At 40.1% G+C, this 72,089-nt stretch overlaps 1 protein-coding gene across 2 annotated transcripts; it reads right to left on the reverse strand.

Annotated features, from left to right (window-relative positions):
- Positions 1–35,665: 35,665 nt before the first annotated feature.
- ZNF326 (zinc finger protein 326) lies at positions 35,666–58,610 on the reverse strand. Of its 2 annotated transcripts, XM_063165739.1 has the most exons (13): positions 58,503–58,598; positions 57,931–58,005; positions 52,000–52,126; positions 49,539–49,944; positions 46,726–46,924; positions 44,984–45,018; positions 44,030–44,117; positions 41,706–41,820; positions 40,550–40,697; positions 40,128–40,227; positions 38,815–38,945; positions 37,837–37,932; positions 35,666–36,391 (listed from the first exon to the last, which is right to left on the reverse strand). In XM_063165739.1, exons 1-13 carry the CDS (start codon positions 58,516–58,518, stop codon positions 36,230–36,232), a joined length of 1,698 nt encoding a protein of 565 aa, XP_063021809.1. In that variant the 5' UTR covers positions 58,519–58,598; the 3' UTR covers positions 35,666–36,229. The 2 variants fall into 2 exon arrangements, with proteins under 2 accessions (XP_063021809.1, XP_063021810.1); XM_063165740.1 differs by lacking the exon at positions 57,931–58,005 and having other exon boundaries at positions 58,503–58,610.
- Positions 58,611–72,089: the final 13,479 nt, after the last annotated feature.

Raw genomic sequence — 72,089 nt, forward strand, 5'->3', positions numbered from 1 at the left:
CCTAATGCTTGGTGGCAGAAGTCACTTTTCATTTGATGCCCCTAGTTCAGAGAAGCAAAATGGCATTTCTTGGCTAGTGATGAATCAGAAAATACCTGTTTATCTAACCTTAAATGCCAAATCACACCTCTTCAAGGGTTCCTGTCTGATCAGGCACTCCAGGTAGGCTGCCTCCTGGCCATCTGCATCCCTGGCCCTGTGGAGGCTGCAGGGAGCTGCTGGCCTGTCCAAGATAGCTGGAAGCCCAGGAAAAGCCAGGGCAAAGCCTTGCACACAACTGAGAACCAGCACCAGCACAAGAGAAGGTTTTGCCTCTAGCACCATGACAGGGCTCCACAGGTGCCCAGCCATACAGATCTACTGAGACTCTGCAGCAACAAGAGATTTTTGCTGAATAAAATACTAATGCTGAGACGACTGCTTGAAAATCAGTAGTAATTAAAAAACTAAAATAAAAGGGAAGCACTAATAGACAAGTGAACATATTCATGTTTTATTCTTTTGCAGTAATATAAAATTTAAAATATTAATTTATGTACATTTAAAAGGCTAAGGATAGAAGATAGGGCTGCAGGGTGCAATTTCTGCAAACCTGAAATAATAAATCCATCTCACACCAATTCGTATTTATTAGTGGAATAAATCCTTACAATTCTTTCAAAAATTCTCATCAACCCAAACATTGTTCCAGGCCCCAGACCACAAACAGATCTGAAAACTTTTGTCAGAGATCCCTGTTAGGAGAGTTATTAGAGGATCTGCATGTGTGTCCCTCGCTCGTGGGGAGCTGGCTTTGAACATTTTATCAAATGCTGCCCTCTAGCGAGGAGCGGCTCCCAGAGAACGCCGGCTGAACCAGCTGCACGGGCTAAATGAGAAACTTAATTAAAATCACCAAAGTGCACACCAGTCGAGACAAAGGAGTCAAAAGAGGTGTCTGATTCATTAGGAGAAATTCTTACCTTGCTCTATCATTGCTGGTGATTTTTTCTCCATTACTATTTTATAACCATCTGAGTTAAGTGCATTTAGCCATTTCTATGTATTCTGTACCCTCTGTGTCTCCAGCACCTCGCTGTCAGACATTTGGATTTCATGGGTTCAGGTTTAAAAATACGTTTCACCATTCTCGAGACTCCAACATCATACAGGTAAGCCTGTTCAGAGTTAAATTCTGAGTCTTAAATTAGCCTGCAAGACAGCAGAGTTCAATGGCATCGTATTGAAACAAATGTGTAAGGGAACAAAAATAACAGTGAAAAATGCCTACCACCATGTCTGATTCATATTATTCTTTCTCCCTTTCTCTTGAAAAGGATATCTCCCATATTGCACTTGCTTACACAATTTAAGCTTCTACTTCCTACCCATTGATGAAAAGTACTGCACTGACAGACTCAGAAAAAAAGAATAGAATTCTCATAAACCATAGGCATAATTAAAAAAACCCAAAAAACCACAAACTACACCTCTCCAGCTCCCACAATAACATGCATTTAATAGATTCCAATCTGTCAACATTTACAGTAGCTCAATATTTTAGTAGGTTTTGTCCACATCAAGTACTAATATCACTCTTTAAGGTAGAACTTAGTTGCCTTATAGTTTATGAGTAGCATTTAAGTCAAGGGGTTTGTTTTTCATGGGATAATTTTCTTTTAAGTGCACACTGGTAATATGCTCCAATGCTCAGCTTTCCTCCTTTTGCATATTGCATATGCTAAGTAAGTTCTTTCAGCAATAAAATATCAACCCACCACTTATCACTGCAGTCCAAAACTCCATGTGTAACAGGGTCATAAGCAAGCATTTCTTTAAGGTTGTGCCTCCCAGTATTTTCTTGAAAAACAGAACACTTGTGTTTTATTAGAGTTGCATGAAATATAACATGTAACATTAAAAATTACCTTTCCAGTCACTGCTACCAAATAGGTATTCTGTCCACTACAGTGGTAGGCAGTCATGTGAATTAGTTTGAAGCCTCATCCTCCAATCCATCTTAGAGATCTATTGATTCATAAGGTGGGAGGTTTCAGCATTTTGTGCATAGGAAATAGTCAAATCTTGGCAGCTGCTTGATTTGTTCTCTTCCACAATATCAACATGCGGAAGAGTTTCACTGCAAAGGAGAAGCAATGACAAATAATGGCAGGTCTTCAGAAGAACTGGCAAATCTGAGGGCATCCAGTTCCAGGTGGCTACCCCCATACAGCTTGGGAGATCTGTCTTTTAGAACATGCTTAGCACTTACCTCTTTAAAAATAGGCTCTTTTCAAGCTTCTCAGATGAAATACTACCCAACAGAGATGCATGGTGGCACAGCACATTTTTGAAACTGCTGGTGTGGCAGCTTTGATTTTAGCGTTATATCTACATCTGAAAAAGCCAGGAATGATGAAAAAGAACCCCAGCAACAAAAACACCAAACTGGGAGAAATAGGGAGAAATATATTTAAGAAAATAGAAAATTCAGGTTTTTGTTCAAATTATTTCAGGCAAAATATACATCACTATCATATAAAAAGATCTGCCACATGTGTCAGAATGCAGGCTTTATATAATGCAAATATCTGTGGAAGGTGATGCACAAAATGCAGCACTGGCAGTGACTGTTCCTTCATAACCATCATGGGCCACTCAGTCCTTAGACCTGACTGTGTTGCAGGGATTTTTCAGGAGGGTATGCAGGAACACAGCTGCATGACTGGAATAGAAGCAGAAAACAAAAGCCAAAAGATAGGCCAAAATACTGTCCAAATACATAAAGTTTCAATAATCTGTTTCATGTTTCTGTAAGAGTGCAGAGCAAGTGTGGGAATTATTTTCAGTTTTGACAGAAGACTGCCTTTTCCTTTCTTTCATCCTGCCTTCTAGGCAACAAGAGAGTCCTCAGCAGCACTCCTGCCTCAAAATGACAGTCTGCTCCCTCTCCAGTGAGTTTGTGTGACCAGGATTCAGGGACAAAGATGGCTGGATAGAGCATTAGCTTTGCTGGGTAAAGGCCTAGCACTGGCAGGGAGAGCAGAGCAAAAACTGACCCATTGCTCCCCAAACACCCACTAAAAGGAGCTCATGGACTGCACTGTGGACTTAAACAGACTTCATTATGGCATAGGGAGATTACTGAACTCCGTAACTTGTGCAATGTGGAATGCACTGGCATCCCACACAATGAAGAAATTCAGAATGAACAAGGCTTGGCTCTTGCAGGAAGACTCCCTTGCAAGCACTGTGTGTGAGATGCAGTGCAACAGCCTTGGCTGCACCTCACCCACCTGAGGGGCTGCCTACAACCTGAGCAACATAACGTGCAAGGCAACCAATCCCTAGTGCCAGTTCTTGTGGTTTTACTCCAAATTACATCAGTTTTAGATAATTTCTTGCCTGTGGTTTTCTGTCAGCACAGAGGGGTCTTTTGGAGACTGAATCAGTGCTGAAGTGAGGGCTGTGCAGGAAATGTTGTGCCCAGTTGGTGCAGTGCTCATTAAAGTCTGCCTCCAGCGAGCTGCAACCCCCACCACTGCTCCTTGTGATGCCCAGGCTGTGTCACTGACACACAACTTCTGCTGCTCCCCCTGCCCAGCCAGGCATGGACCTGCCACTGCCCATGCAATTCAGTGTCAGTAGTTTGAGGGGGGCCCTGGGCAGAGCCATGCACCCAACCCCAGTGCTCACCCTCCTCCTGGAGCATGGGGAGCTGCAGAAAGAGCAGGAGAGCTTTGCTCTTTTCTGCACACTGTTTCCCATCTGACCAGCACAAAAATTAACAACCCACTTTGTGCTGGGCTTCTGTGCTGGTTAGACACCTGCTAACTCCATAACTCCCTGTCCACCAAAACTTCACTGCAATTTGATTTTTCTTTCCCGAATGTCACCAGTTACAGGTTATCCCACTACTCCCAAAACACAGCTCTTACCCCACAACCAAGCATTGAAATGCTTTGCATGTTCCAAAGCAGCACATTACAACAAGCACTGGATGCAGTTTAACCAACCTTGAGAAACCCACACCAGCAGCCATAAGTAGATTGATTTTTCTAAATATTTCCTTGAAAAGAGTGTCAATAGAAACATTTCTCCACCTGCACAAAGACAACTTCCTTTCTGACAGCTCTGCAGCACAACCCAAATGAGGCTGAGGGATCTCTCTTCCTCCAAGGTGTATTGGGCACCAAAATCACACATACCAGGCCTTTCAATTTTCACCTTTACTCAAGACTCCTTAACTAATCTGTATTCCTGCAAACACTGGAGATAGAATTTCCTAATCCATATAAATATGAGAAGAGAGAAGTCAAATCAGGGGTTAAATTTTATATGGGTCAGAAATACAAAGTAAATCAGGAATTATTGTTCATATGCCATTTCCAAAGTTTGTCAGTAAAATCACCCAATATAGCTAATTTTTCCATTAGCTAATCGAAAAACTTCATCATCCCTCCTTGTTTAAGGTGGATTTTCAGTAATGGCACAGGTAGTCAAGCCCCTTATAGAATCCATTGCTGACCCTATGCTTCCACATCAGCTCCTCTGCTGTCTCTTGCCTGCTGTTCATTGTAAAAATCCATGTTCCACCTTACAACTGGCAGCATTCTGGCAGGCACCAGACACACTTGGCATGGTTAGGAGCAGCATCCCTCCCATGAGTTAGGCTCAAATGCTTCTCTTCCCCTTAGTTTACACAGGTAGATGGTTTAACTGTTTGGACCAGGCTTTAGGTTGCAAAGATGAAATGCATTTGTACATATGCATGTTTATAAAACACAGCTATTGAAGTCATATAAAAGCTCTGCATAAAGTCTTTTTCTCCTGTAAAATGATACTTAGTTAAAATTCATGCAAATATCTATTTGGGTAAATACTAAGACAGTAAAATCATCACTGTCACATAGGTATCAAATGGAGTAATGTATCCTTCTTACCCTTCAAAGAGTGACAAAAACCCCCTTGATTGCAGCAGAAGAAACTCTGACATCAAAATAGCCACTACCTGCTAAATATGTTGTCCTTTTAGCATTTTGCAATTAAAAAGAATTAAAATAATACAAAAAAGATCAATTGAATTGGCTTTGCTTATTAGTTTCCATTGTTTTCTGAGCTGTTATGAAAATTGCATACATGTTGACTGTTGTCTAATTTTTACCAAAGGAAAACACTGATTTGTTTGAAAATTTACTTAAGAAAATGCTCTCAGGTTAAGACCTTGTATGCCAAGTTTCAGCCCAGAGTGAATTTTTATGACCGAGTTATAACCCTTTGAAAATAAGAAACTAATACTGCAAGGATTTAAAATAATAGAAAATGTTTCACATAATATAAATCTATAAGCAGAGCATTATATTTAAGTCTTAATATCTACACAGTTGGATTATCTTATATCTTGACAATCATACTAAGTAATCTTGCCTCCTTTCCCCTTCTTCTGATTCAGTGTTTCATTCTTATGCATTAACAATGCTCTGGGCCATAAAATACTGTATTAATATTAGTTTGTCACAGTAGACTAAATTTAGAACAACTCATTAATATGGGAGAGTAAAAGGCATTCTGCCAGGAGTGTGAGTGACTCTACAAGCTCTTAAGGCTATAAGTTATGCAGATATGCCACTTGAACTAGAGAGCTAGCAATTCCTTTTGTTATTAATAAGAGATTCTATTAGTTGAAGCCATTTCTATTTCTAATTAAGAAATGTGGAAAAAGGCAATTTTACCATTGGATGTATCTCTGATGTGTAGCCAGAGTAAGCCACACGCCATCTTTCTCTGCTTTCTGGTCAGATAGGATTAGTGGCACACGCACAGAATGAATTTTCCCCTGCAGTACACAGGAAAAAACAAATGTACTGTAGTATTTTCTTTGGTACAATCATAATCTGTGCATCAGGAAGAAAGTCCAGCAACCAGAGCTGTTTCAAAACAGATCTGATAATGTTTAGAACTGCCCCAGTGAAGAAAGTTTTCATTTTTCACAAACACAGTCTTTCATTCGTATAGTTTCATGCCAGTAATGCCTTCTCAAAGGTTGTCAAATATTAATTTTTTTAAATTTAGTCCCTTGCTAAGCTACAAATATTCATGTTTAACACCAAGTAGCAGTTCAGGGGCTGACAACAGTATGTACCTTTTGAATGATGCATAGAAAGCAGCAGTTAGCACAAAGACAAAGCCACCAGATTGGTCTCAGGGAAACCCAGTGTCTGAATTTTTCATGATTCCTCCAGCACTTAAAGAATAAGAAACTGGCTACTACTGTTGGGAGATCAGCGTTGTGAAGGTCAGAGCCCAAAAACATGCAAGTGAATCAGGTTTTGCCTGGGGAAAGTGAAAAGGGATTTAAGCTGCTTAAGAGAATTATAAAGAGTTTTTTAATGCATTTTACAAACACTGTGGTAGCAAAACAATAGGTATAAAAATGAGGAGAATCATATCCACCTACTATTCATTGCTTGTAAGTCACAAAAGGCAGAGCAAAGACCTTTTCTTTATGTCTGAAGGCTTAAAACTTACAGAGATGGTTCTTTTACTTACAGACTCCTATTACCTTTCTTTTGCCTTTTAAGAACTGCAGCTACTTCAGATGAAAATTGATAAATAGGAATGGTAAAATAAATTCAGTAATTTATCTATGCTTAAAAAATGCAGTAAAGTGATGTCTTCATTACCCCACAGCCCAGTGTCTTGTGTATCTATTTATTTCACATCGCAGACAAACTTTGCTTGATCTCATAATTATTTCTAGAAAGTATAAATTGATTCCAGGGGGAAGAAAAAAAATAAAACAAAAAAAGAAAAATAACAGAAACTGCTTAGAAAAACATTACAGTGTTTAAGCAACTGATGGCTTCACCTGTCATCATCTAGTTAAGCTCTTAATGAGTTATTTTCTATTCTTGGTCACATCTGATTTTTTTTTTTTAATACAAGTCCCTTTGAACAGCTGGGAGTTACAGCATCCTTTGATCACAGTATTCTGAATTTTCAGTCAAAATGAGGATATTTTTGTCCTTACTTGGGCTATTTTTACAAGTCTATTTCCTCAAGTATGTTTTTGGACATTACTTTGCAGGCATACAAGGAAGCAGAACAATTAATGTATACATTTTTACATAAATGTTTATAAATTTAGTAAAGGGAAAGAGCTTTGCCACAAGAAACCTCAGCTCTTTTGAAGACAGTTTTCTAATGATGACCCTTGGCATGCTAGCCCACATGGGATTCCTCTGAGAAGAGTCTGATGAAAATTAGTCTATTCTCATTTCAAACAGAATTTTGCTGAAGTCCTGATCAGAGCATCAGCATGGAGTCCAGGGAGACAACACACGCTACTTGATTCACTCGGCAGCCTCCCTCTCCTGGTAATTGTTGCAGGAACACATAGTGACAAGACTATAGGATGTGAGGGGTCTGGATGTACTCAGGCTGTTACTCTCTGTTTAAAGATTTAAACCATCAGGGTATGATAAGGCTTTTTGATGTTCATTGAACATGGAGCTTGGGTACAGAAGAAGGGGAAAGGGCTTCACCGGAAGGCAATCATCTTTCAGAGCCACAGTAAGACTGAGAGAGGTGGGAAAATCTCAGTCTCAGCATAGACATGGAACAAAGGGAGATGAAAGGGCTAGGGTGAAGAAGGGGCCAGATCTGGCTGTGAGGCAGAACTTGCACTAAAAGATAGTTCGATGCCTTAAAAAGCAGAAAAAACATTTAGTGTTCTTGCTCCATTAACATAGACTTTTGGCTAAAATTTAACTATTCTGCAAATTTTTTACAGTTTATGTTGACACTATGTTTAAACAATGCCTCTGGCTTATTTTGAAATTATTTAATGAATGTACTTTGTCAGATGAACATCATTTCCTAATTACACAGGGAAGTATTAAGTGAAGAGCTATTTTCAAGCATGGATACGATCATTTCTTTCCTTAGGGACAAACCAAAACCAGGCTGGTGCCATACATTCCTGTATAATGGGAATGACTGGGGAGGGGAGGGCACACACTGAAATTTTCCTTGTATTGACAAAGCAAGGCATCTTAAGACAAACATGAAGAGCATTACCATCACCAGGTACAACACTGTTTCATCATCCAGGAGAGAATTACTATTTCTGAGGATAATTAAGGGCCTAATCCTGCACCATGAATGGTGATGAGCACTTTTGATTCTCATTAGCTTTAAAGGGAGATGAGAGGAATCAGTGGGTCACAGGATCACGCTCTAAAATGAAAGAGAGATTTGAAGGAGTCATCTACACAATTTCATAGACTAGGAGGAAGAGAAAGGCAGTTTGATCTGAGCATCACTTGTATGCTCTGGGAGTTTCACAGCACCTTTGCTGTACAGCACAGTAATTTTGTAGGTCCAACAGGCATTTGCCAGCATTAGCTGCTCTGAAATAAGGGAGAAGGTAAAGGATTCACATAGAAAGCTGAGTGTTAAGCTGATCAAAGTTAGAGATACAGGGATTTATATGCACCTTTCTAGCTAAGAAACACTACCTGCTTTTTTATACTAATCTCAGTGGGCCAAATTTATCCTGATGTAACTCAAAGCATATCAGAAGAATTACTGCAGAGATAAAGCAGACCCAGTCTCCCTGTGATGTTATTTATAATCTGTATGTTTTGCTCTATAAGAGCATACATACTTGGAGGGTTGCCTAACTGCAGTCACTTACAAGGGTGCAAGAGTCTATTGACTTCAGCAAAGCTAATTCTGAGTTTGATGAAGGAGATTCACATCAAAGTAGTAACACGGACTATTCCTAAAAATCATTCCTATCAATTCACTGATGCTCTTAACTTGGCATTAAGGGCTGCATTAACACTTACATGAGTCTGTGCATTCCCCTTCAAATCTGAAGTCTGACATCCTTTCTCTAACAGCTAAATGCCTTGTATGCATCTGTTGAGAAACTTGGTCCTGCAGAGTGGACGTACTGTGACCAGTCTGCTTCTGTGAAAATGCTTAGCACACATTTGGTTGGCTTTCAAATCCAAGGCTGGCATTTTCAGAAGCATTTAAGAGACTCAGGCATGTTAATCCTATTGAAAGTCACAGACATCTTCCTAAATCAGTTGGGTTTTCTGAACACTAGATCCTATGCCCTTCAGTGCGAGTTGGCTGCCTCCCAGCTAAGGCTCTGAAAAATCTAACCAACAAAAAAACACTGACACAAAACCAACAAAAATAGACAAAAGTTGTGTAAACTGAGTCTTTCCGTGATCAGTCCACTTAGACAATGGTAAGACATCTCAAAAACAATTACCTTCTATCCAGGAGCCTCTCTAGATTTCATGAGGAAAGGGATGCTCCAGTTCATCCACAGATGCTTCATGTGACTGTCCAGACAAGGCTCACTGTGTTGGGTTCCATCTGGCCAGCTTCCACTCAAAGAAATGAGACATTCTTTGCTGCCATTAACCAAAGGGGCCAAACTTGTCCATGCTTTCCTACAAGGACTTGATAGGAAAATTTTGGTTCATTCTGAAAAAGAGAGAATGTATGTTCACCTTCTGTCATTATTTTGATCAGTGTTACATGAACAGCAAACCTGAAAATCTTGCAGGAAGCTACACATAAAACCAGAAGATGCTGCTGAGCCATTCAAGTCTCTATAGGCATATTTGATGTGGTGTTTGCATAATAGCAGTTGCAGGAAACAGAAGATGAAGAACACTTTTTGGTATTGTTTTTTTTTAAAGGCAAATGCATTCCCTTTCTTTCATTTTCCTATTTGCTGCCATACAACATATTCATCTGCAGCCATCAAAGAAATTATGCACAGAGCAGTAGCTCACCCAACCCCCTGTGGCTTCAGCTGACACTTTAGAAGCTGGGACTCAAAATGCAGTCCTAGACCATGGATATCCTAGTTCTGCCATACAGCACTCCTCCCTCAGACAAGTTAAAAATGCAGCTTTGTATGAGCTGACAGCCAACAACACTGAAAAGGGCCAAAGTTTGCATGATTCATTGCAGTCATCGCAGGAACAAAAATTATAGGAAGCAAAAAAAAAGTCAGAGTGGTTTTCATAACTTCAGCCCAAGGCTATAGGAAAACATTACTAGAAGCACAAATTCAACCTGATTTTTTGTGACACAGTCAATTGTTAAATAAATGGACACCTACTGCAACAAGAACAAAAACAGCACCAGTTGCTTTTGTGTTATCATACTTCTGTGTGCTCTCACAAAAACTTTCCCCAGAAAAATCAATAAAGCAGATTGTGCCCAGCAGTCCCCCATTACAGAATTAAATCCATATGCCAACAGAAAACAATGAAGAAAACAAAACTAACAAGGTATCCATTTGGCTTTGTTTGACTTTGCCTGCCAGAGAATAAAATGCAAGGCTGGGTGTAATTTAATGCAAACCTTGGCCTGTCCTGGTCATGCATATGACTGACCCTCAGTGCAAGACCATCAATTTTCTATTAAAGATCAGAGAGTTGACATATCAAAGTCAACATCTAGCTGAATAACTGCAGTAACTTGATAATAATTCTTTTGTGGATTTCAGAGTGGCTTTTCGGTAAAGTATCAGAAAGGTAGCAGTTTTCAATCCTGACCCAACAAGATCTGAATATGAAATAAAGGATTTGAGCTTGATCTCCCCATGATGTGAGGATGAATGTTCTGGTAAATGTTAACTTAGTGCTCTGAATAGCTCAGTAATAGATGGGTTTAGGCAGTAATAGGTTTAAAATGTCAACTTATTGAATAATAATTTCATGTTGTACAAATACTACGTGTAAGAAGGGATTTGTTTTGCAAATTTTGAAATAAATGAATGGATTTATGATGTCCTTCACTGTTCTGTTCAGAATGTTATACAAGAACAAAAATTAGTTTTGCTTCAATCATATCCTTCATTGTTTCCCTGCATTATTCTGAGTGTGTGTCATAACTCACAAGTGTTGTTTACTCCTGTTGTTTACCCTTAAGTAGCTTGATGCGTGTTTTGGCCCCCAACAACAAATCCAATTATTCATTGCAAAAATAAATAATTAGATAGAAAAAAAAACCTTGACAAATTTTCCTTAAAGTTATCCAAATTAAGGACAATGTTAAAACACCTTTCCATCACTTACATCCAAACAATTCCTAGTGACTCTTAGTGAAGGAAGTTCTGAAGCAGTGACAGTCCCATGCTGTCTGACTGCTAACACACGGATGAAAGCATTCAAGCTGCTCCCTTTTTCATACCGTGCTATTTCAGCCATTGCCTTCCATCCAGGCACTGATGTTCAGCAACCTGTAGAGCATTGCTAACACACTTGGGAAGATGATGCCAAGCAATTGACCATATGGCATTTTGGAACAGAATAGCATTCTTGGGGCCTTTTTATTTTTTAAATATGTTTTTCTTTACTTATTTCCCAGCTTGCATCCCTCCAGGTACGCTTTCACACTTACGTAAGTGACTCTCGTTTAGCTTACGTAAATCTGAGTGCACTATGCTCAAACTGATACCAAATTACCAGGGCTGGAGTCCTAGCAGGTGTATTTTTCTGACAGACCCTGCAAGCCATTACTTGATGTTTAACTTATTAATCAAGAATCAAAGCTACAAACTGTGCCAAAACTGCTCAGAAACTCACTCTCTATGAAACAGGAGGACATGGGATAACGAGGAGGGTTAGCTAAACTTAGTTATTCCTTCTACTTCCTCTTGATGAGTGCCAGTAGAAAGAACCCATGCAGCTCAAAGCCCTCTTCCAGACCTGCTGGAAGAATGGCAGTTGCACCTGCTGTACTCAATTATTCCATGGCCTATTTTGCACAAATAGCTTCATGCATCCAAATTTATTTAAATCTCCCAAATAAGCAAAGGACTTTACATCACTGGGCAGATAACCCTGTCCCAGTTTCAGAGTGGACCAGACTTCAGACATTCAAGTTATCAGAGCATACCTCAGTTAAGCATGATGCTGTTCTTTGCTTCTTGATCCAAATTGTTGAGTAGTGTGGCCACAGGGAAAAATATGTGTTATGTTTTAGCCCAGAATAACATGCAGTTTTGGGCAGCAATTCTATCTAAACTGTCCTAAGCTGAAAGGACCAACAGCATAAATTTCTGAGAAGACATGTCCCAGCCATTAATTTGTGAAAGTGGTAGCTTAAAAGGTAGACCCTGCTGGAAGACATAAAACCTGGGAGCATCCAGCTATTTCAATGGAACTGGCTGTAATACCATAAAACAAAAGGTGACAATTCCTGTACAAGATCAGACATAAAGAGAGGGGAGGCTAAACTGTGCAAAGCAATTCCTAACTCTCATACAGATTTCTTGAAGAACAATATAGGGATTACAGGAAATCATAAGCCAAGTAAACTGCTTTTTGGATAAGTATTTTCCGATTACAAGGGTGCCCCAAGGCAAAAGTTGCTCTTTAAACAGAATTTGATTTTAAGGGCAAATTTACAATTATAATTAGCTACAACAAGCAGACAAACCCAGAGGGAGGGCTGTGTTCAGGTCCTAAGAACAGATCCTGATGGTCTGGCAGCAGGATCAGAGCCCCTGCCTCGTCGCCTGCCCCAGGAGCGCCCTGCAGTCAGCTCGTGGGCCGTGCTGGCACAGGGCTCTGCCCTCCTGCAAGGAAAGACACTGCAGCTAGGGATACTGGCACATAAATCAATGAAGCCTTCCAAAGCTGATCACAGAGGGGACATAAGCTCTCAAGGAAACCAGCAGCACAGAGTTATTTGGAAAGTTCCCAGGCTGAACCCCCAGTTCATGCCTCGGCTTTGTCTGAAGTCCCTTTAGGTCAATGCGTGTGTACGGCACTGGGGAAGAGGAGGCAGCACAACCAAAAACCCAAACAACCAAATACAACAAAACATCCCTGAGACACTCAAAGAGGAATCAGTTCTGAGAATACAACACAAATTTAGTCCAAGGTATGACAAGGTATACCATCAATTATGACCTTGCAAAGAATATCAAATGGGAGGCACATGGCAAAATTCCACTCAGACAACATTATACACCACACAGACACCATGTTGTGTAGGTTAGGAGACATTATAGATTAATCCAGTCATCATAACAGCACAGACCTCTAACAGTGAATGGCAAACTGCACTGCTAGGATTTCTGAGAACTTTGTTTATCCTTGGCTGCCCATTGACTTTACTAACTGCTGTGAGCAGAAATGAACTTACATTTCATCCAAAATGATTGCATACACAGTTAAAGTTCAAAAGCAGACCTAAAAAAAAGAAATAAAAGGAAAATTCCGTTTTCTTGACAAATACAGGAGCAAAAAGACTTCTCAAAATCTATACCTCTATAATTTGATCCAAAAAAACTGTGATGGTTACCACTTTCCTTGGAGTTTTCAGTTTTTTTATATTTCTTTGGAAATACAGAAGCATTAATAAAATCTCTCCTAATAGCACCACCCATGAAACCTTTTCTCCTGACTTCTCTCCTCTGATGTAACAGAGCAATTTGGCCAGGGAACAAAAACTGGCTTCCAGAAGCTGTCACCATCCTTCATGTAAAATCATAACTTGTAGAAGCACAAGGCTTCCCTCAGGTCACAGGCTTGCAGGTACTGCCACTCCTGCCCACACATTCAGATGAACCCTTCTTCCCCCACTTCACAAAAAAAACCCCAAAGGTTCAGATCTTCCACAGAAGGAAAGCTTAGCTTGTATTACTGGCAAAAGTAATAATAAAAATAAAATTTCTCCTTCTTTCCTTAAACATATTAAAGTCAAGCTTCTAGACAGATAATATCACTGAATCAGGCTGTGGAAGTGCTATGCCACAAGAAGCTAAATAGCTGAACCTGGAGCAGCTGGTGGGTGAACCTTAGGGCAGGACTGGTAAACAAACATGACTGATACTATCTAGAGTGGTCACATTAACCTCTGAAAAAGCCCTAACAGGCTTTGAATGTGGAAAGAACTCTTGCTCCAGCCAGCGCTTTCTGAGAGCCCAAGCACAGGGCTTATAGTTAACTCGAGTACAAAGACTAAATGACCTGAAGCTTTCTCTTCAGGATTAAAGGAAGGCATGAAGGAGGGAGCTGGGTGCTAGCAGTACCTGAGTGCTTTGCAGGAATATGCTCCCTGAGGTCAAAGACTGCTCTTGGAACCAACACTAAAGCTTGCACTGTCTACAGAAAAGGTGATTTTAAGACACGATGCAGTTTCAGTACCCAAAAATCAATACCGCTCAAGTAATTTTGAGCCAAACTTAAGAAAATCTATCCCTTCACTAATAAAAACATCTGGATAGCAGGATCTGCTTGGAATAGGATCTTTCATATGGCAGTTCAGATAGTGTACAAAAAAACAGAACCTAGAAGGAAGAAGAAAATCAAATTCACATCATCATGTTAGCTCCTCTATAGTTTTGTGTTTTCCCTAGGGTTCTGACTTCATTTTTTTCATGTCAAGATGTGATTTCTTTCCTGTTAGCAAACACTTAATTTTCGAAAGACTAAAAAGGATACCCATCATGTTCGAAAATATTCAAAACAAAGCCTCTTAAAAAAGCAGAGAAAAAGTTGTGTACATAAGACAGCAGCTCTGTGAGGCAGATAACATTTTTGGAGAACGCAGAATTTGGACCATGCAACATTTCCTGGCCATGTGCTATAACCTCCACCAACAGGCCTGGTTTGTGGCAGAGCAGCCTGCCGCCTGAAGGTTAATTAGGATCCACCGCCTCCCTGTATTGTTCATATTGCACATGCAAGTCCCATCCTTTGGCAGAATCTAACCTTTATCTTTTTCCACTCTTCAAAATAAACCCTATGTCAAGGGGTCAAGGCCTGCAGAGCCATCTTCCCCCTCTCTGCCTGCCATATGCAGAGCCTACAGGAGCACTGGGAAGAGCCAAAGATTTGCCCTTACAATGAGAAGCACCACAACAGCTCCAGGCTTTCCCCAAGGAGGTGCCTGTGTCCTTTACAAGTGTGAATTTGGGTACATCTGCCTCTCCTCTAGCTCAGGGAAGTACAAGGCTGTGGCATTTAGCCTGTTTCCTTAAACAATCCATAGATATTGAACAGCATCCTTGGTGGGATTTGAAAAGCAGGTAGCAAGAAATGCAGAGTTTAGAGAGGATGCCACACAGCTACCAAAAGAGCATTCAGGATACAGAGGGACATAAATTGCAGAGCTGAAATCAAGCTGTATTTTTAGCTGCAAACTTGTTAAACCCACATTCATATGCCTCCACCAAAATATTTCATTCTCTTTGATTAACAAATCTTTCTTAAATGAGGTTCAGTCCTACACAAATGTAAAATGGATGTGTGTTTTTTAAAGCACTGAAACTGATTTGCATTTCAGCACATCGATGTATCTATGGAACAACTTTAATAAAAAGGCTCAGCTCTTTCAGATTATTTGGTCTATGTGTTTGTTTTTCTGGTGCATATACAATTATCTTTAAAAATGTAGGCAAACCAGGGATCCATAGGTAATCTAAGAAGCACAACATTCATGCTTGTTTATATCTGTATTTTCAGCTAGTACATATCCATGATTTATTTGCAAACAAATTAATTAATGTTTCAGCAGCTGTTTGCAGCCAGTCTGTGATCTAGTTTAAACAGAGATGACACTTTTTTTTATTCCACAGGGGCAATTTCAAGTACTCGTAGATTATATTCTTACTATCAGTCCAAATGATAAAAGAGTAGTGAATCCTGAAACAGCATAGCTGACTTTATAAGATCACTGTGCTTCCACATATCCAGTTATTCCCTAATGCCATCTTTCCTGTGTTATCTTTTAATTAAGGCTGCATAATGCCAGTTTATAAACAAATCTCTAAGTAAGATCAAAAACTGACATATTTTAAATGTTTTCCATTCTCTAGTTTGTGGTCTCCTGGGGGTGTTATTCTAAAATGTACATCCCTGTATGAAATTACTTTTTTATCACATTGTGTATAATGAAAAGAAATGTTTGAATATTGTTCTGTAACCTGACAATGAACAAACAAATGAAAGAACAAGTGCTGGGTTGTGTAAAAGATAAGCACAGTGTACAGTAGGTAGATAACTGCAGAAAACATTACTGTACTTTGTGATTTTATTTCTCTTGATAAAAAAAAAAAAAAAGAAAAATACAAGACAAAATCCCCAAAGCCTCACTAGGCTAAATTTCCTCCTTCTTCTTTGAACAGACTACACAGATTTTGTTGACTAATTGAGATCAATCCCAGTTGTAAATCGCCTTGCTATCCTACAGCTTTAATTAAGCTACCAGAGGGAGTTGTTTATCAATTAACACTTGTTACAAATTATTAGTAATTATATGGACTTTGCGTATATACATCAGCCAGTAAAGACTAAGCCATACTGCCCTGTGATATAAATTTAATCAGATATAGTGTATAATATTTTTCTTACCAAAAAACCAATCAGCACAAAAACATATGGAAATTATACTGGCGCAGGAAGACCTAAAGTAATCCACATATTAATCTTAACTAAATGCAACAAATTTTAACACATCTTGCGCATAAATGTAGGCAATTACACTAAGTAAATTAAGTTAGTCAAACTTTTTAAACAACGGCAGTATTCTTTAATGCATTGCGTGCATTCCCATTTTGAGTAACAAACATCTTAAATAAGGAACATTAGGTAAAAGTTGATAATGTATTCAAACATTAAAGCTACCTATTGCTCTGTGCACTACATTCTGTGATAATTTTAATTGGCTTAATTGAGATGCACAAGTCTGATTAATGTTTAATTCCTTTATATTAAAAAAGAGGGAGTCAAGTAGTTAGACATTTCTTCAATTATGTTAGATCTTTCTCGACTTCAAAGGAATGTTACAGTAGACAGGCAGATACTGGATGAACTGATTAAAGAATAAAGACTGCTCATTATAATCTAAGAGTACAAAATTGGTTTGTGTAGCCTTTGAAAGTTGAAATTAAGAGCTGTTGAGTTAAAACTCAAGCTACAGTAATTAACCCAATTTATAGCCATCTTCACTTACCTGGTTGACTAAGATTAGTCATTTGAAATGATCCAGTAGATTCACTGCTTCATTTATTATTCATTCCATGACCAATGAGATATAATTTCACCCTGATGAAACCTTCATTTATGAGACAAAGATTTAGTGCCTCTACTTAATTTGTTTTTAATTACTTAGGATAGAACCTTCCTCATTCACATTAATGAGTAACAACCTCTTCAAAACCTGCTGAGGAGATTTTGGTCAGATTTTTTTTTAATTTTCTGGCTATGTAAGAAATAAAAGATTACCAAATTTTTTTTAATAATACAAGTATTGCATTATAGAATTAAGTACATTACATTTTATATCAGTATCCCAGTTGCACTTTACTAGCACAGGTTACTGTCAGGCAGAAAGGGATAGGCTGTTCCTGCAGGAGGTGTGTGGATAACACAAAACTACCAGGTATGAAAGGCATAGCTGAGCTTCTAGTGTAATATTAGAAAAGGGGCATTGAAATTTCTTTGAAACTAGCCTATGTTGGCAGGAGCTTAGAGTTTTTCTCTAGTGGCAATAAACACTGAATCAATTGATTTTAAAAAACATCTTTGTGTTTTGACCAAAATAACAGCTTGAAAAGCCACAGCACTGCACTTGTCAAGACAGATTCACAAAGGTCTCTAGTTAGTCACTATCTGCAACCCTTCATAAGGAGAGAGAGTAGAAAATAAGCAAACAAAATTTATAGTAATAAATGGGCTTATGGATAGAACTACACTGCTACATTAGTCACAGAAAGTAGAATACGAGCACAAAGAGAAGCGAATAAAGCAGGCAGGTAGCCTGTTTTGCCAAATGAAATTAGCTGCATTACAGAGTGTATTTGATTGTCATGGTAATGATTTGATCAAGACTGTGCTACAGCTGGGCTTACAGGAGAGCCCTACAGCCAGAAACAGGCACATGGGCTGCATGAGAACACCCACCCTAACAAAACCAGCTTAAAGGTCTGTAAAACCAGAAGTGATAGCAAAGGAAAAGAAGCTTTTCAAATGGAAGCAGTACAGTGGCCAAGGGCTCGCCAGAAGGCATTGCTGGAAACCTCTGAATACAGTATTTTCTGACAATACCTAGTAACTGTAACTGAACGTGAAAAGACAGCAACATCCGAGAATTTCTCATCTGGTGAAAACTCTCAAGAGTTCTAGTGACACTAGGTGGGGCAGAGGTAGTTTTCATATTCTTAGAAGATATGCCTAGCAGTTTGTAGTACCTTACAAGTACTTAGTTACATTAGTGTTACCTATAGAGAAATGTTGTCTTGTAATCTATTCACCACAGGCAAGAGGGGTTTTCCTATTCCCCTTTTCCACACAAACTGAAGTTATTGCTCAGAGACTGAAGTGGCCTCTCTCTAACACATTATGGTCCCTTTCCCTGAACTATCAGATTTATAGTTGATTAAGGAGAAATAAACACAAAATATAGCACAGTATCAAACTTTTAACCATCTATCCTGCCATATAAATACCTAAATAAATTTTACAGAAATTCAAAAGCCAGCTGCTAATCTATCTCTAAAAAAAAAGAAGGCTCCCTTTATTTCTGAAGGAAAAGGAAACACTACTGAGGCAGACTGACAGCCCCAGATCTCAACTATTGCCACAAAAATACTCAGGACATGATTAATCAAACAGGATTATTTCTTCAACAGAACAAGAAGGAACTATTTTTGACAGACAAATTATTTCAGATAAGTTTTCTCCAACCTCTGGAAAAAAAACAGATGGAAAATTCCTAGAACCTTGTCTTGTCTGCATCAATATGTGGCAGCACAGACCAAGGAAAGCAGCACACTGAGGAACTGGCTGGTTTTGCTGGAACAATGCCCACCACACAACAGCACACTGCTTCAGTCTTTGCCTGCAAAGTCCCACAGCCACCCATTCAAGTTTCTGCTCCCTCTCACAGCAATAGCAGATACCACCAAAGATACAATTCCACCATTCAAAGCCATGATAGCATCCACTTTTCTGATATCAGAGAAAATGTGCTCATTTTCTCCATATTGAGAGATTTTCACGCAAGATAGGACAAGCTGAGATTTTCTGTCCTCTTCAATACCACTGCTATTTCATCCCCTCACAAGGGAGACTGTCCTCAAGCTCACTGTATCAACTGATACTTTATAGATATAAAAGCAGTGGTCAAGTGGTAACCTCGAACCAAAAGTCTTCCTTTAGACAGTTATGTTTGAGTCCTGTAGTGTAATTCTGCAAATGGAAGGCTCTGAAAACCTTTTTCCATCATGCTCTTCCTAGATATGCAATAAAAAGTTCTTATAAACATTTTAATGACGTGTTCCTATGGCATTAATAGTATCTTATTGAATTTTACAAAAATGACAGGGTTTATGTTTTCCCAAAATACTCTTCTTTCTTTGGGTGAAAGACCATCACTCATTCAAAAGGCAGCTACATTTTATTGAGGGGTAATACAAAATACAGTAATTTTTTTAAGCAATGGGTATCCTTTAGAAAGTAAGATACTATTTGATAAGTTCATCATCATCTACCCTTGTTTTGTCACTACCAGATCTGCCAAATTATATGTTGCAAGAACAAAAGGAGCAAACTTATAGTACCTTCCCACCTATTCAGTATGCTCAGTGGATAATGGGAAGCTCTTACAGCCTCAGGAGTGCTCACCTGAATAGATGGCAGAGAAAAAGCAGCCCAGGTTAGGAGTTCTGCTCTCCTCCACCTGCGGCAGGGAGCTCTAGTAGATTTCACATCTAATTGTGAAGTTTCTTGATCTGCTCAAAAATATTCCTAAACTACAGAGTACCTTTGAATTTTCATTGTTGGCTGAATATGACAAAACTCTTGGTATCATATCTTACTCTCACTCATCTTGAGCAGATCTTGTTAGTGCAGATTAGATCTTGTTAAAGATTAATTCTTAAAGCATCCTCAAGCTTTCTTTTCCAACAAAGGAAACATCAATTATAGGCTCACACATAAACTTTGCCCCTATCTTGAATACTTGCTGCCCTTTATAAATCTTAGATTTCTTCCCCTTGTGTGTGTTCAAAGGAGAGATTTTATTGCCTCCAGGGGTTGTTAAACTGATTGCAATACCACGTATTTAGAGCAGTTCAGTGGGAATTAAGCTGGTTCAATGCTGTCAGACCTAGAATATAGCTGTCAAATAGCATTACAAGTAAAACACCCTTGATAAGAAATAATGACCAAATGTCAATCTGTTTTTTACCAGCAGCGCTACAGACGTAGCCTCGCCAATGAAAAATGCAATATTTTGCACATTATAGTAGCTGTGCTTTTGTGATGTTACATAGTAAAGGGTGTTTCAGTCTTTCAATGCAGCTTATTTTTAGATGATAGGATTTGATCACAAAAATGTGTGTCTTGGACCCACCTCGGATTCACACTAGCAATGCCTTAAGTGTGGCTTTACCCTCCTTGCAATTTTCTGCTATAAAAAACCCACAAAACAAAACAACAACTAAAAAAAAAAAAAAATCACAAAACCAACACATGCATTAAAAATTCATTAATCATACTTCCTAAACGTTAGCCATGCAGAAATTAAAACAGCCAATTTGCTTAGAGCTGCTTTATGCTCTTACAGCATAAAGGTTCATGTAACTTCAGACTGCAATGCAATACATTAGCTAATGTTATTTTTCTGATTTATGGATTGTTGTTTTTTAATAACTATTGTGTAGAAAATTAATACATTTCTTACAATTTCTTTGGCAGATACAAATATTTGTCACCTATATGAAGAATTAATATGCAATAAATGTTTTAATACTTAAATATACACTATTCCTAATCCAATACTTAAATAGTTCTTACTTCAATACAGTATTTACAAGTGTGTATTCATTTTTGATAATACATTTTTGATGTATATGAAATTGTTACCATAAATAAATAACAAGACTTTAAAATAAAACCATTGCCAAAACACAACTTAAGACTTATTTATCTAGATGTGATGTGGTTCAAAGCAATATGCCTGAAAATTTGGTTTAAATAAAGCAGGAAGTGTTTAAAAATATCTGCAATAATTTGGGGTCACAATTTCAGCCAGAATAAGTGTTGCAAGAGTGTTTTTTTTTTCATCTGGGAGACATTCAAGAGGAATCATATCCAAAGGAAGGGCAAGGAAAATCTAATACAATGTCTTTCAAAAAGACATTTTAGAACTAAGAACGGTACTAGTTCCCCAGGAACTGATGAATGAACAGAGAGGGAAAACAAAACATGATGCAAACTTTCAAGCACAGTAAGGCTGAGACTGTGAATGTCAAATTGTGCTCCCCACAGCATTCAGAGGGCACCTGTTGACAGCAGTGAAAGTCCAAGCACGTGAGATAAAATTAATGCAATATGTTTAAAACAATTAAACCACTTTGACAGAAACCTCCCAAAAATAATTAAAAATATTTGAGTGGCATTAACATTGTCTCACAATTTAAATCTGCAAAATATTTCCACCTCTGAAATATGCAATTAAAGTACAAACAGCATCTTTGTGTTTTACACCTTTCAAACTCAGACTTAATTTTTCCATTTTGCAAACTTCTTCCCTACATTCATTAATCCACTATGCACAAAGTCACATTAATTGCTAACATGCACACGGCTGAAAGTACAGGTTTCAAGTGTGCATAACCTGGCAGCTTCAATCAGACTGCAGAAAAGCTGAACACTTCATACCTGGTGAGACACTCCAAGTCCTTACACAGCTGTGCAACTCCCTGTCTTCAGAGAAGCTACATGACATGGAAGTTAACTCTGAAAATGAGCCACAACATTTGAATAGAGGTTTGGGGTTTTGTTTGGTTGGGTTTTTTTTCACAGATGTATTTCAGACAGTAAAGCATGTTGCCAGCTTCTGACCCTGATCTTCCTCACCAATCCAGGGCTTTGAGCTCAGACTCAGGGCACACTCATGCTATGTAACAGGCAGGAACTACTACCAGGCAGCAGTACTAGATAAACAGTACAACATCATAACCACTCTGAAAGATAATATCTATGTTCCAATGCATTTAACCAGTAAATTCTACTTTCTGCATTAATGATCAGCACTCATTATTAATGGCAGAAGTAATGCACAGGGTAGTCCCTTTTGGGTGAATTCATGAGAATTAAATTCCACTTGTAGTTTTATTTTAATGGTTTTTCTGTTCCTGTTGTGAAATGTTTACAGCTCACACACTGATGCTGGAGGAGTAGCTGATTTCAAACTCAATGCCCTCGTTTCATAACTACACTTAAGGACTCACAGGGGAATTGAGTGTCACCACTGAGTAATAATGAATAATTTCACATTGTGAGATAAATGAGGCAAAGATAGGGCATTTATCCAAAAATCAATCCAGAGCTGCATGCAAGAGTCCCTTTCATTTTTTCTTTCTTTAGTGAAGTGGAAATATCTGTGGGTGATGTCATTTGGCTTCCAGTTAAAAAATTCAGCATGCAGTCTCTAATTATAGATTTCGGCACAAACCAGCACAAGTTTCTCACTATGATGTCAAAAAGCTAGCCCTTAATTGGTCTTGCAAATGATTTTCTTTTCCTTTATTGTAGCTATTTCACAACCAGTTAAGACATACTGCAGCAAGGCTCTTTTATATTTATTTGTATTTTAGCAAATATTTTCAAATGCAATTTTTGTACTAATTTTGAATCAGAAGAGTACTAACCAATGCATCAAACTGACATAATCATTTATCTTTTTAAAAAAACGGTTTGAACTTCACTTAAAAAAATAGAACTTTGCTGCCCTCTACCTGTCAACTCCCAGATTGTGAAAGAAGACAGAAAAATCAAAAGTGGGTGCAAAGTCCCAGACGCCACAGAATTCTAAAGAGAGGTCAGAATTCAGCTACATTTACACAACCTATCTTGACCAAGCAGAAAACCAAAGTCTCAATTCTCGTCCCCAGTGAATTGAATTTAAATGAGGAAATAGAACCATAGCATGCTTGGGGTTGGAAAGGACCTTGAGGATGACAGAATCACAAACACCAAGTGGGAAAGGTTGGAAGGAACAATGGCATCATCTGGTCCAACCTCCCTGCCCAAACAGCCTCTCTCAAGAGTACACTACACAGGATTGCATCCAGATGGTTCTTTAGTATCTCCAGTGAGGCAGACTAAGATCATACAGTTCCAACACCCCCTGCCATGGGCAGGGACACCTTCAATGGAATGGGTTTCTCAAAGACCTATCAAGGATTCCCTGGACAACCTGTTCCAGAGCCTTATCATCCAACACAGTAAAGAATTTATTTTTAATACAATCTAGACTTACCCTTTTTCAGTTTAAAGCCATACCCCCTTGTTCCATCATTACTTGTCCTTGTGAAAAGTCCCTCTCCAGCTCTCTTGCAGACCCTTCATGTACTAGAAGGGGCTCTAAGCTCTCCCCAAAGCCTTCCCTTCTCCAGGCTGAACAACTCCAATTCTCTCAGCCTGTTTTCACAGGAGAGGTGCTCCAGCCCTCTGATTTCTTTGTTGTCCTCAACTGGGCTCATTCCAACAGGTCCAGGTCTTTCTGATGTTGGGGCCCCACAGCTCTCTCTGTATTGTCTGATGAGAGCAGAGGGGATAATCACCTCCATGGCCCTGCTGGCCACGCTGCTCCAGCTGCAGCCCAGGGCAGGGCTGGTTTCTGGGCTGTGAGTGCACATTGCTGGCTCATGCAGAGCCAAACCCCCAATCCTCCCCAGGGCTGCTCTCAATCCATTCTCTGCCCAGCCCTGTCAGTGCTTGGCATTGCCCTGAGCCAGGAGCAGGACCTTACTCTTGGCCTTGTTGAACTCCACGAGCTTCACAGGGCCCACCTCTCCAGCCTGCCAGTGTCCCTCTGGGTGGCATCCCTGCCCTCCAGCGTGCCAGCCACACCACACAGCTCGGTGTCATTGTCACCAATGAGGGTGCTCTTGATCCCACTGTCCGTGTCACTGGAAAAGCTGTGAAACAGAGCCAGTTCCAATACTGACCCCTGAGGATCACCACCAGTTACTACCCACTGGATTCCACTTGGGCATTGACATGTTGACCACAACTCTCTGAATGTGGCCACTCAGCCAATTCCCTATCCACCAGGTAGTCCATCCATCAAATCCATGCCTGCCCAGTTTAGAGACAAGGATCTCATGTTAGGGTAGAGTCAAATGCTTTGCACAAGTCCAGGTAGATGACATCAATTGTACTTCCTTCATCCACTAGCACCAACTCCGTATGTAGAAGGCTCAAAATTTGTCAGGTATCATTTTCCCTTAGCAGAGCCATGTGGGCTGTTACCAATCACCTAATTTTCCATGTCTTTGCACAAGTTTTAGGAGGATCTGCTGCATGATTGTGCCAGGCATTGAGATGAGACTGACTAGCCTGTCATGCTGTAAATGCTTTATGAATTGTCTAAAACTATTTGGAAAACATAATAAAAGCTGACCAACAAACCAGTTTGTGATTAAACATGAGAAGTCTCATTGGAGGAATGATTGCTAAATGCTTTTAATCATGTTCAGCTGAAAGATACTATCCCAAAATTACTCATTCAGTCCTCCCTTACCAAAGCTACCAGCGTGGTTTCCCACAGGCCAAAGACACTCCATGTCAGTGCATGAAGGACAACATCAATGTTTCTACCTCTGCTTTCTCTCACAGTCTTTTTCTTTTTACAAAAATTCTGAGTTTGTTTTGCTGTTACATAAGGCAAGACCTGGACAAGAAAGCAGGAATCAGTCTGCTCTGATTTTCTTTCTGTTGCATAAAAAAGTGCTGAACATCTATGACTGAAATCACTGAAACAGAAGAAAACCTCTCTTCATTACTCTCCTTTTTCCATGAGAAATTTAAGTTTCATTTGTGCTAAATACTTGTGATCACAGAATCAATAAAATGATTACTACATTCAGACACTGTTAATTTAGATGTCAACAGTTTTACCCCTCCTTTTTAAACCTGCAGTTTGTTCACTGCTTTCTCCTAATACTCCCTTAATTAAAACATCAAAAGAAAAAACCTCCTCTTTGAATGCCATTTTCTGTCCATCCTCCTCTCTTACTGAAGAGTAAGAAGAGCTTCCAGTGAATATTTCCAATATCCCCAGTCAGTTCTATGAAATCAAGAGACAGACAACATCCTTAGTATCATGATGGCTAAAACCAAATAGCAATTACCCAGCTGTTGCTGATATGAAATTAAAAGCTAAGGAGACACCCTCCACCCTGTCAGCTCAGCTTTTGTTACTGAAGCCATCAGCCAAAAGTAGGTGTACATGGAATATAATGAACACCCACTGTATTTTAATGAAGTCCTAAGCTAAGACAGATGACTCATGCTACTTGTATTACACACTGCAGCACATCAGGTCAAACATCCAGAGCAAGTCATTAACCTTAAAATGTAATGAAGCATTTGCATCTACTGAGTGTAAAAACAGAGGCTACGTCCTCTTTGTTAATTGAGTGCACCTTTTTTAGACACTTGATTTGCTCCAGAGAAAAGCCCTTCTTCACAGTCAGACCCCACTAATGGTTGTCTCAACATGTTTTATTCCAGTCATATAAGCAGCCATTCAGATCTGCTTCTTACTAAAATCCAAAAATCAGGATGGTGAGCAAAAGTTACTTTTTGTTAGGGTTAATGGCAAAACTTCTGAGACAGCTCCTGTTCTGTAAAGCTTCTAAAGATGTAAGAAGAGCATACACTATCCAGTGAGTGAGAAGGGGCAAAAAGGCCTTTTCTCAGTCATGGTCTGGGTTCCATTCCCTGACAAAGCTAACAAATCAACACTGATCATCTCAGGATTACACCAGGCTCTGCTGTCTACCACCACAGAGGATAAAAAGCCTCCAAGTTCACTTGGGATCTCATTTTATTAACCACACAGCTGCACAGAAACTACACCAGTGGGCTCCATTATAAAGTCTAAAGACAGATAGCCAGACAGACTCAGCAATTCAGACATTGTTGGGGTTTCTTTTTAATCCTGAGCTTGTTTTAAAGAACAACTCCTTTTTTTGTGAACTTCCCAGAAAAGAAAAAAAAAAAAAAAAAAACAAACAAACCCGAAGTCTTTCAAGAGGACCTGAAAACCTGATGAGCTTCAAATACAAGAAATAACAAGCTTTTGAATGGAAACCATGGAGAGCCACTTTGGAAATTCAAGGACTGAAACACTGAGCCAGCACATGGAAAAGGAGTTAAATTTTGCTCATGAAAAAGGAATTAAATGAAAGCATTTTCTTCAAGAAAGAACACAGAAGTCTTGGGGTTATTAAATCATGGTAGCAACAAAATATGTGATTCTGTGGTAGACACTTTCACTTGGAATCTCAAAACATTTTCAGCTGCTTTATTAACTTTTAGAATTTCCTTATCCAAATGAGAAGATTAATCATTATTAAATGAATTCCCACAAAACATCAGAAGTGCTTGGAAGAGGAAGAATCCTTGCTTGACTCCTATTCAGTTATTCCTAAAGCAATGCTTCACTGTGATACTACCACTCATTCAAGAACACTGGTGTTTGGGGCTTTTTTGTTTGGTCTTATTTTGTTAATTACCAGTGCTCCCAAATAGCAGGCAAGCAAATAAGAAACTAGAAGGGGCACAACAAAACTTCTTCAAAGCAATCCTTTCCTAACCCATAGCAGCTCTTCAAATGAGGTCACTGTAAAGGACCATACAACTTTAAGAAGGCAGTTTACCTCCACTGACACAAGTGCAGCAACCTGAAGCCTGTTCTCCTGTGAAGGGTGATGTTTTCTGACCCCCTCAGAGGAAAGGAGAAAATACAAGAAGTTTTGTGAGGACAGTTAAGGATTTTAAAGTAGTATCATCACAACTGCACTCCGTCATGCAAATGCAACAAAACTAGGAGTGGAAATGTACTATTGCTAGGGAATATCACTAGCAAAATATAAATATTCTGCATTTGTATACTGTTACTGTAATGTTAAAAAAGGCTAAGGAGCTTGAGCTTATGACAGTCTGCCAAAAAGGTCCAAAAGGATTTTAAAAAATATGAACATTGATTTAAACTTACAAAAAATAAAAATCAAGCCCTTTATAATAGGGATTATTTTTCTTAAGTTAGGAAAAATAATTTCCCAATAACTTGGAGGAGGGGGGAAATTATGGCCAAACTCCATTTGGAAAGAAAATACATTCCTCAGGAGTTAAACAATTAAAAACCTCTTACAGGAAGTGAGTAGGGGTCTGAAATTAAATGAAAGGACTCACGAAACATTGCATTCTTGTTCTGCATTTTGTGCGCCTTATTTTAGTTACTTAAAATCTCAGGCACTTTAGTTTGAAATACAAAAGGTACACTGAAGTTAGATCTATCTGAGCTTATGTGTTCAGTGCTACAATTGCATCTGGATTTAAATAAAGTTTCTACTATAAATGTATAGTAAATAAAAATATTGGAAAGTGGACAACTCCTTTTTTGTGTTCTCTCAAAGATTAATATTTACCTGTCTGTCCATACTTACACTTCCAGCAATATTTATCATTGATTCAGGTTGGCAAAAGTAGTGATAGAACAACTGTGGGAAAAGCAAGAAGAAATGAGTCTGTATAAAATATCCTTACCTCTTTGATGACTAATTAGAGACCATGAGTGGAAAAGGAAATGTGATACAGGCAGAAGGAACCAAGAGAGGCAGAAGAGAAAGTAAGTCAGTCTCGATTTACACCAATGACATCAACCTAAGAAATGAGATTTGACAAAGCTAATATGCAGAAACAACAATTAGCACAACAGGCTACTCTGGCACATTATGGCAGCCTCCACAGGCCTGAGACATGGAGGGTTCTGAAGGGAGCAAAAGACACTTAGAAGAGAGCAAAAGAGTACATGTAAATTATATTCTCACAAATATGTGGAATTTAGCCACCTCTGATCTTGACATATTCTCTCAGCTTACTTCTGTGGAAATTAAATAAGTATTCATTATTTGGATTAACAGAAGTAAAGTCTACAGCATCTAGAAAAACAGCAGGCAAAATTCACATTCTGAGACCCACAATATCTGTAAGGCAGGAAGTTGGGTGCTTTTTGCTTGAAGTAATGCCTTTTTGTAAGAATAAAATTTTCACTAAAAAGCCCGCTGCATTTAAAATGTCCCATGCTGTTATCTTTCATACCTTAAACATTCTGAAATACTTTATCGAAAAACAATCATAACGAAAAATGTTTCAAACACTGTTAAAGTAGTTTGATAAGTTTGTGAGCATTTTTTATAAGAAACAAAATGATAATGTGATTCTTTGAAAACTCTGTGAAATGAAAGCAAGCTAGTTCTCTTCAATGAAGGCCCTTCCTTGTTTTGGCCATACTTAATGTCCAAAAAATCGTATTGTCATGAATCTCCAGATAAAACAAACCTCCTGAAAGCAGCAAGGATAAAAGAAATACAAATTAATGCTGATGTGATGTTCATTTTAGCTAACCAAGACTATGTTAATTACATCATACATTACACAAATACTGTAACCATAATGTCCATCTCCACAACAAGCACAGTGCTCAGCTCTTATGCAAAAGGAATTAGGAAACCACAGTGCTCTGGCATGGAACTTTGAGTGCTCTCAACAGTGCTTTATGTAAATGTTCTTACATTCACAAGGACTTTGTCCCAGCTAAATTTTGCTGCAATTAACTGAGTCTAAAGATACTGATTACTTTACATTTACTTTCAGAGCTTGAGATATCCTTTGTTTAGATCATCTGAAAACAAACATCACCCTCATTCAAAAAGGCTACTGTAGTTTAATAATCTTTAACTCAGTCCAAATCCAAGTTTATAAGGGATAAATTCATACAGTTTGATATTTAACTTGGGAAACTGAATCCTTTGTTTGAAATTTTTTTCTCAGCCTTCGTGAATTCCCACCTGACAAAGGACAGGTTAAAGACCATAAATGTAGAGCTATCTTTACAAAAGGGACTGAAACACAAGTCAGATAGACTTGCATGGTTTGTCCTCTGTAAATAAGCTATTCTTACACCTTCTAGCCAGCCAGTCATGCATTACCTTTCAGAGAAGACTACCAGTTCTTAAAAATATGCACAAGAAACTAATGCGAAATTACAGATGAAAACAATAAAAGATTCCATATTTTCTTTAGAGATTAGCTTTCACAGAACATGTATGGAATTGTACTTCTGTAGTGTCAGCAGAACCATCAGTTTTGCAAGATTCGTGCTGATGAGCACTCAGCCTTACTAAAGCAGGCTGGGAGCTGCCCTGCCTGTGCTGCTGCCTTTGGCCTCAGTGCAGGGGGGGCTTTGGCACAGAGCACACTACTTCTGTCAAAATGTGACTGCTTTCCATATGCTGAATATATTTTTCTGGCAAATAGGAAATCACCAAACTGAAGCAGTTTCCTGTCCTTTAAAGATGTTGCAGAAAATAAAAATAGTATGACAATTTTGTCAGCATTAAAGATGCTTGGATAAACCAAGAGCAATCAAAGACTGATAGCATGTACATAACTCCTCACACTTAAAAATAGCCTTTTACACTTCATTAAGTTCAATGTTTAAGCAGATGATGGAGGTTTAGGAGTAAACGAGTGCTAGTTTTCAAGTAGATATGTTCTAAATAATTTATAGTTAAAATACATGTCAATGCTGCTACACAGACATGAAAGTTGCAAAAATCATACAGCCGAAGTGAATATAGCTAGAGATTACAAGGAGATAGCAACAGCTATAGGGCAGGGATCATCTTCTGTCTGTACTCTGAAATGCCTGCCAGGCTTTTAGGTGGTGTGAAAACAGAGTATAAAGTAACATTTTCATGAGGCGTGTGCAGCATAAAGGTCAATCAATCACATTTTTCAAACTATGTCTCTTTGTTACAACATAAATGTTGCTATTTCACAAGAGTATTTAAAAACAGATGTTATTTTAAAAGGCCGGTGTTGCATTCTCATTAAATCAATAAAAAGCCAGGAAATCCCTGGAATTAGAAAACCTATACAGCTGTCCTCCTTACCTCTTATCTGTGTGACATAGAAATGCAGATTGTGACTGCATTGTGCAGATCTTAGCAGTGAATGCAGCTTTACAAGGTGCTTAGATTGAGTCTATTTCTTCTCACTTAAAGTTACATTATGCTAGACTTAAGGCATGCTTTATTTACATGCATTCAATCTCTAGTGGGAGTTTATATACTGTGCACTGGATAATTCTCTAAGTGAACAACAGTCCAGCATCAAGAAGAGTTTCATGCAGAATACAAATAGAAAGCATTAGACAACTACCTCCCAGGGACAGTGAGTTCCCTGGGCTTACGTTGGGGATGAGGATTGGTCGATCTGTTCACCCTCCGGGGCTGTCTGGAATTATAGATCAGGGACCTTATTGTCATACCCCAGCTGCTGCACAAAGCCACTAGAAGAAAGGAGATTTACGAGTATTTCAGCAGCACTGAACAAGGGATACAGCAGCTATACAACTGGGAGTACAGTGGCTCTAAATCTGTAGGCATTATGCAAAAAGAAAATGCAGAGTTTGGCATCAAGGGAGCTCTCCCAGAGCAATAGGACATCTTTGTAAATTCTCTAAAGAATAAATTTAACAGTTATTAAAGAACAACACCCTGTTATTGCAGTCACTGAACTTTACAACACAAGGAAAGATGCAAGGGATTTTCAGAAAGACATCTGTCATTTAACAGTGACAGTGACCTCAGCACAGACAAGGAATTCAAATCCCCAGTGATGGAAACAAATTAACCCCTTGGTACACAGTGGGTTGAGAACTCCAGCATTAAGACTGCTGTGCACTCTAACAGTAGAAACAGTTTTACCACTAAGTTTTACCTTCAGCCAAGCAATAGATGGAATGAGGGATATTCTTTAAATTATAATTGCTGTACACAAAATGTTATGACATTATTTAACATATGCTACTGACAGTCAAAGAAACATAAAATTGTTTAGTTTGGCAAAGGCCTTTCAGTGTTCAACCACTAGCCTAACACTGCCAAGTGCACCATTAAACCATGACCCTAAGTGCCACGTCTACATGTCTTTTAAATAGCTCCAGGGATGGTGACACGGCCATCTCCCTGGGCAGCCTGTTCCAAATGTTGATAAACCCCTCAGTGACAAAATTTTCCCTAATATCCAATCTAAACTTTCCCTGATGCAATTTGAGGCCCTCTCCTCTTGCTTGTCCTACTGCCTGCGACCTGGGAGAAGAGACTGGCCCCTGCCTCACTACCCCCCCTTCAGGAAGTTTTTGATAGCGACACAGTTCCCCTTGAGCCTCCTTTACCCCAGACATCCCCACTTCCCTCTGCAGCTCGTAGGACTTGTGCTCCAGATGCTTCCCCAGCTCTGTTGCCCTTCTCTGGACATGCTGCAGCACCTCAATGTCCTTTTTATAGTGAGGGGCCCAGAACTGGACACAGTATTCAAGGTGCAACTTCACCAGTGCTAAGTACAGGGAGACAACAACCGCCCTGCTCCTGCTGGCCACAACATTGCTGATGCAGGCCAGGGTGCCACTGGTGCCACTGACCTTCTTGGGCACCTGGGCACTGCTGGCTCGTGTTCAGCCACTGTCAACCGGCACCCCCAGCTCCTTTTCCTTTTCTTCCACCCACCTTCCCCAAATCTATGGTAGAGCGTGAGGTCGTTGTGACCTGAGGGCAGGATCTGGGACTTTGTGTTGTTGCACCTCATACCACTGGCCTCAGCACACCAGCCTGCTGAGATTCCTCTGCAGAGCCTTCCTACCCTCCAGGAGAAAGACCCCTGCTCAATTTGGGCAGAAAGCCTGCAAAATGAGGGTATACTCAATCCCCCCATCCAGATCATTGAAAATGATATTAAACAGAACTGGTCCCAGTACACCCTGGCCTCCAATACTGGGGAACACCACTTGTAACCAGATACCAACTGGATTTAACTCCATTCACCACCACTTTCTCAAGGAAAATGTTGTGGCAGACAGCATCAAAGGCCTTACTGAAGTTTAGACAGGTAACATCCAGTCTTTCCCCCATTCATTAAGCAGGTCACTGTGTTATAAGACACCAGGTTGGTCAAGTAGGACCTGCATTTCCTAAACCCCTGCTGGCTGGTGCAGATGCCCTGTGTGATTGCACTCAAGATCTGCCCCATGACCTTCCCCAGCACTGTCATTCTGTCACACCTGTAGGTCCTCAGATCCTCCTTTCACCTGTTCTTGTAGATGGCAAACGCAACACCAAAATTCCAACAATCTAGGCCTCCCTGTCAGCCAGGGCTGCAGGTCAGCAATGGAAAGTAGGGATGAGCATTTCTGCCACATCCCTCAGTAGCCTTTGGTAGCTCTTGCTGATCCTTTACTCACCATTTACCTTTGGATTATGGGGGCTTCTTCCTGCTGCCTGTCCCTGTCTTCCAGCTCAGGAGGCTGGCTATCCAGACAAGAACTGCTTTTACTATTAGACTGAGGTGAAGAAGGCATTAAGTACCTCAGCCTTTTCCCCATCACTTGTCATTATTTCCTCCTACATTCAATAGAAGATGGAGAGCCTCCTTATCCTTCCTTTTGTTGCTAAATGTATTGATAGAAGCATTTATACAGAAATATATAGAAATCTTCATACTTCAAAAGGTGCAAAATTCAATTGCAGAAATAAACCTTTCACTGGAAGACATTTATAATGCAGTGTTCAGGGACTGGACACAAAAGTAGGAAGCCATCATACTTTGAATACACCCATTTCACACAGCACTTATGTTTTACCAAGAGGGTGTTCAGTCAGTCAGATTCAGAACTGGAATACCAGAGAGATCCTGCAAATTGTGTCTTAGGAAACACTATAACACTGGCCTGCAACCTGGCCTGACTCCAAATGCTACACACTGTTATAAAGTCAGGGAGAAATACAAATTGTGACCAGAAATAAAAAACCCAGACACACAGATGTCTGTAAGGCAAGAAGAGGGACAGGCCACAGACATCACTCCATCCCAATGACTCCAGCGTGCCATGATACATATGGAGAGCAGGCCCAGATAAGAAGCTCTAAGGAGCAGGACATTCAGCGCTGCTTGACCCCAACTCCCATGGGAAGGCAACTGTTAACCGTCTCCTCCCACATGTGCAGCAGCTAATTAGCTTAGCTGTGTTCTAAGACATTCAAACAGGCTCCAAAGTGTTTCAGCGCGAAAAAAAGATTGATTTACAGGTAGATTTGGAGGAACTTTAACAACTGATGGTTAATGATGAAGCAGCCTTACTGACAACAAAAGAAAACAAAAGGATATGGACAATCATGTTATTAGCTGGTTTCTTATCACCTATCTGAAGTGAGAAAATTGAAAAGGATTATACCATAAAAGATGTTCTTTTTTAAATGGGCCATGTTAACACTTGTGGTCCTTCTCCCAAGCCCACACAGCTGTTCTGCTCTTCAAAATCTTTGACAAATATTCAGTTATTACACAACAGTAGGTTATGCTTATTCACAGTACATGCATTGCTCCTGCCACCATGTAACCCATCCTTAGCTTTTTTGATGACCCATAAAAACTCTCAATATTGCTGACTTACCTTCACAGCTTTGGGTACATAAAGAACTCTACAAACACAGCAACAGTTTGGAACACATGTCCTAGAGTCCACAAGGAAGATGTCCAGGGTAGACAGGAATGAAGATCGTAAGTCTTCATAAAAAGAACAGGCATGTTTGTTGCAAATACCCAAATGTTTCACCTGCAGGGGACCAGAAAGGCAAGCAGGTTACTTATTCCTTGTTCTCCTGTAACACTTGGTAATCCTCAAATCATGGGGGAAAAAAAAACCACCACCACAAAAACCCCTCAATCACACTTCTGCATACAGAAAGGACTTTATTTTAAATCAGAATCAGAGTATAGTAAGGGGTTGTGGGGTCTTAAGAAGTCTTCTCTTTTGTTTTTGTCTCAGCAGATTCTGATGCTCAAATTTACCCTCTGGATATTTACTCCTTTCCCTGTTGGCATCAGCTTTGAAGTAACAAAGAATGGGATGAGGAAAGCTTAGATTTGCAGAGTAAGATCAGAAGCTCTTTTGTATTAGATGTTGAACTTCAGTTTATACACCTTTTTATTTATACCAAAAGGCTTATTATTCATCAGCTAACTTTACTTTAAACCAGACAAGTCTGTTTGAATTGAGATGCAGGACTTGACTTGAAAGAAAAGTACACTATTGTAAGCCTACAAACATGACACAATTTTAGAAATTAACTTTTAAGAAATTAAACAGATGCTATATTACTCATTTTTACATTTAGGTCAGAACAGACTTCACTGCTAAATTCAATGTAACATGCTAATCCTCTCACATCATTTGAGGGACTTCACTGCAGGCTTTTGACTCAAGAGGATGTGGGATTTAGCAAGGGTAGGAGAGATCCAACTCCCTGCTTGCTAGGGGCATTCCTTACAATAAAGGTTCTCCCTACAATCTTATATCTGAGTGGGTGAGGATTTCAGTTAGTAGGAAGAAAACTGAAGAAAAGCTCTGGATCTTCTATTCTAGGGCTACTTCAAAAGAGCAGAAGACATTCTAGAAGCTGAAAAATACATTTAAAGAAAAGCTTCATTTTTTTTGTAAAAGTCTAAAAGACAACAAGAAGAAAATGTAAAGCTTCTATTCAGCAAGCTGAAAACTGATTTCACTGTACAGACACAGCAACAGTTTGGAATACATGTTCTGGAGTCCACAAGGAAGATATCCAGGGTAAACAGGAACGAAGATGGCAAGTCTCCATATCTCCCACATTCTTAACTGTAACAAAAACAGGAAAAGCCAAAGCAAGAGAATCTACAGGCTTGTTTCAAGATTTCAATCCTTCACACAGCATGAAATCAAACCAAGTATTACACAAGTACGATACTAATCATCCTAGAGTTATACTGTGCAGCAAAAAATAATTGTAGGTAAAAACCCTAGTGCATTTTGGCTGCAATTCACATAAGAGCTTGCAAATATGGCAACTATGGCCTATGAGCAAATTGCAAGGATTAGTGCCCATATTTCTTACTACTCTACTGGCTACCTTGCAAGTTCAACCCTAAAGGAAACAAAACCACAAAACTACACGTAGCATTTGTCAACACTTCTCAGAGCAAAAAGATTGAGGTAGATAGAATGTGAGACAAGTTGTATGTACTCTTCAGCACAACTATAAACCAAAAATACCATTCAGTCCTATGAAAGACTAAAAATGCCTCAGGATGTTTCCAGCAGAAATAAAAACAGCATTAGTATCATCATGCAAGTAAAAACTCTGCCACTCATGTATAATGTGAATCACCACCTGAAACATTCCATACCATTTGACTACTCAGATGAGAGGCACCAGACCTCCTCTACTGATTCCACTCAAGACCCTAAAAAGTTATACAGCTCATGCTGTTAATTCCTAAGATAGAGAAGAGTACACCACATGTAAACACACAGAGAGCACACTTTCCCCAGGCACACTATGAGGGCCCAAGTACTTACCTGTCCTGGCAGGTGGACTCTGAATATATAAAAACTCAGCAATAAATGAGTCACTTAAGATGCAACTACAAACTTCAATAATAGTATCAATTAAGATTTAATTTGAAACCAGTTTAGTAGTCAGCATGGGGAAATTTTTGAAATACTTAAACTACAGACATTTAAAACAGTAATACCTCTTATGTATTTTATTGCTACAAACTGGTACATCTTATCACAAAAAGCTACAAGGCATATTATAAACACATACTCTATTATACAGAGTGCAATGCAGTCCTCCAAACAGCCACACTCAACAGCACAATTTTTGAAGTTACTCATCTTGTACTATGAGGTAAATATTTATAAGCTTACACCATAAAACTTTAAAAATATTTACCCCACAGACCCGTCCTCCTTTTCAACTGATTAGACCAGAAGTTATCATATCCAACTTTCAGTACACACACCAAAAAATAGGATGCTTAAAAAAATATACAACACAATGTTTTGATCAGCTTTAACAGTCAGTTTTCTATAAAAAGCTCAACTAAAATAGTCTTAATTTCATTTTAACAAAATCAGAAACACAGAGGAATTATATAAACAAGTTCTCCATGGAATGGAATGCATGCATATTGTGGGGAACCTTCAGATCCATTTGAGACTATTAAAGTCTGAGCCACTTTAGAGCAGAAATAAAAAGCTGGTTTGCCCCCACTAATTTATTTTCATTTTCTTGCACTTAGTTATCTTCAGTGTGGTCTAAAGTGAAGTCAGTTTGTTCTTCAGTTTCCTCCTCCTCTTCTTCCTCCTCTTCCTCACCCTCAGCTGGCTCATCAGCTTTTTCTTCTTCTTCCGTTTGCTGCTCCTGAGCCTGATCATTAATTTCAAAAGGATTTTCACCCTGAAGGAGAAGATTGCAAACAAACATTTTGATATTTATTTCAAATATAAAATCATACTCATCATTTCAGTGAATGAAAGGGGCAGCCACTAAGAAATGCTATATTACTTTATACAGTTTTTTAATAGTTGTGGGGTTTTAGCAAGAAAATCAAAACACATTGGATTTAAAACTAGTAACACCACATCTTTATGCACATGGGAAACTGGGATCCCAAGAAACTCTTTCAATGAAAGTGGAAATGGCACTGTGAAAAAGCCAAGTATGCTAACTGAACTACTTCAGTTTCAGTTAATTCTAAATTTGAATAAGGATGAAACATTTGCACAACCAGGAGCCAGACACATCTCCTTGAGCGGGTTCTGGTGAAAGTGTATTAAGTTCAGTCCAATACAGAAATCACCAGCGCTAGGCATTGTGAAAACATCATGGTCTCCTTGTGAAGACAATCTTGCAAATTTTTCTCTCCTCAATTTTCGAACTGATGAATGGCAAATTTCCATTCTCCCTTTTGCCAGTCTCTCGCTAGGGGGCTGTATTGGACAAGGCACACCAGGCAAAAGGAACTGGGAAGAGGTGGCTGGAAACACCAGCAGATATTCCAGGCTCTGCTATCTGGCCATCTGCAACCTTTCCTTAACAGATCCACAACAGTTGTCTGAAACTGATTCACACACCCATCCATACATAATTTTTCAGGACACAACTAATTTGACATTTTAAATCACAATTAACTTGGGCACTGGCTCATACCTTGCCATATTTCCAAAAGACAGTATTGCTTTGTCTGAAGGAGTCTTATTGCTATGGTACAGGCAGAATCATAAACCAATTAAAGGTAATCCAGAAATAGCTAACAACAGTATTACAGAGTCACTTAGCAAAGTAAGTGACCCAGCAGAAAAAAACCTCTCCACTTTGCTAAAATGAATTCACCTGTTTCTCAGGCCACGTATCTACAACATAGGCTTCCATGCCTTTTAAATTCTCTCATCTCATCAACTACTGTTGCAAGCTTTTGTTTTTGTCATGAACCCTAAACATTTTGAAGAATAAAAAGTAGCTGAGTAGTGTGCACACTGTATTTCAGTACAAACCCACATGCTGGAGCTTTTGCTTCCAAATGTGAAGATGGAAGTAGATTGTGTTTTGTGCTCTGCAGTTAACATTACATATAAAGACACTGCCGATGTTTGCCTGAACTTTGTTTTGAGTTTTTTTTTTAATTAGAGAATCCAATTAAAAATTGCCGAGATACAAGTTTTAAATGACAACCAAAAGTTGGTGAATCTGGAGGTGGTTATTTTTGCTGCAAAATAATTTATCTGGAAAAATACATTAAAAATACATTAAATCTGTGAGCTATCTAAAAGACAGAGGACTGAGATTAAACTCTATCAACATGGAGAAAACAGCAAACTATTTTCTTTTCATTTGCATCATACCTTCACATACAGCTCATATCGTGCCTTGACAATAGGATTATTCAAGATGCTGGTGGCAGTAAGAACACTCTCCCTTTTTATTTGTTCTCTGTAGGCCTAGGAAACAAATTTGACAGTGAATAATTATCACATTGCTATAACAACTGCCACATGAATTAGAATTCATGGTCAGTTTTGGTACATAAAATAATGAACTGCTTGTTCTTAGTATATAAGCCCAAACTAACTAACCAATTAGGTTTAGTTGTGTTTACATCTTGTTACTTTAACTTGATCAAAAGGTGGATCTTGCTTATATAAGGGACTACAACCTGTTATCTGTTCTCATCTACAGACAACATCCAGGCTTCTCCATCACAGTCTAACATATTGTTGAAGGTGATCCTGCTCACTCTCATGGTCCCTTCCAATTCAGAACATTCCACAACATCCCACAATCACAAAAGCTCATATGAAAAAAACCTGTAACTTTGGCAATCTTGCTTACTATCATGCTCATGCTACTCTTTCAACTCTTCTACCAGCCCTATAAAGTTTATCACTATGAATTTAAACAGGGACAAATACAACACAACTGCTAATTCTAAACTGCTCTAAGTTACTTTCAAATTCAAAAGATAATGGCCAAGAAAAGAGACAGTATGTCTATCTTGCTAGAAACTCACGTGTGTTGCTTTTCAATCTGAATAACAAAATGTTTCCAATACTTAAACTCTGTAAAGCACATCCTCATCAAATGAAGAAGTGATTTCTAGTAACTTTCCCATGATTTTCTACTGGTAGCTATTAAGCACACCAGTATTTCATTAGCTGGGGTGCTTAAGTGCTGGCTACTTCCTGAGGTGTTAAACTTACAAAATGCAGTAAGGACATTACAGCTTTCTAGAGAACAAGCCACATCAACAAGAACTTAGAAATTACTTACACCAAGAGCTGTAGCACTTTTCACCATTTTTTTAATAATATAAAATATCTTACCTGTTTTCCTTTTGTGTGATCAGGAGATTTTAAGTGTTGCTGAACAGAACTGTGCAATGCAGGAACATAGACACTGCAAGCACTGCAGTGAACAGTCTCAACTTTCATCATATGGTCATCAGCTGTAACCCCTGCCAAAGAAGATGCAACAAATCAGTAACACAAAATATGTTACTTTAGGCAACTGGAAAAGTAACCTGATTGGTTTTTACCCCAAAATTAAGAGCTCTCAGTTAAACATGTCAAACTAAATCACTGAGGAATATTCACCTAAATTAGGCTCTCTGTGGGCAACATTGGAAGAGGAAGTTTTTCACTTCAACACTCCACCTCTTCACAGACTACACATGAGACCCAGGCAAAGTACAAAAACAGCATTGATTTTTTAATCAACAGTAGTCAATATCCTTAAAAATACACATTTTGATACAGCAAACAAAGCTTGACTGAAGTAACTGCACTTACTCTACCCCTTATAAAATCTAATGTACTTCTTTGCCCTCCCTCACCATCAGGAAGAGGCACATTGAATCCAACTCCTCTTGTAATTTCAAGTATTAGCTTGGTAATAGAACATTCTCATCACAAAAGAAAAAAGGCCCTCCAGTACTTAAGGGAAGTACAAAAGAATTTGTGGGATTGTTAAGATGTTAACTATATCCATTTTTAAGTAGTTTTTAGTATTTAAGTTCAAATTAGGTAATACTGCAATAGTTATTGCCTAAAATAAAGATGTCTCATTTGGTTTTAGCCAATATTCTGAAATCCCTCAAGCAAAGAAGGGGAGGATATGGCACAGTAAGGCAGGGACACATTAACTGCTCCAGAAAAATGCCTGTAGGACAGTCAAGGGGAAAAAAATTCCAGTTATCTTAGGTAACCAAAAAATGCTCCAACTCCTCCCTTTTGGCACTGTCCCTCCAAACCACAGCAACTCTCCTACTTGCACTTTTCCAAGTCCTTATATTTGACCATTCTCACCTTACTGCTTTATTACACCCTCTCTATATCTACTGCATCCACCTGCTGTCACTCCTCATGCCTTATACTGAACGAGACTGTGGCAGAGCCCACAGAATTTTTTGTCAGGTACCCAGCAGGATGTTCTCACCTTCTGATAAGGCTACCTGGATACCCAACACACAAGGACTGCCATCTACTGCTGGGCTTACTTTCCACATGGGATCAGAAATGAAGCAAGGAATCTCAACCAGGTACAGAAAAGATGTGAAAACCAACTGGTTTGATGCATTTTATCAAATTTAAAGAAGAATGAAAGGAGAAACAGACCAGGAGAGCTCCAAATTACTCACCTTCCATTATATCTTTTTCAGCAGCTTGGGAATTCTCTGTTTGGTTACTTGTCTGTTGCTTACGCATTGCTGTCTTCTTGAATTTATTCACCATACACTCCTACAAAGGGAAAAAAAAATTGTAAATACCTGTGATGTACAATTGTTTACATTCCAATATTAACCCAGATTTTGAAAATTCTTTACAACAAAGAGTAAATAATTGCTATTACTTCTTAAGGAACTACTTTCACTGTAAAAGTAACAGTACTTTAGAGACTTTGAAATTGCTTCATTTGCTTGAACTTGCAGTAGTATGTGCTGCACCTAAAGTCATCTACAAAACGATTAATGGTAAGTAAAGTGTATTTTGAAAATAAATGGTAAATTGTAACTATATTCTTACGTAGAAGTATTATACAGATCAAAACTAGCTGTCTTACATGAAGAAATTCCATCACTACTTTGTCAAATTTTGTTTGCTTCTGGATATGATCCAATGTCTCCTGGTGAGCTGCACTCTCCAGATGTGACTCAATTTCTTTTTCTTCAAATGTTCGAAACTTGCAAAATGAGCAAGTAAATGCCATTCTATCAAGAGAAATATATTAAATTAAATTACTATTAAAACTCCTCAAAACAATGACACTTGACAAACCCAATCAGAAAGAGAACAGGAAAAGCATTCTTTGAAGCAGCATAAGTGAAAAAGAAATGAAAAAAAAAACAACCTAGAGTTTTTCTATTACAAAGGGTAAGTGAGACATGAATCAAATATAAATTAGGCCAGTGTCAGAGTAACAAATTATCTATTCAGGAGACAAAAACTGCTGAAATCAGAAGCCAGGCATTTAAAAGCCCCATTATTCTGCGAGTTCATCTATTGAAGTTCTCTATTTCCTGTCACCTCGTAGGCACGGAATCATAGTTCCAGCCAGGCCATGAATTCCTAACTGTAATTAGAAGAATTCATTTAAAGCTCATTTTCCATACAATAAACTATATAATCTTTAAATATAAACTCCTCAGTACAATGAGGAACAGTCACTAATCACTGGCTAGGATCATATACTGCACTGACATTGAACAGTTTTGTACGGTGCAGCCGCTGGGCAAGACTAAGAAAGTTACAAACCTATGCACTTATTTTTGCTACAAAACAGTTGACCACAGATACACACACACACACACATATATAAAACAGAAATAAAACCAATTTCTAACAGCTTTTTAAGTCAACATGAACATATACTTCAAAAGCAGTACCATTCTAATCTGCTTCTGAAGAGTGCACTGATGCACTTGTGGGGGAAAAGGGGTTAGTAAATTGTGGATTTTCTGATACAACAGTGGTCAACTGAAACACCCAGGCTACACCACTGAATTTGTGTGCCAGGTTTTGGCTTGAGGTTTTCTTTATTTGGGTTATCTTTTTGCTTTTGCTGAGGAGCGGGGGGTGGAAGGAGGTGGGTTTTTTCCATAATTTCTTTCTTGCATTTTATTTTCCTAATATCAGTCCAAAGGAAAAAACCCATGTTCTTAGAGAGGCATTAAGGGCAAGAAAAACACTGTACACATCACAGAAGTTAGAGCACAAACCTGTATCCATCACCATATTTTTCACTGTTTTTTTCTCTTCTGCGCCTTTGCTTCTCTCTTCTGGCCTCAATCCGCCGCTTCTCTTCTTCCTCACTTTTAGCTTCTCCTTTGCCATCTTAACATACAATTGAAGGATTAAAAACCAAATTCAAAACAAACAAACAACAGCAGAAGTACCTATCTCCTCCACAAACACTTCAAAATGCAGAGAAAGACCCTGTAACAACATAGTTTGATGGCTTTCTTAAATGTTCTGAAAGTTTTGCTTCATTGTCCTCCTCTAGAGACAACCAATTTAAGCACTTGCTTTCAACTTTGCAGCTAAGGTTTTACACTCTAGTTTACAATCATATAAGAAATTCTGAGTTAAAGCAACTCCGTCTCTGTTGTGCCTAGCTATTAAAGGCCTCTTCAAGTATGTGACCAGAAAAAGGTAACTGGAAACACACAGAGAAAAACACACTGTTTAAAACTCTCCCATGCTTTTAGAGCACCACTGCTAGAGTCCCCTTACAAAAAAGGAAACTATCTAAAAGCTGTCTCTTCTACTGAGAAGGCAGTTCTCAAAAGTGAAAGCAAATATTCTCATAAATGAGACAAGACAGTGTTGCTTCAAGATATGGTACCCAATATTCAAGAACTTATTATTCAACAACTTAATTATTTTTACCCACTAGACTTCACTTGGTTTCACAGAAAAATATTCCGAAGATTTTCAGCCAAAGAAATAAACCAGTTAATGGAGGCAGGAAGGAGGGAGAGACAAGGACAGAAAGATTTACCACACAAAGTACCCAAGCAGACCTTCAGGGAAGAACTTGATTAAATTGCTACCTAGCATGTAAGTAAAAGTGTCAATGAGTAAATGAATAGAATTTAGTTCTACAACATTTAAGACTTCCAAGGACATTAACTTTTTGCATAAGTGCACTTATGTTTGTCTTTCCTATGTCTGCTTTAGTACTCTTTGGACAAAGAGAAACAATTACAATATTATCCAGTGGGTAGTTTTAGACCAAAAAGAAGAGGACCACTTCGTTTTCTTTTACAGATCAACCTTTGAAGAGAGGTCAGCCTCCAGGAAATCTACCTCCATCCAAACAGCAACAGAAAGGAACGTACAACAGCATCACGCACAAACACCAAGATGGCAAAACATTCTGTGGATCAAGAAGTGTCACTGAATACTAAAAAAATCTTCTAGACTAACAGCTCCTGATTATCCCAAGATCTACCATTTTGTAGCAAAGAGTTTCAAAATTTACTGTCATCCAGAGAGGAAAAAAAAATCAAATTGAAAACAAAAAAATACCTACCTACCCATAGAAGAAATTCCCATACTGATCTCAGGATTTAAATTTCATTTAGTGCATTACCACTAACCCTAGAAATATTCAAAGGACCACTTGTTTTACTGCTGTAATAACCATCTGGTATCATATTCTGTGCTGTGAAATGGCCTCTACTTTGACCCTCAAGCTCATAAACTGAAGTGCCTGTCCTGTGAGAAGCTGGGGAATAGAGACCTGAATTTATATATAAACTAACAACTCCCTCTTTCCTTCAGTGCACTTATGCAAACTTTTAAAACAAAAAGAAACTCACAGAGTTTAAAAATAAACTCAAGATATTTACTATTACCTCAAGAAAAGAAACACTCATTTGGCTGCAAACTTCCAGCCCTCCTTGCCCTCAAATGAGACTATGCCATATGCAATAGGGCAGAATACAAGGAAAGGGGGACTAAAAGTAATTTCAGGATTTCTTTTTTCTATGTGTCTGGAATCACTACAGTTCATACACACTTGAACTGACTTTTGTAAACTAATAATAAACCTGCTTCATTAAAACTGTACATGAAACAGACCCCACATTCCTGATAGGATATCCTCTCCAGGATAACTGAATCCACTTTATTAAAAGTGACTCACCTAGGGTTTAAGGGTGAGGTTGATCAGCTAGTGGGATAAATAATAGGATATGGGTGAGGAACCAGTGGGATGAACAACATTCAATGCAATGGAATGGTAAAGAAAACCACTTTTTTTCCACAAAAATAAAAAAAAAGGCAAACAGCAACATATTGAAATGATCAGAGAGCAGAGACACAGTAAGCATGAAAACACCAAACAAGTTATAGATGGGTATTACAAACAACCATATTTCCACAGTCTAAATTTTTAAACTCTTTAAACAAAAACCAGGCAGCCATGCTACCAAATAACTACTAGAGGTCATAAATACAGGCTTACAAAATGTAATCTCTCAAAGTCTCATAAACAGAATACCTACAATACCTCACCTGACAAAGCAAACTGACTTACCTCCAAAAGTCTGATAACCAAGATCATAAGCATCTCTTGTGAAGTCTTCATATATAACAACTGCACCACTTGTATCAACTTCAATTTCCTAATAAAAGTCAAATCCATAAATTAAAAAAGCCATTCTAAATCCAGAAAGGCAGTGTAATTTACATTATTTCCAATGATCTGTTACTTGCTATTTTTTAAATATGACAACAAAAGAAAGTGAATATCTTGCGGAAATCCATGTACAAACATTTCTAGCTCTGCATTCCTCCATAATGCCTTACTAAATTATCTTCACAATCAAAATAGTTTCCTATATAAATATTTTGACTTCCAATCCAGACTTTTACTTAGTTGAGAAGGTGTTAATACCCTCACTCAACAAGAAGGGAAATGCCATTCCAGCCCTGCAATATTAAACCAGGATATATATATAGACACATGCTTAGCTTACTACTAACATTCTCAAATAGTGTTGCAACTGATCTGTCTGAAGGAAGGGACCAATCTTCCCACCCTACCAGAGAATACCTTTTAACACTGATTCTTTTCTATTTACCCTCTCTCCTTGATGTGTCTTATGACTTAGCCTTTCCTCCTCACTTCTGTTTAGTGATCTCCCTTGTACCCACCCAAGCAGTCACAGCTGCATGAGCTCAAGCTGTCTACCCGCGGCAACATGAGAAGTGTTCATATTGCTCTTGTGCATTACATGAACAGGTAGGGTCTACCAATACACCTTAAAATTCACTTTCCAGGCTATCTGCACAAGCTACATTTTTCACTCAAAATCAGTTGCCACCAAAATAAGACAGCTTTAGATAAAAAACCCAAAATCATGTTTAGAAAAACTTATCTAGTTTAATGTTCAATTTGGTAACTCTAGTTTAAGAATTGTGTGTCTTCAGGTATGCTATGCAAACTTCTCAATGAATCAAAACATTTTCCAGTTCTGGGAATCTTTACCTCTACAGTGGAATCCTGGTAAGATGTCTTCGTGTCTATTAACATAAAATAAGAAACAATGCAAAAGTGCTGTCACTGACAATTCATTTTAAGACAATAAGATATTTAGGAAAAAAAATCAGCTTGTTATGCAGGGAAGATTGTCTACATTTACAATTTATCATAGCTTAATAATAATGTAAAATCGGCTACCCTTAGAAATACAAACTAAACACTTTTAGAAGCAATCACCCATATCTAATTCCAAAACAAGAATTTCAAGGTTGAAAGGATAACAGTATTTTGAGATATATTTTCATTCATACAATAGATACCAACCGCACGTTTTAGTTTTCAACTGCATGATACTGCTTAGGTCTTTCAGTTCAAGTTTCAGAAACTGTGTTAAACTACCCAACATTTTCTTCCCCCTAATCTCAGAGCCACAGGACAGGCTGCATTCTTGCAGGTACTACATATATCCCATTTCCTAAAGTGACCCAAATATTATGTATTGGTCACTGGATTGGGAAATCAGTGAAGGGGACGAAATAATAAATTAGAAGCATTATGCCTGAATGTAGCTTAGAGAGGAGAATGTACAAAAGTACTGAAAGAACTCAAATTTTAGAGACCCTTTTCATAACAACAAAGCTGATGAGACCACCAATAAAGCTCCCTATACAAAAGGCAGAGAAGTGTGTTCTATACAGCCAGTTCCTGGAATTGGTACAGTACTCTTGACATTACAGTTAAGGGAACAGTTACGTAATACAAAATAATGTAACCAGAATAATGAAATCAAAACCAGAATTTATGCCTCAAAGTCTCTGCCAAGTCTGTGCATTTGCCTTGCAAGCTGTGAGCTACACCAACTTTAAACTATTTTCATGGGTCATTTAAAACCAAACTACATAAAACACTGCACATCAAAATTACTAGGAAATCACAAACATAAAAACTAAAATCTGACTGCTGTACACACTGTTCCCAAGATATAATACTCAAGTCTGCATTCCCTCAAAGCAAGTACTTTATTCAAACCTCACTAGTGGCTTTTTTCTCCGACTTTGACTGCAATATACAATTTTAATATTAGAGTTGTAGAATATCTTTATGGAAGTTAAAGAAACCAAACATCACTAATACAATTTGCAGTTTATATTATGTTTATCTATGTCATTTACAGTTCTTCTTGTCATTAGAGCATTTCATTTACAAGTGGGAGCAATCTCTTTCTGCCTCTCATAAATTATTATGTAACAGTTTTTGCCATTTTTGCAGTTTCCCTCCTTTTCCCTCTCCTCTTCACCCACGCCTTGTATCTTTATTTCAACTGCACAGCAGCTGATGCGCTGCTTTTTATATCCACAGAATGTGGACAGCAGGGCCCAGGCTCATGCAAGAGCAGATTTTAGTATTTGTCAGGCATTGTCTCTTCAGACAACCTGAGCTCTGACATTATTTTTAGTGGTGAAAATTTGCCTCCAGGAAGTATCATCATAAAGTCTCAATGTGATAGTCTTCAATGGTACCTATCGGAGCACATCAAAATATTCAGAATCATTTAGCAAATTATCTTTGCAGTAGGAAAGTCAGATATGTAAATTCCTAAAATCCACTGTGGACTACTTGAAAGGTAGAAAACAAAGAATTACGAAACAGCACATACAGTCCTCTTCCTGAATATTTAAACTAAGTAATTTCTAATGAATTAAAAAATCACTCATTTTAACTTAAAAATTTTGACACTTGCTACTTACTAGGTGACTTTTTCTGGCTCAGCTTCAAAATAGGCTTTGTCATTTTGGGTTTCTTGATAAATGTCCCACCAGGTTTGTTATATGGCTGTGGTATCATTTTTCTTTTTATTCCTCTAGCAGCAACTGCTGCAGGACTGGGTTTGTTATGATAGTCAACGACAATTCCAGGTCTGTGCATTCCGCCAAAGTCTCCCATATGCTGAAAATTTGTGAAATCAAGAGAAAGGTATTAGTATATGAAAGCAATGTCAACAAAACAGCTACTTGGTACAGTATGACTGTGACCTTAACTAAAATCTGTGTTCTAGAGCAAAATGTAGGAGTAAACTTAAGTTCCTGGTCTGATGTTCGTTTGTGCAATGGCTTTGTGGTGTTTGTCCAGTAGAACTAATACTTATGTATAAACTGTGTTTCTGCTTATTCAGAACCATTGTCCAGGCAATGAACATATCTGTCATATCTCAGCCTAACATCTTGGCTCCTCTCTTCAGATTCTCTAGATAATGAATTCCATCTGCCTCAAAAAAAAAATTAAAAAATAATGGCTTTAACAAAAAAGTTGCCTTGCTTTGCATCTTATGCAAAATTATATAGTAGTGATCTGAAAACTGAGTGAAGAAGGTTGCCCACTGTGGAATACTGATTAATTGAAGGAAGCCCATTCTTTCTTTTATCTATCTTTCCAGTATCTTCCAATTCAATAAAAAGCAAAATTTTTAAGCTGGGCCTGGAGAGAGTGATACGAAAACAATGCAGCAATATGAATGAAAATTCCATTGAAAGACTAAACCTTTCCACTATTTCTAAAATTACACACAGTCATTTGTGGATACTCGTATATATGAAAGTTACCTCTCTGAAGACACAGAATAAATGAGTAATCTGAAGAGGGGAATTTAAGTAGCTGTAATATTTTCAAAAGTGCAAACATACTTCTTAATATTAACTTAATTACTTGATTAATAAAGGGCAGAAGAGAGCCCACAGACTGGATGAGTGACTTGGATAAGCAGAAATATATCTCTTTCCGTGAGAAGAGAATTAGTATTACACTGTCAAAAGAACATAAAAATAAATTCATAACCTTTAAGAAAAGCATGATTTTTTTAAAGCAGATTTTAAATGACAGACAGAATGTACCAAAACAGGCACTTTCCTTAGTCAGAAGTCCATGCACAAGATGTCCATGTTAATTTATTTAGCTGAGATAGCTGTAGACTGCCTAGCATGTACATTTACATCAGACACAAATTTGACATGAAGTACGCACTGGATAATTTCAAGTTCGGGTTTTTTGAAACAGACAATCTACCTATTAAAGGTGCAATGCATTTTACATCTGGTAAGTAGTCTAGCCTTTACAGTCTCCTTTATTACAGAAAAGACTAAAAGGATAAATTTCAAAAGCAAATGAAAAAAGAACTCAGCTGTAACTCTGCACAAAGCTTTCAGATCTAAAGGAGTTCTGAAAGAATAGCATAAAGGCTTAAGAATGTAACATTTTCAGCTTCACAAGCAGAGAAATGAAGATGAGAATCTTTTTCTCATACCATGCTACATGCTAGCTAACAGCCATGTGCAAATCTGAGCTAAAAGTTGAATATGGCAACTACAATACTCAAGAATACTGCAAAGCAGACTTTCTGGAACAAAACCACCACGCATGTTAAGCATATAAAAGACCCAGTAAAAAATAATCTTCCTCTACACTTCAAGCTGTATAGTTTAAACTTAAAGAATCACTTCCCAAAGAAACACAGCACGCTCAGGAATTTTAAAAGATAAGTTACACCTAGAGGCACAGGCAGGAAGGTGTTCACTGAATATTTTGTGCTTAAGAAAAAAATTGAAATTGGGATTATAAAACCAAGACAAAGGGACACCATCAACTCAAAGTTAGTATTTCTGTCAGGTTTGGGGTTTTTTTATTCTTTCCCCTAAGTCACTTAACATTAAGCATTACTTCCTCAAACTGATCACTCTTTTGCATACAATTAATCATGCTGTTTCTAGGACATACACTTTTTACATCCCATACTGGAAAGGAATCCGCTGAGAGGCACTTAGAACTTAGGTCTTCAAAACGAATACAAGTAAGAGGACTAGGCACACTGTGTAGAAATTATTTCAGTTCTGTGAAAGGACCTGATTTCAAGTTGATGATGCCCCTTTAACCATGCTTTAATTCTGAGAAAAAATCACTGTAACTGCTAACCACTCACCTTTGCCATTTCCTCCCCATCACCCTTCCAGTAAACAAGTCAGAGTAAGAATTAAGTTTAAAAGAAGACTTGATGTTTGATAAACCATACTCAACATATTAAAGAATTAGCTCAACTTTTTCCTTTACATGAACCAAAAACTGCTCTAGCGTTCACAACCTGGGTTTTATTTTTTGCTTATACATTGCACCTTTAACCTACTCAAAACTTCAAAAGACTTTGAATTCAACTTTCACAATATTCAAAAATTTCCCCACCAGCAGCAGAGATGCTAGTGTTTACAAGGAAAAATGAAAGTCCTTTTAATCCCTTTTAGACCAAACCTACTACTTTTATCTTCACCTTTCAAACAAAAGGAGAGATTTAACAAACCTTATCAACTAGTCTATTACTCAATACTTTCAGCAGAAAGAGGGACTGGGTTCTACTTGAAGACAGCTTCAAAGGGATAAACAACATTGTCAACCATGATCGTTTGCTTGGACAAAACCCCCACACTGTACTGGACAGTGCATTCATTTTAAAGCAGTGGTCTTGAAAGGGTTTAAAAGAGTGTCTAGTGAAAAGAATCTGAAAAGATTCTGTACTTACTCCTCGGCCTCGGCCTCTGCCTGTTGATGGTCCTCCAAAAGCATCATAGTTTCTGCTTCCAAATCCACTTTCAGGATAAGCAGGCGTTCCTCTCCCCCGAGAGCCTACAGGTGCAGGCTTCATATGGGGTGAAGAAAAACTGCTGTAGGAAGAGTAACTCTCTCTTCCTCTGTCCTCCATAAACCCAGGCCTCAATTTTGAACGGGAGTAAGGTGCTTCCCAGCTAGACCCGCCCTGGTTTCTACCTCCGAAAGAGTCAAGGCTATTCCGGTAGGAGTTGTCAAATCGACCACCATAACTACCTCCGAAGCGGCTTTGTTCGGGTTCATTATAACCATAGCCAGATCTGTACAGATCTCGCCCACCCAGAGAAGACCCGGAGTCGTAAGACTCATAAGGTCCAAACCTGGAAAAGTTGCACAGTGAGGAGAAAAAAAAGTAAGCTTACTAATGTTATACATTTCAAAAGACAAGTTAGCAGTTGACATTTATCAACTAAAATCAATTTATTACTATACTGATCTGTACAGTTGTGTTATTGATTAATCTTGATTAGGGCTGGGCAATTCACACTATGACCAGACAGAAAGCTATCTGAGCCATTTTGCTACAAACAATTCTAAAGTTCAGTATACCTGAACTTTGTTTACTTAAATTTTCAGCAACATTTATTTACTAAAACGTTATTGGAGCCCAGCCCTAGTCTCACAAAAATAATCACCTGCAGACATTCAAAGCCTAGTCAAACTCCCCTTTCTTCAAAATCATACCCTCACAGTCTAACAGTTAAACAGCAGTTAAGAGGCAGCTTAGTTCTGAACCAAGAAAAAAAAATGTTTTGGCTTTTTTAGTGGTACAGTTGTGAGTTCCAAGTATCCCACAGTTCTCATTTTAAAGGAAAAATACATATGCTCTTCTGTTCACATCTTTTCTTTCTGAAATTTTTTTCCCTGTAAAATTCAGTCTCACATTCAAAGAAGTTCATGGTCTTCAGTGTATCCAGCTTTCACTTGCAGACCATTAGGTCTAGCAACTCAAGATTCTGAAAGTCTCCCCAACGCATGCACAGCGGACACACAAAGAGTCCTTGGAATGTCAGAGTAAAGCAACAAGGAGCTACAATCTTCAGCTATTTATCAAGAGTTTGCTTTGCCTGGGACATGGGCAGTGTCAGGCTAGACATCAATATCTGTAACTGCTTGGAAGGGAAACACATTAGTGTCCCTGCAGGGTTATAACAGGGTGACTGAGCAGGCGGGAAAGACAATCCCCTAACTGATACAATACAACCTACAAGAGACTCAACTTACTAACTGTATCTACAGCAAACTGAATGCCTTCATTTTAAAATCTGTTCATCTCAGAAGACTCAGAGATACACAGAAAATGACACTAGAAAAAGTCCATGCATAACATCAGGTTACGTAGCAAGCGACATTTTTGTATCCAAGAAGTCATTCAACCTCCATCATATGCAGATTACTGTATGGTCGGTATGGCTCATTCCTCAATCTCTGCTCAGACTTGTAAATCAATATTAACAGTCATAATCAAACAAGTCATACTTCACTAAAATGCTTAATAGAACCTAGCAGCGAGACACAACACTTCTCCAGCCTCCCTCTTTAGTAGTGTCCTTCCCCAGTGGCACCACAGTGACCACAGACAGGAACCACACAATAATCTGGCAACAGCCAGACAAAAATTCAAGGATGCACACAAGAAAACCATCAGATTATCCAAGTTTTCTTCGCATTTTATCTCCTCCAAGATAGAATCACTACTCTGAAAAGCATGCTTCTTGAATGCAATTTGAAGACCTAAATCTTCCTAAAGACCTAAAGCTGCTCCCTATTGTTTTCATCTGAAAGAGCAAATAGTACCCTAGCATTAAATACACAACTTTCAGACCACTGCATGAGAATTTTTAGTTTTAGACTATTACATCTTACAAAGCAGCACAGAACATGCACACAGTTTCAAGTGTAATCAGTACCTTCCAATGAAATAATCTGGACATGACTTTCAGATTCAATACCAAGACCACTTGAGCACTGCACATTTAAACCAAAGAACACATATCCTAAATGTTCCTTGAAAACGGAATGTTGATAGATTCAGTCTAAGACACTAAACCAATTAGGTCTAGTCTGCAATGTCAGAAATGGTGTGTCAGGCCAATCAGCTGCAAATTGCTAGACAATACTGAAAAACAAAACTTTTGCTATTTTCTTTCAGACGCACTGTTCCACTGTCAAACTTTTCCACAAAAATGCTGATTATTACAAGATCTAGCACTTACAGTTTAGTATTTGCCAGTATTTATCAAACATGAAGACTTAGAATGAAAGGGTTCATACAAAATCATAACAACATGCCTCAGGAACACTTAAGTTAGAAGAATGATTTAAACTTAAATTGTATTGGACTGATTCTTGGGACAACTGAAGGATTATTTTACCTGTTACCACCACCACCACCTCCTCCGCCTCCACCTCCATGACTCTCCATCCCATAGGATTGGTTAAGGTAAGAGTCCATGGATCGTGGGCCACCATAGCCTCCATGCCCATAATCCCGGTCCATGTCTAAAAAAAGAGCAGAAAAATGTTTATAAAGAAAGCAAGTGAGAATTCTTATTAAGTAATCTAGCTTAAATTCTTAAGTAAGAGGTTTAATCATTGCCACGGTGCTTACAAACAAAACACAGAATTGACAGTTGCAAACCAATTTTGACACTGTGATTAGAGAAGCCACATGTCTTTGTCATCATCTGAGCACCTCTTGACTGGAATAAGCTCCTCATTTTTTCCAATAGTAAGTAACTCAGGATAATTGTTCCATCAGCTGGAATCATCATAAATTAAGCGAATTAAATGAAGATAGCTGATGTAGAATATGTCTGAAATTGGAGAGAATTATGACCACTTCCAACCCTCTCATAATACAAAGAGCTCAGAGGCTCTCTCTATCCAATGCTCCGAGAAACCTTCACTCTCACTGAGAGACTCTGGGTCAAGGTTACAAGCTGTCATGCTGCAATGCAGGCTCTGTATATAGGCTAGAGTCAAACAAAAGAACTTCCTGACATCTAGCCAAACAAAAATCCACCCAAATCAGCACTGAGCTGCAGCCCACTAACTGTGCTAAGGTGCTGGCATTTCACAAACTGATGTCACTTCATGACATCTTCATCTCAGTATCCTGCAATGAAATCTGGCAAAAGAACCAACTTCCTCCTCAGCACTGGAAGGTTTGTGTAAAAATTCTGGGCAAATAATCACTCAAATTCAAAGCACTAAAACAATGCTGCAGATCTGTATAACAACTATGATCCACTGTCTTCCTATAATGTACACAATCTGCACCTCAGTGGCATTCTGGAGACCAAAACTGCTTCCCAACACCAACCAACACCAAGGTTTGGGTAATACCAAGAAAACCTGGCAAGTCAAGATTCACAGGAAAAGTAACACAGAGAAGGAATACACAATGAACAAAGGAAGGATAAAAATAAAACTAAGTAGCTGTTTAATCTGACAAGAGAGAGTATTTTATACATTTCAGTATCTCCACATATAAACCACTGACTTTTCCAGGACAATTAGCTCCCCTGAAGTCATAAGAAGTTGTCCTATTTAAAGAAATACAGTAACTCTCTGTGCATTCGTCTCATGAAAATAACTGTAGTGCTGAAAATATATATATAAATTATATCCCATTTGTACCTAGTTCTTGTTAGCACCAAGTCACTGTCATTTACTTTCTCGTATCTGTCAACAATGAAAATTCTGCAAATTATATTAAGATGACTGTATCACTTTTACACAGATATTCTTAGCATGCCTGAACAGAGACTCCAACACACAAAGACCTACTGCTGATTTTTATTCTAATGATCACAGGTACTTTCTACAAAAATTAAAGATGATACTTCTGGGAAAAGAAAAAAAAAACTTCTAACATAGAAGTCACACTCTATCTTTTCATATTCTGAACACAGAGGAAAGATTCAAAAACCAAAGCATAAAAAAACCATTTCAAAATACTAATAATGTAGCACCACCCATCATCAACTTAAATTGCAAAGAGTTACTGCAAAAAGAAACTGATGAGGCTTCTAATAAAAACATCTAATGCTCCTCTCTGGTGCTTCTGAATCATCTGCCATCTAATCCAATACATTATCCTCAAGACTGTATGCATAAAGATGCAGAACAGCAAGAAGAGAAGATAGCCAAGAAAATAAACTCAGTTGCACAGAAATTAAAATTGACCATGGGATAATTTAATCTCAGATCCAGGTTGTTAAGTTTTTTTAATACAGGACAACTTCAAATCAATCAAAAGACACTGACATTCTGAAAACTGATATACCTGACCTGAAAGCACCCAATAATTTACCTTAGTTTCACTGGCTCCCTATTATCCATAGGCCCTAAGATGGCACAAAAATCAGTGAGGTTAAGAGTTGAGAATTGAATCAAGTCATCCAACAAGGAAGAACACAACACCCTATCAAGATCTCTGCCACTGCAATGCAATTCTACTACAGCACAGGAAGTAGGGACCAATGTTATGCATATGCCAGCAGTTAAGTATTGGAAAAACACAAAAACTTTCATATGCAAAGAACTCTTCCCAAAAATGGTTTAAAAAGCATCATTTTTAAATACGTATTTTAGTCTAAAATTTTTAGCATGAAAGCAAACACTAAAATACAATTTACAATCACAGGATAACTTCTGACATCCACACTTGTTTAACACTCCTTAATCAATTCATGTTATATAACATCAGCAGTCTTACTGTAGAGCTATACCAGTCCCTAAATCCTCAAACCCCTGCCTTCAGGACACCACCACCATCTCCTCCCTGACAGTGAACAATTCATTCATCCCTTTCCAGACTCACTGCCCTGCATTTACCTACATTTTAACAGACTCACATTTGAAAATGGTTAACACAGGATACAAAAGGTACAAAGACACCAAGAGGGATGATGATTTCATCACTTGAATGATTTACTACAAGAAACTGGAGGGAGCAAATGAAATTTACAAGTAACAATCTAAAGAAGGATCCAAGTCACTTTTCACAAAACAGACATACAAGTCCCAGAACCGAGTTACAAGTAGTAAGTTACCAATGATTAACAGGGATTTAAGACAGAAATTGGATAAATCAACTGACAAGAAATTCACAGCATGTCAAACACAGACTACGCCTGGGAAAGTCCTCAAGCTGCAAACCAGGGAAGGCATATAAATATACCAAAGGAGTACTTGTACAATTTGTTCCCTGCCTCCAAACAGAGAGTGACATACAGGACATTGGTGAGGTAGGACAGACACTTTTGACCTGATCTACTGAAGGTGATCTTATAATCTCCTTCCAACCATATCATTAACTGTTCCACACTGCTGATCAGTTAATCTATCATTCCAACCACTGCCCTCCTGCTTCAGTCACCAGCTGCAAACTTCACCAAAGATTCCTACATTTTATACTTCATGCCCAGAGCATGACAAAGAAACTGCATTCAACTTAACAAGTACAGTATTTCTCCAGGTATTAAACTTCCCTCTCAAAGTATGTTCTTCAGACAGGCTTTATCCTAAAAGGGGGAAACATACAAGACAACAGTAAATATTCATTCAGATAAATGAAAACAGAAAGGACCTTAGTGTAGTAACTGATGATAATCACTGTCACCACCAGTAGAGATATAGAGAAGCTGCATGCCTGTGCAGACTAAATGTGAAATTGTTTCACATGCTGAGAGAACATGTATTTAAGCACTGGAGAAAAAAACACCAGGAATTGCATCCTAGTGTCTCAAACCAAAAATTCAGAAGAGTAGTAGTTCATTTAAGTTTAAATAGTAACTGCTTATCAAAGAAACCTTTGAAGAAATATTTTATCTGTGTATCTATGAAAACCACAGAATTAAAAAGAAATTAAAAACCAGTTGTCCATATTTGCTCTTAAAGTTTAAAAACAGAGAGTGAGCCTCAGAGATGAAGGTTTTATCAAAGCATCTGAAACAAAGAATTTATTAACAGAATAAATCAGGTTTTGGCATCTGCAGCTTCTTGCATAAATACCCTGTGGATCAATGAGCCATTGAACCTAAGCAGGGAAATAGAAGAACTTGCAAAGAACTATCTGGTTTTAAACTTCTAGATTGTATTGAACTTGTATTGAAAAGAGGGGAGAAGAGCTATGTCAAAGGTGAAAATAATATATTAACTCTAAATTTATAAAAGAATGGTATACTAAAACACAAGTTTAATTTAAAAATTAAAATGTTAACGTATATGTATTTCTTCAGATTAATTAAGAACAAAAAAAGAAGCCGTATTTGGTGGAGAGAGCTTTTAAAATAGCTGCAAAATAAATCTCAATAGCCAGTAAAGAAAAATCAAATTTTCCAAAGGAAAAGAATTACAAAGTAAACAAACAGTAGGTAAGACTCAAAACCTCTTGGTACAAAGAACTCAATTTAAAAGAAAAAGCTTTAGAGCAGAGAACACTGAAATCATATTCACAGCATAAAGACAAGGAATCATTTTAAGCAGTGTGCTCCACGTGAAGCAGATGAAGAGGCTAAGAAAATGAGAAAGACCTTGCAAAATAAATGATAAATTAAAAAAGCTAAATGTTGACAACCAGAAGCTTAAGGGTCTGTTGTGCAATAGGAAGCAGTAATTTTTCCAGGCACATTACATTTTCATAACACCATGTGTAGGTTGTTAGCATCACAACTTTGTCATTAGGCCATTCCCCCTTCCAGACTAAAAGGACAACAGCTGCAGTAACTAAAATATTAACATGAATATTTAATGATATTTGTGCTAACAACACTAAAAATTTATTCCAAAGGACCTGTCAACTCTGGGCTCAAACTGAGCCATCAGGAAGGGACAATGGTGCAATTACAGGAGTCATGAGACATACAGCTGAAAGTGCTTCCCACTGGCTGAACGTTTCCAACAGGAAGAACCTTGCCAAGAGCCCAAATGAAATCTAGGCAAAGATGAGAATTCCCAACATCCACCCTGTGCTGCCTGACCTCTGAGCCCCACAAAACAGCCTTCAGTCCCCTCTGTAGAACCTGGGTAAAGCAATTTTTATGCATGCCTTGCTCATGTACATACAGTGTATAAACAGTCATGGTAAAAGTTTCAAGCTGCATACATCATAATTAAACTTTTGTGATAATTACAAATAACACAATGCTTAATTAACACAATGAAAACTATTATTACAGAGGTACATGAAAGGAACACTCTAATTGTACAATACACATTTGATTAGTTAGTTCCCCTACAATGAGCCTGGATTAATTTCAATATTTGTATAATCAGATCTCAGAAAAGCAACTTCTGGTAGTTACAGTGAATATTCCAATAAGATACTTAAACTAGCACTTAAGAATAACCTTTCATTCTAAAAATCAAGGGCATATTTAATTAGTACTCAATACAGAAGATGAAAACACGAGGCAATATATTTATTTATTCACTACTTATTAATTTTACTACGCAAAAAGATAAACACAAAATAGTATAATTGGGGAGAAAAAAGCTAAGACTCGAGAAATGTGTAACAAAATTATTATATTGCAATCAAAGACGCATGTGTAATTCAACGTGTTATATGGAAATAACAGCCAGCAGGAGTGTCAAGAGAAGCAACAGCAAGCACTTACTTGACAGGATCTGTAAACGCAGTTTGGATACAGTATCAGTAAAGCTTTATATTAAGATGCTTTTAACACTTGCTTGCATGCTGGCAAGAGATGTCAAAACATTTCTTGAGTCTTTTCTGAAATCATACCTTTAATCATCCTATCAAACTATGTGCACTCCTTTTTTTTTTTACATAGTATTTTTAACAGTGCAAAAAAAAAAAAAAAGAGGCAGCTTTTGGTCTTGGCTTTACGTGCTTTTTCTATACTCTTTCCAAACTGTTAGTTAAAGTAAACTTTATGGGGGCAAAAAGCAAATTAAACCTAAGCAGTTACAGGTTCTAGTTTATATAAAAAAGGAAAATATTCTTTCTTTTCAACAAAAATAGTACTCTGTAAGAATATACTAGTTTATATTACAAAAAGCATCATCTTAAGAAAAGTCTGCATTTCTACCCCACCCCCCCATCCCCACTCCTTTATCTCACAATTTTTCATTTGGAACGTGCAGTTCATGTTGACATGCCCAAGATGAAAATCAAGTCTCACTCCCAGACAGTTACAACTCCTCCAGAAAACAACATGAGCACTTTAACCATGTCACGCACTTTAAAAAACCCGTTTCCTTTTTTGTTTTTGTTAACACTGATTGTTCAGCCCCAACGCTTTTTACAGGTTAGACGTATTTATAGCTCATACCTGAGACTGACCCACTGGGCATGTTCACACCACAATGCATGGGGGTATCTGGGAATCTCCAATCTCTGTCTTCAGCTGGAGAGGATGGGTCAGTGAGAATGACTTAGTGCTTAGCAAGAGCTGGAGGGGAGAGACAGGGAGCCGCACCAAGAGGCGGCTCTCTCTCCTGTCGGATCTCCAGGCTCCTGACACGACCCCCTCAAGAGCTCGCCCGAGCTCCCCCCGGCTCTGCCCACGCCCCCCGCCCGCCGCCGCCCCCTCGCCCCCCGCTCGCCCCGCGCCCCCAGGGCGCCGAGCTGCCCGCGGAGCGCCGCCCCCGCCCGCGCTGCCCGCCCGCCCGCGCCGCCCCCGGGGAGGGCCCTCCTCCCGCGCTGCCCTCCCGCCGCCGGCCGCCGCCGCAGCTCCCCCAGGCCGGCAGTGGCGGCGGGGGAGGAGGACGAGGACGTGGGTGAGGGGGGCTCCGTCCTGCGCGTAACAAAGCGGCCGCTGCCATTTTGAGTTACGGCCGGGCCCCGCGGCGGCAGCGGCGGCGGCGGCCGGGCCCTGCCCGTGCAGCGGGGGAGCGCCCTCACCTTCCCCGTAGTCCATGGCGGCGGCGGCGGGCGCTGCTGGCGGGAAGGTGGCGGCGGCTCCGGCGGCTCCCAATGGCGCCCTCCACCACAACGAGGCGAGGCGGGACCCGCGCGCTGCACGCACCGCCACGGCGCGCGGCGATTGGCTCGGCCGGCGCGTCACGTGACTGGGCCGGCGGGCCCGCCGCGCACGGCGCCGCGCACGGGGCCTGGCTCCGGGTCACGAGGGAGGCTGCGCCGCGGCCATTTTGAGCCCTGGCAGCCGCCATTTTGTGTTCTGGCGGCGGGCCCTGTCCTGCTTGAGGTCGCTGCAGGACGAGGAGTGGCGAGACATCCACACCATCAGCCTCACACACCCGCCCAGCGGGCCCTGGTGAAGGGGTTCAGAGTGCGCTCCGCTGAAGTCAGGCAATGCCTGGGGACTGAGCCCTCGATGGCACCCCTATAGATACAGTGCCCTGTCCATGGACCCGGCCAGTTCCCAGTGTGAGCCGCTGCTGTGTTACGCAAACCAAGCGGCTTTGGCAAACCAAGAGGCTTTGTGAAATAAACCGTTTGTTTAAGAAATGCCCTCTGTGATGCCTCCTTTGATGGACCTAACACCACCAGTTTACCTAACAAAGAAATTCTTTACTGCCTGGATTGTGTCACGCTGTCTAGTGTGAGGTGTTCCTGCTCTTAGGGGGGTGGAGGGTTGGGACTAGATGACCTTTAATATCCTTTCCAACCCCTTAACATTCTATGATTCAGTGATTCTGTGATGCATCAGCCTCCAGCCAAAGTATTTTGTGTCTCTAACAGGCTGCACTGGAACACCCCAAATGGCTGATGTTAAATACAGACTTCATTTGAGGTTAGTTGTAACACTGTGCTCCTTTATGCAGCCAAAAGATTTGAAGAAACAGACTTCATCCAGACACACGATCATACAAAAAATCCTCAACGACCTGTGTGAAGATCATATGAGGAATATGCCACTCCTTAGAGTTTAATTTTTTATACAACCCTGAAAGAAACAAAAAAAAAAAAAAAGGGGGGGGGGTAAGAAAAAAGCAGAATAAAAAACATATGAGATGGTAATGAGCAGATCTGGTACATAAAACCTGGGAAAATGTCTCTGAGGACAGGCTGTGGTGAGCTCTCAGGCTGTATAAGCGAGCAAAGCCACTCTCTCATGGGGTTTGACTTGCCGGGGAATCAGGGCTTCCTTCACTCTTGGGCGGCCGTAGCAGTTTCTCGCCATCCGCAGTGACAAAAGCCCCACTGCAGGCCCGCACGATTTGAGTCACCGCGGTGAATGCAGAGTGAGATCCGGTCAGTCCGGGGCGGGCGGGCACAGTTCCGCCGGCCGGGCTCTGGAGGGCAGCAGAGGCGAGCGCATGGGCCCGCGCCGGGGGGCGCCGGCACCGCCGCCATCCCCGCCGAGGGAGCGCTGCCTGCGGCTTCAGCCCGGCCTCTCCGCCAGAGGCACCGTGTGATCGGGCAGAGCCATGGCTCCGGGGATTGACTGTGCCCTCTGTTCTGTGATCGGGCAGAGCCATGGCTCCGGGGATTGACTGTGCCCTCTGTTCTGTGCCCGTGCATCCGAGCTGGTAACGAGCTCCAAGCCAGTGGGCTTGGTGAGTCACATCAGCAGTGTGGGAGACACGTGCTGGGAGAGCCTTGAAGGATTTTTCCCTATGCACGCATCCTTAGGAGCAGGATCAGGCTATCCATGCTGCCTGCATATGCATGTTTGGGGTCTCTAAAGACCAAGACTGAGAATTGGCAGAAGCAGGTCCATAGCATCTAACACTCCTCATTCATAGGAAATTATGCCCAAATACATATTTTTGTGAATCTCTCCGCTATTCTCCAAAAGCATACCTATTATGTGACTAATCATCAGCAAAATTACTCATTAGAGTATACTAGACTTCCAGGGGTGCACAGGGTTAAGCCTCTATAGTTTGTTATGTTAAAAATCTGAATTCAAAAAGTCAGAAGCAGCCCCTGAAGACATGAGTGATCGTTGAAATCAGCAGTTTCATATGGACTTCAGGAGGTTCTGAACTGGGCCCATGCACATCATGTTAAGATTTCTTGAAATTTGTATGCAATTCTCCAGTGTTGCTGTGAAGACTACTGCTGTCCTGTGTGTCCTTTCATGGTGTGAAGAAATTACTGACAACAGAGATGGTTGTTATGGGGAGAGGCATCTGTCAAAGAAATGTGCCGAGGAGAACACCTGATTATGAAAAATTTGGTTTCATACAGAAGAGGAAATACAGCCCTGAAAACACAGAGGTTTATTTGGGCTTACTGTCCCACAACCAGAAGCTCAAGGAGAAGAAACTGGATCTGGGGGCAGATCAAAACTACAGGTATAACATACAATTTTTTGGATTCAATACAAACAGGTCAGCAAAAGCGTATTATTTTAGACTTAATTATGATCAATGGGCCACTGTTGGTTTCAGAGTTTTTAAAACAAAGACTCCTTCTTTTCTCCCTGCAGGACTCCAAAAAGGAAAAAAAAATCTAAGCTAAGCAAAGTAAAACAAAATGGAGACATAAGAAGAGAAGGGGAACAGACCAGCATTGTACTTCATTTGTTCTCAATGATCAAAACATGAATGTTTCAGTTCAGTGTAGAATCTCCCTGTACAATTACATTCTGCTCTTGTATTCATGTTCTAGTGTTTCCTTGGGTTTGTTTTCTCAGTTTTTTGGGGGATTTTTGTAGATTCTTCAGAGCAGTGCAGGGATAAGCGAACAATGAGTGATTTTTTCCAAGAACAAACAGCAGCACGGTTACTGTGAAATACAGTTCTTCTGCAGTTCAGTGCTGTGACTACCCACACCCTCTCCTCCTCTTCCCAAGTACTGTGTTTTCCTCTGCCCTTCCTTTTAAAGCTTTGTCTAAAACCTGAAAAAAATCTGTCTAATAACTATCCATCGCTGCGAACAGTGGTTAGCAACCAGGTACCAACAATTGTGGAGGCCTAACACTAACACAGTTTAATTGCAGTGGAGTTGATTTACATTTTACTGAAAAGAAGAGAAAGGGTTCTTCTGGCCTTTGATGGAAGATGTCTATTAACCCTGTTTAGAGCAGGTGTGGCTAACATAATGTTTAAACCTACAGGAGTACATCTCTCCAACAGCACCTCTCCCCTGTACCATTAAAGCAGTGTTCACAGCCAGGCTATTTATATGTATGTGTGTGTGTGTGTATGTATATATGTGTATATATATATATTTAACATGGATGTCCACTGACACTTGACATTTTCAGGAAGTAGCCTTCTTTACATTTTAGGATGATGGAGAGTAGGGCAGGACCATGAAAATTACATTGATTCTTTCTAGAACGTGAAATCTAATCCCCTTTGTTTCTTTTTAGGTATTAACATAGAAGCAGATCCTTCCATCCCAGCTTCACAGAAGAACCATGGTAACCATCCAGAGCCACACTGATTTCAGGGCTCTTATGTCTGTCATCACAGCATAAATCAGAGCCATAATATGGATTTCCAAAGCTCAGATATGCTCTCTGAATGCATATATTGAGAACACAAGCATATAAGATGCCCTAAAATTCAGCAGGAGGGAGTGGAAACATCCTATATGCAGAAACTAATCATGTTCTCCTTTCCTCCAGGGGAAAAAACCCACTTAGAATATAGATTAAAAATCAACCAAACTTAACAAACTTCTTTATGTAGCTCCTTTTGAGGAAAGACTAGAAGCCCTCAAATGTGCCATAACACAGACCTGCTGGAGCTCACACGCTGGGTGGCCCTGCTGGAGCCTCCTCAGCATCCCACCAGCAGCAGTGGGTATTTGCCAGAGACAGTCATTGCTGTAACTCTTGGGCAACAGTAGAACACTGAATTTAGGGTAACAAAACCCATCTCAGGGTTTGGGCTGGTTTTTGGCATGGTTGCCAACAACTGGTTAGTTGGGAATAGAGACAGAATATCAGCTTCATTATGACACAGCCCTAGAGGAGAAAGGATCTTTGCAGAACAACTTTCTAGTAATTGTCAAATTATTAGTGAAGTGCTTTACTTTTCTTGAATGCAAATACAAAAAACATTAGCAATTATGCTTATTGCTCTTTATATTTACAACTTGTTTTTACTTTGCACTCCCTGACGCCCAGCTCTAGTTGTTATCTAAGCACACAGAAAAGTGCTGCAAGAGGTGTGTGGGACTCTGGTCGGGCTCTTTGCCCTGTAGCCTCCACCCTGGGTGGCAGAGCTGCGTAGGTGCCCTGAGCAGGGACAGAACTGGAGCTGTCATTGCTCTTTGCCTCTCAGTCAGCCCACTTATGCCCTGGAGCATTTCTTTCAGTTGCTTATGAGCCCATTTGCTCCCATGTTAGAGATGCCTGTACCATACCCCTTCCTAATTTTCTTTTTCCTTAAAAAGAAAAAAAGCCCAACAAGACAATAAACTAACACAAACATACATATTCATTGTCAGTATTTTTCAAACCTTCTGTATAGGTAATTCTGTATCAGAAGGAGCACAAACCCAGCTCCTTTTCTTTCATGCTGCAGTAGGCTCGGATGTGGGTTTCCTACAGGAACTGTTCACAGAGGTACAAGACTGCCCATGCGCCTGTGCTTCCTTCCTCAAAACTGCCATGCAGTCACAGAGACTTTTAAAATACATTTTAAAAGGGTAAGGGGGACAAAAAAGGTTGAGCATGTATTTAGATATTTACACTTGCAAGCCACTTTCTGAGCCTTTGCTCTTGAGTTTTATTCTCGGACTTTTCAGTGTGACTGAGCAGTATTTTTTCTTGTTTTTTATTTATAGGTCTTTATTGTTACTTAAAGCTCAAGTAAACAGCTAGAGCTTCTTTCTCACACTGCATTCATGCTTACTTCCCATGCACTTCAAGGATGACAGAAGTTTGAGCAAACTCTTCACTGTTCAAGGCTCATAAAACTTACATATGCTGCACGTTTCTGAATCAGATTTTTGTATGGAGTGCAACGTGAAAATTTAATGCTGAAAATAATGATTCTCTGTGCTTCCCGTTTGTTTTGCTTTGAGTTAATCTACAGTGAGGAGCCTCACATACAAATATTGCAGTTTCTGTGAAATGTCTGATGATTACACACTCTGTTAGCTCAATAATTGCACTGGTAAACTCACTTTGGAGTCTTGGTCTGGAGACAGGATAAGTTTATTCAGTGCAAAAGGTGGCTGCTGTGCCACCCTCCATGTGTCAGCAGCCAGGGCAGCAGCCCTCAGGGTGTCAGGGATATGAGTGCCTTGGCACTGATGGAGGTTTCACATCCCCTCAGCTCTTCCCTGGTCTGAAAATGACTTGTGCCCTGGTAACTCTGCCTGCTCTGCTCTGCAGTGCAGCTCTGCCTGCCAGAAGACAGCTGTCTCTGCTGAGGCCAAAGCAGCTCGTCCAGAAATGATAAAAGCATCTGCTCATTAGCAGCTTTTCCTTCCTTCTCCTCTTGCACTTCACTTGTTACTCTGGATCTCAAGTCCTGGCATGAATGTAGAGATGCTCTACAGAGCCTGAGCATATTCATCAGTATCTGCAGTATCTGTCAACATTTCCTCCACAATATTTGAGAGCACTTTGAAAACAGTGCTGGCTGTCTCTCAAAAATCCTTGTGAAACGTGGATTTCACTCAGCTCTGTGCTCCGGGGTCATATATTTGTTGGGCACATGGTTCCAGCAAGATTCATCATCTGTGGTGCCAATCCAGAAACACTTTAAGAGCAGATAACCACAACTATAGAACTTAATGTGGATGCACAACATGGTTTTTCTGCACACATGCACAACTTCCCCCTTTTTGAGGGCTTTTGAAAATCTCATTCTTTCATACAGTTTATGTGCAGTCACGCAAATAGCTGAATCAGCACTCCTGAAGGGAATTTCTGAGAGAGGGCAGGAGTGTGTATTGTGGTGATGGGGGATTCAAAGGCAGTTTTCTCACCTAATTTTGCTACCAAGGGACATGTACTGCTAGGTTAATGGATTCACCCCCTTCACTGCTGAGATTCCCCTGCACAAATCCCAAAAGTATTTTAGGTAGCTCTGGGAGGGAACTGTGAAGATTTGTATTTTAACCTTCTAAGTGGTGTACGTTAAGTACTCTGTGACAGAATTGTCAAATCAGGATTCAAACAAAAAAGAGACACATACACTCCCCCCTCCTGTCAATGATTCTCACCCAGCTCAGTTGTCCCCACACAGGGGCACTGGTGAACTGGTTTTGTTATGGGCTCTGAACCAGATCTAACCTGTGGCTGAGATACACCTCTCTTCCTTTTTCTTTCTCTCTTCACAGTAATGACTCCAGCAACTACAGGCAAACTAGCAGAGAGCTGCAGTGTGAGGGGTATCTGTTTATGTATTTTTCTATGAGAGGCAATAATCAAATGCAAACATATACATCTAACATAAAGTTAGGCCCCGAGACCCAGAACACCAGGGTTAGTGCTCCACAAAGCAGTGGGCTTGTCTTGCCTCCTGCAGCATTCCTGCACACAAAATACCAGGTTTTGGAAATGTACATACCGTGGGCAAGGGCTCACACTGGCCCCAAGCACTCTGGTTGCTCAGCCCACACCCACAAGCAAAGGCCAGTTCAGGCTCCCTGTGGGGCAGAGTCCATGTGGGAGTTGGCTGCTCCAGGAGCTGATGTGGGCTAGGCTGGCTGTGGCTTTATCCTTGTATTACGTTCAAGGAATTTTTCCTGCACTGCACTTGTTCGGTGGAATTTGTATGCAGAGCCAAAGACTGATCCACAACCACCTCAGAAAAGTGTGATTCATCAGATGGCATTTGAAAGGGACCATCCCAGTGTCTGTCCCCTGGAAAACCCCTGGATGTACCCACAGAATTCTCTGCTGGCAGTGCTTCTGGAGGCGGAATCCTGTCCTGGTGGGCATTCCTAGCAGACACCCATACACTTATATTGTCTTCTCAGTGTATTATTAACAAACACTTTTAATTTACTCACCTGGAACAGGCTTTCAGTATTACAGAAAAAGAAAAAAAAAAAAAAAAAAAGAAAGAAAAGATTTCTGTGTTATTTCTGGAGGCCTATATAAATTTTTCCACTTTCTCCTTTCCACTGCACATCACCTCCCTTTGCATAATTGCATTAAGATGTATAAACTCTCCAAGATATATACTAGGGGAAGGAGAGCAAAATCAGCAATAACAGAAAAAAATACCGAAATATCACTTTCCATCCAAGTTACACAAAAAAATTTGCAAAATTACTTGGCACCAGAAGCATGGGAAATCGGAGCCACCTACTAGCCAGTGAAGGTGGGGTTCCTGTGTGCACAGTCAGGGGTGTGCCAGTAGGAGAGGTATTTTTACAGACCTTTGAAGTAGAAAGTCTCAAGACCCTTTGCTGACATCCAAGTCACTGCTGGTCAAACCAGCAAAAGGCAGCAGCACTGAAACTGTGCTGTGATCATACCCTGCCTTATCATGTAAGTTCAGCTCAAGTGAAAAGGTCAAAGAACTCCATGTGTATTTTAAAACACAGAAACCAAATCAACCTGTTGTTAAATCTGGGACACCTAGGAGATCAACTGTAGGATGTGGGGGTTTGAATTAAAACTTCACGTCTTCTTTGCCTGAGGATCTAAGTAAGAATAGGGAAAAAGAAAATTAATGTTGTTTATGAAATCCTATAGCCCTGTCAGGTATGATTTCTTCAGCAAATTAAAGAAATTTGTAAGCTGACCAAAACCAAGGCAGTTCCCAATCTGCTCAGGATTCCTCCAGCCTCATGAGGGCTGTGCCAGAGCAAATGTCTCTGCATGAACTTTCACCAGTTCCCTCCTGAAAGCAGACATACAAGCTATTAGTTCAAAGCTACTTTCCAGATGCTCTAAGTCACAAGAAAAGCAAAGCTGTATATCAGCAACCGTGGATATGGCATTGTCAATTCCAGCTCTCTTGGATTAAATCGATGCGCTCGCCATTCATGGGAGTTGAATTGATGGGCTTGGATCTTTTCCCAGCAGGCTGTGTCCACTGCTCCCTCCCCAGAATGAATACACCATCTGGCTCTCCTCTTCAGCTAACACACAGAGCAGAGCAAAGCAGTGACCTCCCTTCTCAGCTCCCTGTGTAGCTCTGGGTCCGGGTGCCAGGGCAGGGCTGACCAGCCATGTGCTCACTGCTATTTCCCTGGCTGAGCCAGATCAGCAAAGACAGGGGGACAACATAAAGACTGGACTTTCTTTTCAGCCACAAGCACATTTCTTTACCTGTAACTCATGTAAATATTTATCCCCAAATGGCATCTGAAGATCCACACTGTATACGGTGTTTCTATTTTCTCTTGGTATGCCTGGAACAGTGAAAATCAATAAAACAGAGTTTCACTTGCAGAGTTTGAAGCCACAGTGTTTCCCCAATAAACACCCCATGCACAGTGCTTTACTACTTAAGAGAACTGCATCAAAGTAAAAGCATTGCAGGTATGAATCCTGATGTTAGAGCTTGTGAAAAGATACTTACAGAAGCTGAAGGACTGAGTTGTACAACCCTTGCAGCACTGAGTACTTACCTGAGCACAACCAGGGCATTGAGAAGGCCTGGCACAGAAATGCTCCCCACAATTCTGTGGTTTCAGTAAAACAGCAAATTAGTTAATGAAGGATAGCAACATCTCCAGAAGAGCCCTGAATTTTAGAGAGTGGGTTTTTTTCTGATAAAGTTAGAATAAATGTACAGTAACATCCGTTCAGGAAGAAAATGTTCCCCACATACTAACAGGACGATACAGTAGAATGGTTCCTTCAGATGAGAAGTTTTGCACTAGATTTTATTCGGGAGGAAGAATTTAGCCAGAATTTTTTCCTGTTCCAAATCAGCAGCAAAAAAGAAGAAACCAAAATAAAACGCACAGGGAAGAGAAAATAAAAAACTGCAGATATTGTTGTCAAACTTTAGCAGGTTGAAATCAGAGCTACCATGCACAATGGCTCAAGTCTGAAGTTTTCAAAAGAGTCATCTGGAAAAAAAAACAACTTTCAATTAATTTTGAATGTGAAGCTAAAGGAATTCAGAACAAACATTTTGGTAAAAGTTCTTTAAGAGGGGTTAGAGCAGGAACAGTTTACCTCTACCCCAGTTAGCGATGAAGCTCTGAGAAGCAACCCAGATTTTTTAGGATTGTTTCACTGGAGTTCATTCAACCACATGCTTTGTATGACAGAGCTTCAGGAGATGAGCAGTGAAGAGGCAGAACAGCCTGGGAACAGTCAGCACACTGAACTGCAGGACTTCTTTGCTTTCTGTGATGTGTTAGGACCAGTTCCAAACTCCTCATAATCACTGCATTAATCTCACAAGCTGTGCCTCACTTCAACCCTGCAACATTAGAAACAGGAAATTTCCATCCCCTGGCCTTTGACAGCCACTTTGCCACTGCCTTTGTGCAAAATCTCATAGAAGGAAACAAGAGCTGCATCTCCAAATGTGCCTGCTCCAGGAGACAGTAGGTCTCTGTCTGCTCAGTCTGAAAAAACCTTTGCATTTTTAAGTCAGTTCGAAAGAGCTCCGAAACTGTTGGCTCATTCTGCCCCAAAATCAGCACACCCCTCAGCACCCCTCAGCATGCACGTGAGGTGGAGGAGCCCCATCTGAGCCCTTTTATGGACAGGGCTCTGGAGAGACAAAATCAGCAAAAGCCAGACACCAGCCATCTATCCCTTCCTCTCCATGTGTCAGGCCAGAAGGACATGCCTGTCTTTAGCACAAATCAGGGACAATGGGGGTATCTGGCAGTCCCTTCTCCCCCTCTGTGACCAGGAGTAGAACTCAAATATCCTCTGCCATCCTTTGCAGTGACTGAAGTCCCATCCTTGTCTCCTGCCCACACTGGAGCCAGTCCCGGAAGGCCACACAAGCTCAGAACACTCAGGAGCCAGCAAATGATGGAGCATCCTGCAAGCAGCAGGGAGGAGAGGAGTCCTGACGGGTGTCCTGGGTTGACAAGGAAGTGACAAGTTTGCGCCATCGTTAAACCATGACACCGGGGAGGAGCCCCCAAACCGGGAGCACATTTGGGTGCGTTTGTGTGACACAATCAAAGAAGTATCTATCAAAGGCTGTGGCTTACACCAAGGAGTAAAGCTTCTCCCCTCTGAGCAGATGGAGCCTGTGTGCCCAGATGACACCGCTGGCTGGTCTGGAAAAAGCAAAATAAGTACATGCTCTGAAGGATGGACAAAAACGAGACAGAGAAGGACAGGGAATTTAGCTTTCCTGTCACACAAAGTTATCCCAAGCAGCCTGTAATAAAGGTGTGACGATGGAGGAGCTGAAGCCATGCCTGAGGCTGGTGGCTATCCTGTGTGCCCTGCAGTGTGAGCACGTTGTAGTTGTGGTGCCTCCTGATGGGAAGATGCTCTGCACCACGACACTGTGGGAGAACCTCCCTTCCTGACAGATCATAGGGAAATCAGGGCACAAGCCAGGGCCTACCACAGCAGAGGTAGTTTCCATGTATTTGTTAATCTTCCCTTGAGTTCTCTCCCATGAATTTCCTTTGCATCCTCTTGAGACCAAGAAAACTCGTATCATCCCCAACATCCTGTTGCAAGGCATTTCACATTAAACCTCCTAAACAGCACCACAGCAAAATACTTTTGTACTAAAATGAGTTGTTTTTCTTCTCCAAAATGTGTCATTAACAGTTACTGACAGGAGGAGACACCCCTGCAGGCAGTGGGACTGCTGAGGGCCAATGATCTTGGGGCTCAGGGCATTTTTAACCCAAGTCCTTGTAAATGACCCAGCCCCACTACACATCACAGCATGAGAAATCCATCCCAGGCAGCCCACCTGCTCCACTCCCATACACAGAGGAGCAGCAGCTCACACTCAGGCCCATTTGCTGTTAAGCACTGGAAATGCTGTGGCCAGCAGGATAACAAATGGAGAACCAGCATCTACACACTTTTTTCCACATCACACAGGACTGACGTAGTTTTATAATATCCAATGCCTAGTCCAGTGTGCATCTGTCCATCCTTTAAGCTTCTTTGAACTCAAGTCTTGCACAGAGCTAATCACACCATCACCCCCATTTTGCTAATAATAGCAGCAGCCCTTCAGGCTCTCAGGAGCACTGACTGCTGCCTAACAAAGCCACAGCAATGCTACATCTCTGAGGTCTCTTCCATTACAGCCCCTTCTCACTCTGGTGAGGAGAGCAGCAGAATGTAAAGCTAAATTGTTATTTTTTGGACCCTCAGAGCCCCAACAAGGCTGTTCAGTGTTTCACAACCCATGCTGTCTGCTGCTAGCTCCTCTGGGGCACTCAGCACTTAGAAGCCCTGTGAAAGAATGTTAAAAACATTTAATTAAACAAATCTGTTCAGAGTTAAAGATGTTGCTGAGGCTGATCAATGCAAGAAGAAACACAAACAAAGCTCCACAGGCACAAGGACCTGTACATAGGGCAATAACCCTGCCTGCCTTCCTCTGAAATTACCTTCACAGTGGGTGTAATTCTTCTGGGGGGCAACTCCTTCGGAGACAGCCTGGCTGGGAGCTGTTCTGGGATAGATGTGGCCAAGATTCACTTGAATTCCAGGCAGGGAGGAGAAAGGCAGGTTTCAAACTATGCTCTAGCTGCTGTCTACATGATTATTTCACATTTTTTTAATTACTTCAGAAAAATGTTTTAATTAAGCCCTCTTCTGCAGAGTTCTAGTTCAAAACTGCAGCCTGTCAGCTTTACTGGTCCTAAACTGAAAGAAGAGGTCCCTGAGAGGGGAAGCTCCTTTGTGCAATGCCTGTGTGGGCTCCTGGAGCTGACCTCTGCCTTGCAGACACGACACTGAATCCCTGGGGTTTCAGATCAGCAGCACCTGGGGAAAACACCACTGTGCTCTGGGTGAAGGCTGAAATCTGTGGTGAGAGGAACATGCACTCAGCCACAGACAGCTCTGAAGGTTTGAGGAACATTCCCAAGTACAATTATTCATCCACACGAGTGCTGACTCGCAGGGACAGCGCCACCGCACACACACTCAACTCTAAAGCCAATTTACTTAAAGAGATCTTAGTACAAAGACAGCTAGAAACCTATCTCATTCTCCTGGGTCAGATCATGCTGGCATTTTCATAGGTCTCAAATACACAAACTGATACTGACAACGAGCAATTTACAACCCAGCTGGCCTTTGCTTTTTGTTAAGCACATTTCGCAGTTTCAGTAGCTTGAAACCTGAGGCCCTGAAGGCACCTGGTTTCCAGCTCTGTTGTTCATTACAGCCCTACAGACCTGGATACACACTCAGGAGTCCCCACTTGCCAGCATTTTATATCCACAGGATATTCTTGCAGCTACAGTGTGGGAAGAGCTCCACAATAAAACTGTCATTACAGGTAATAGCCTGGAGGGCTTGGAGACCAACCACCACCTTCAGATGTATCCCTGGACCTCAGAGCAGCCAAACAGCAAACGAGGGCAGCAGACGCTGTGCAACATCCTGCCACTGCCCTGACCAGCCCCAGACCAAAGGCACCTTGAAAATGATCTCTGAATTCCCTTTCTGTGGAGGGCACCAGGAGGTCGTGGCCACATGGAGGGTGGGCAAACCAGACATTGGGTGACACTGTCACTCCTGGGGAGACTCCTTCTGGCTGTGTGTCCATCCTTAGGGTCAGGGCTCTACACTGGGAGGCCTCAGCCCGCGTCCCACATCCCAACACTGCTTCTATCAAACTTGGTAAACTGAGAGGATTGAGAGGAGAGAAACAGGAGTTACAAACTACTGAAAGAGGAGGTTTAACCCAGAGCAGAGAAAAATAAGGGTGGGGGAGAAGCACTCACTGCAGAACAGGCTGTGACAGTCATCAGGTGTTCTCTGCATCCTCCCTCAACAGGGTTAGAAACACACAGCCAATGTCACAACAGTGACATGGGAGGCTTTTGAGACACAAAACTGCAGGAGCCATGGGGATGCCTGTGGAAATGGCAATGTAAGGATGTCATGGCAGCCCCTTCCTTGGAGGGCAGCAAAAGAAGGTGGTTCCCCCAGCTGTGTGAGCTGGACACGGACAGGAGCCCCTGCCCCAGCCCTTGCATGGAGCAGCCCCGGGAGCTGGGGGAGGTTCAGGCGGGCTGGCAGAGCTCTGCCCCACCCGGTTCCGCCTGCCGGCCAGAGGAGGACAATCCCTCTCGGGGGAAGCTGCAGCTCCCAGATTAGGCTCTGGCCCCGGCAGTGCCGGGGTTCCCTGCAGGGCAGGGCTGCAGCTCCGGGGAGGGCCCTGCTGGGAGAAGTGCCAGGATGGGCTTATCACGGACACTGGCACGGAGCAGGAGGGGACGGAGAGCATCTCAGCAGCCAGCTGCACAGGCACCCTGAGCCACTGCTCTGACAGCCAGAGGGGACAGATTCCAGGAAACAAAATAGAAAAAAATGGCAAAGTCATACAGCACCATGAGAATTTGAACTTGGCTTTAGGCAGGAGCACTTGTAACTTACATTCCAGATTTTACACTTATCTTTCTGAAACTTCTGAAATTTCAAGCCAGAGGTGGGGGCTCTACCTCCTCTCAGGACCATTTATTCCC

The sequence above is a fragment of the Melospiza melodia genome, chromosome 11 (assembly GCF_035770615.1).
Source record: "Melospiza melodia melodia isolate bMelMel2 chromosome 11, bMelMel2.pri, whole genome shotgun sequence".
NCBI lineage: Eukaryota > Metazoa > Chordata > Aves > Passeriformes > Passerellidae > Melospiza > Melospiza melodia.

Coding starts and splice junctions, on each gene's coding strand:
- ZNF326 (XM_063165739.1), bottom strand. Junction 40,698..41,705: donor AAATATGGTGATGGATACAG/GTTTGTGCTCTA, acceptor TTCTCTTGATAG/AATGGCATTTACTTGCTCAT. Junction 37,933..38,814: donor ATCACACAAAAGGAAAACAG/GTAAGATATTTT, acceptor TTTGTTTCCTAG/GCCTACAGAGAACAAATAAA.